Source organism: Calonectris borealis, chromosome 1, assembly GCF_964195595.1.
Source record: "Calonectris borealis chromosome 1, bCalBor7.hap1.2, whole genome shotgun sequence".
Taxonomy (NCBI): domain Eukaryota; kingdom Metazoa; phylum Chordata; class Aves; order Procellariiformes; family Procellariidae; genus Calonectris; species Calonectris borealis.
Window position 1 is genome coordinate 183736893 of NC_134312.1, and position 72089 is coordinate 183808981.

A 72089-nucleotide genomic window follows, 5' to 3' on the forward strand; every position below is an offset into this window, starting at 1 on the left:
TTGCTCTTTTATGCAGTATTTTCCATGTGTATAGACGTGCATGAGCCAGAATGATTTAGCCATTCACATTGGCAGCAGTTTACATGCTATTTGCAAGGAAGTAGATGATTGTAACAAGGTGCAAAGCATCAGAGGATCTTGCCCAAGTGTATTATTTCGATCTCTTTTTCACTGTGTGCACTCTTACATGTTTGGCATTTAAGTGATTAGAAAGTTCCATTTCAATAAGGCGTTTGAAAATCCCAAGATGTATTCTGTGAAATTTTCATGAGTTAGAGCTCTGTGGGTAGTTTGTTGCCTAGCAAGAAACTGTTTTGCTTATATAACTGCAATCTATATCACCAATAAGCTGTTATTATAACTACTTCCAAAGTATTAATTAATTTTTATCTTCATCCCCCTTTTATTTTGCTATAATAATATTGGCTCAGTAATATACCAGAAAAGTAGAACCATTACTTGTTTTCAAGGAAGACTTATGAGATGGACATGTAGTAGAGAAACTAGCCTTTTTTTTAGGAGGAAAATTCATAATCAAATTAAATTCCTCCTCATTCATCATTTACAACGACTAAGCAGCTAGTTAACTTTAAACAATAGAAGGAAAAGATGAAATCCATTCTGAATGTGTGAGATACCATTGTTGCATTTGAACAGAAGACGACATAGACAGATGGTGACAGAGAGATGGAGAACACTAACAGAGACAGTGAAATTTAAAAGAATATTTAGAAATTTCCATAGAAATAAAACACAAAGAAATTTTTGAGTTTTAGATTTTTGTCTCAATTTCAATATTAGTGATGTGTGGAAAACATTTCTTTTGCTTATGCATGATAATTTTTCTGATAGTTAAAATCCATTTCTGAGTACTTCTGTTATGGAAATAAAAACACCTGAATGGGGAAGCAAGTGACCAAAGAAATATGTAAGCTTTGAATTTCCACCTGAATTAAACCGCAACTCATGATAGCAGTCATAGGCATTCTCATTCAGAGAATGAGAATGTCATATCAATGAAGACTGAGAGATATGTAGGAAAAAATAAATTAAAAAGAGGTAAATGTATCTAATTTTACATAGCACATGAAATCCAATGGCCTGGTGTCTCTATCGGAAAAATTCAGAATATAAACCACTAACCAAAACTGTCCATTCTATGTACATTTCTGGAGAAGAAAATACAAATCCAGAGACAGTACTAATGTTAGCTGAGGATAAAATAGAATAACTTCTATAAGTGGGGCATTCAATACTGATTATTTTTGTGTGAAGAAATATCATTTACAGAAAGAAAAAGTATCTGCTCTCCAACGAGACAAGGTCATACCTTATCATGATGGATCTATGAACAATTACTTTAGACTCAAGAAGCTGTTCTTTTTCAGGACTGCAGAAGTCAGACTCAAGTTTTGCAAAAAATTTGATAGGTGAGTATGTATACAATTTAGTAAAGGTAAACTTATAAAAGACAAAAAAACCTTGATAATTTTACAACCTCACAAAGGTGGTATTTGTGACCTAAGTTCCTATAAAGACAGAATTCTCTAAGTATTAGATGCTTTTAAATAGATTTTAATTTTTATCTATCTGCCTCATTAATGTTCTATCTTTTGTATCCTATAGCAAGTGAATAATTGCTCATTAATAACAGACTAGAAGAACAAAATGTAACTGAGAAGTCCTCTTGTTATGCAGTGTCTAAAAATGATATTTACTGTAGAAATTGTTCTGCTGGCAGCTAAAAAGAGACATTATCTCTAAGTATCTGAAAGCTCTAATCATGAAAGGAGACCAGGTGAGTGCTGTATAAGCAGGAAAAAAAAGATGGTCCCTGACAGTAAAGCTTAAAATATCAATTTAAGGTAGGAAGCAGAAACAACAAATTGAAGATGGGGAGTCTTAAGAAAAAAAAAAAAAAAGAAAAAAAAAGAGAGACACAATAACTGTTCTTGTGAAGGAGTCTTGAAGAAAGAGGTCTTGATACAGCAGGAAAATGTCTTGTTTACAGTTATGCACAAAAGTATACCCTTTCTACCAAAAGATGTGAACCAACACAGTAGGTAGTTAATATCAAGGAAAGCTTTATATAAGTAGACCTAAACCTCCCTTGCATATACTAGTTATAGGCATACATAAAAGATATGATTCAGAAGACTGACATATAAGCACTTACAACACATATGTAGGCTAACGAAGTTATATTTATCATCAACTATTATTTAAGCTTTAGCTATTTTAGGATAGCATAAGCTAAAGCTAGTAGAAAACTTCTTGATATGAATGAAATATCATAGTAACACCATTGAAATTTACTAATGTTAAGTTTTAATGGTAACAACATAAACCAAGTGAATCACCAACTGAAAATAAGCCTAAAATTAAGAGAGGGGCAAGGCTAAATAAATTTAATTTATTCTGTTATTAATGAGCATGAGGCCAAGAGAATGTTGAAATAACAAAGCATAAAGTAGGACTCACAGTATAACAAGAATCTAAACTCTCATTATTTTCATTGTGAGATTCTCATAATCTTAGTTGTGAAAAGAAACCCTAGGAAAGCATCTGTAAATTACCCATCCTGTCTTTTTTCTCATGTCTTCCACAAACATACCAGTAAATAATGCCCATGATCGTCATTTGCATTTTTTTTTCTTTTTGTCTTTTTTCAGTCTATAAATATTTTATTTCTGTTTGGAGCAAACAACAATATTGATATGTATTAAAAAGGTGTTCTTGGACTGTCATGACTCAGATTCCTCAATTTAATTTCAGAATTTAATATATGTTTGAGCTACTTTCCCACACTGAACCTAAATTGGAAGCTAAACTAAGGCATATAAATTTCAAGAAATCGTTCACTTAATAGTATAGATTCAAGCTAGAAAGTGGATAATTAACTTGAAGGAGGATAATAAAGTATTTGAAGAGTTATGGAGAGTTCATATCTGAAACAATGTTCAACATAAAATTAAGCACAATGGTGAAAACTTTGCTATCAATTGATGAAAGCTATCATTTTCAACAGACTGGAGTTTGCAATGATGCAACTTTTAAGTCACATATGTTTTATTTATCTGATTTTGGGGCAGAATTGTATTCAGTTCTGATCTGGGAATCCTGTTACACCAGTGTTGTTGAATGCTACGTACTGCAGTTTTCAACAAGATGCTAATTGGGTTCTTTTTTTTTGGCTTATATAAATCTTAACCATATGTGAACAAAATAGGGAAAGTGGGTAGGCTTTACATATGGTAAAGATTGACATTTCATATACCTCCCATATATTTATGTAATTAATTTGGCCAGATTAAAATTCAACAGAGAAGCAACCATGGGTTTTGCACTTAACAACACAAAATCTGTTTCTGCTTAGATATTTCCAATTAAAAATATAATCCTTAAGACTCACACATCTATGACATATAAAAATAATTGCAACTAAGATGACGTTCAGACAGGTAAGTTTTAAAAAGAAGGATAGTCTACCTAAAATTAAAACACAAAAATAACCACATCTGTTCTCCTTCACTGGTATATGTAACAGCAATAATCTTAATTTATAAGGCATTTTTTAACAGAGATAATTCCTTGTTGAATTCCAGGCATATGTCCTAGACATATTTGCTATCAACAGAAGGGAAAGAGGGAGAGGAAGAAAGTGGGTATAATTAGTATCATCTAGACTTTGTGTAGTAATCTCCATTGAGAAGGTTTGTCTCTGCCCCAATTAGCTTGGAATCCTAACTTCTAATGATATAACTACGTTCACTTTTCCTTTACATATTCCTCATTACATGATGCACAAAAGTAAAATTACAGAATAACGTACATAATAGTGGAACACACTAGATGTTTTTTCTAGGCCCATTCCAGACCCATTTTTATATACCAAGATTGAAGAGGTTAGTTAGCAATAGTAATTTAAAAGTTGAATAACCGTATTTCTATTTCATATTGTAATAATTGCAGAAAGGTTAAATTTTATATAGATGAAGACTTTTTGTAAAAGTTCACATTTTTACTTCGGACATAAATTTCTCTCTTATGTTTCAGGTGGGATTCACTTCACCTAACACTAGCCATCTATTGTATACACATCCACACTGGAGGTAGTTATTGAGGCCATTTTTGTAATCGCCATAGAGAAACAGATTCCTGTAGATACAATTCATTCCATCATGAGACAGGAAATAAGTGCCTGTTTCTCTTCATTAAAGGTCTTTAGATAGCTAGCATAGATGCAGTATATGTAAAAATGATATAAATTCTCCATATACTTTTTCATCTGAATGTGCCCAGGCTAGAGTGGAAGACTAGACTTACTATATTTCTTACAGTATGTGCAGGGTAGCTGAGATCCTGAGTGTATTGCTGGCAGGGGGAAACAAAACAGCTGTGTTGAAAACTTTATTTTTTCTCTGACAGAAGAGAAAAGTGAAACTATATTTGCCTCATCTATTTAATATTAAGGAAATAATTTAGATGTTCAGATTATATTTTAAATATTGCAACAAATATCAGTTTTGCATACTAAAATTACAGTGTTTCTTTGGTGCTAGTGACCCCAAGAATTTTGATGTTTGGGTGAGAATCAAGGACCTGGTTCCATGAAGACGTATATTCATATTTAGGCTGTTAACAGCCTTATTTGCTTAACACTATTTGTAATACCTGATAGTAAACAGCGTGATAGTAAATATTTCCAAGACAGGGGAGAAATGAAGAGGAAAAATAAGATGTTTATAAAATGTTTTAAGTCAGATGAAATAACATTCTTGCAGGACTGAGAGCATTTCCATCATGGTATTTATTTATTTGAAGGTTAATGCATAAATTTATAAAGTTAAAAGCTTTAGGCAGCCTGAGTATGCTTAAACAAAACAAAAAAACCCAAACAGTATACATTAGAGTAAGTTTATTATATGAGGTGAAACTATCATGAAATCTAGGAATCAATGGGGCAATGCAGATCTTTTTTCCATGGGTGTTGTGGTTTAACCCTAGCCAGTAACTAAACACCACACAGCCGCTTGCTCACCCCTCCCCCCCACCCTCCGCTCCCAGTGGGATGGGGGAGAGAATCAGAAGAGTAAAAGTGAGAAAACTTGTGGGTTGAGATAAGAACAGTTTAATAATTGAAATAAAGTAAAATAGTAATAATAATAATAATAATAAAAGAATATACAAAGCAAGTGATGCACAATGCAGTTGTTCACCACCTGCCAGCAGATGCCCAGCCAGTCCCTGAGGAGCAATCGCTGCTCCCTGGCCAAATCCCCCTAGCTTATATACTGAGTGTGACGTCATATGGTATGGAATACCCCATTGGCCAGTTGGGTTAGCTGTCCTGGCTATGCTCCCTCCCAGCTTCTTGTGCACCTGGCAGAGCATGGGAAGCTGAAAAGTCCTTGACTTTGTGTAAGCACTGCTTAGCAACAACTAAAACATCAGTGTGTTATCAACATTCTTCTCATCCTAAATCCAAAACACAGCATTATACCAGCTACTAGGAAGAAAATTAACTCTATCCCAGCCGAAACCAGGACAATGGGCTCATATGGGCACTAGCTGGAATCTAGCTTAGAGTGAGGAGTATACCTTAGAAAGTCATCTTTGGAGTTATTTTATGAAATACTGTCAATTTTCTGCTTTAAAGGTTACTGATGAAGTATTCTGTTCTATTATGTTGAAACATGATGCTCATCTATATTTTGACTTTTCAAATTTTATTACATAGATCCAGAACGATCTGTTTATTTTACATTTATATATAACTTAGTCATATTCTGAAAGAACAAAGGCTGAGAAAATTTAAATGTAAATGAGCAACTGCCCACTGTAATTTTTTTAATTGTTTTTTTTTCTCTCTCTTTTAAGGTAACAAGTCAATATTGCAGAAATAGGACTGATTTAGCACCTGTATTTTTTACTACTTCTACTGAAAACAGTAGTCTACAAAAATAGTTATTCCAAACTTGGGCTCCAGAAGTGCAAATACCTCTGAAAAAAATAAACAAAAACTAAATACTGGTTATACCACTTGGTATTTCTAGTTCAAAACCATATTTCTTCTAATAGACCTTTTCCTCTGGGCTACTTCTCCTTTCTCTGCTTTCCCTTGCTGTGATGAATGTGTTCAGCTAACTGTTACCTATTTACTTATGCCACTACCTCTTTGAAACAGCCCTGATGCTGTTTCAGTGACTGGCTCTGAACAGGCTTGAAAATAATTAGTTGCAAACATCAGAGCAGATGAGCTAAGATATCTAATTAAGTCTCTGAAATATCAAAGAGTAAGTGTCTGGCTGTCCTAGGAGGTTGATTCCGAGGTTAATAATCAACTAAACAGTGTCAGGCACGGTTCTTCAACACTAAAGCCAACTGACATAGTCTGGTTGGACATGCCAAACTTTTGAAATCTTTTTGCTTCTAAAACGGGAGATAGGACAGAGAGGTGGAATAGCCACATCCTTTCCTGTACAAACCAGCCAGTCATCCTGTGAATAATTTGGGAGAGGATGAACTGGCTAAGCCAAAACAATTCCAGGCACAGATCTAACACATAAATGGTACAGATGATCTACTATCTCTATATGCCAAGTGTTTGTGACTTAATTTACTAGAACAGATCTACACAGAGAAGCCCACCGTGTTTCATTAATGGAGATGACTTAGTGCCACTGGAGGAATCAAAAAAAAAATCAAAAAAAAAAAGAAAAATCTCATTACATTTGCTGTGGACTACATAAGAAGCTCTGGTGATTCAGTGCTTCCACCCATTGAACTGAAGAGCTACTTATGGTCTGCTAAAAGGCAAAATATAATGAGATGTTGTGTCTATACAGGTTGCTCGGTTTTGTTTTTACAGGATGTGAAACTCTTATGCTGGAGCAAAGCACCATAAACAGTGCATTGTAAAGTAGTCCTTTTGTCCACCCTGATGCAGTGGGGCACAGTGTAAGCTAGAATGAAAGATTTATGAGCTTGGAGAGAGAAAAAATAATAAAGAGAAAAGCAAATTCGGTATTGAGAGAGGGACATCCCTGAGGAGAGGTAATTGTATGGTTTGATCTCCCTTTCCAGCGCTGTCCTTGGTATACAGGGAAACAAATACAAGCTGTTGGGAAATACTAGACATGGTTTTTGGCTTTCTGTCAAAAAATCAATTTAGATGAAATTTTAACATCTACAAATATATGTCAGTTTCAGCAAAACTTTCTGACAGAACTTTAGTGCGGAAAGAGTCTAAATATTTTGCTTTGAGAAACTGAAACATTTTGATAGTGATGTTTTTATTTTCTCTTTACACTGAAAGGAAAATAGTAAGAGAAGAAATATACGTAAGTATTTGACTTAAAAGAAAAGAGAACGGGTTTGAGCAAATATGCATTTTTTCTTCATTTGAGGAAAAATGAGGAAATTATGGGAGAAATTAAAAAAGAAGGGAATAAATTGTAAAAGAAAAATGTGGTAAGAGTGTAAAAGAAAGGACATGAACACTCATGCCCATGGACTATTTTAGGCCTTAATTTTAAGGGGAATTCAATCAGGTTTTCCCATGTGTGTGAAAATATGTATATTAAAAGTCCTTGTAGGTATTTTTAATATGTGTTCTGGACTAAATTTTCAGTGCAACCAAAAGTCAAAATGCTTGGGCATCATTAGTACTCATCTGAATGAATGTATCTTAATGCGAAACTACAAATATCTAACTGAAAATTTAATTTTGCTTAGATCTATTTGGCAAGAACTGAGCATATGGGCTCCTAAACCTCTGTACATTGTTAAGTTTGTATTCACTAAACTTGAAAAGTTGTCCTATGGCATTTTTTATAAGATTCACAGTTTGTAACTGCACATTATAACATTCTGAGGGACCTCGCCTTTGGTGGTGCCTTGCTGATTTCCAAGCAAACAGTACATGCTGGTTTCTCTTCTCTATAGGTGTGCTTTACAGCAGACAATTCAAAGTAAACATCACAGCAAACAGAAACCATTCTCTGGAAAGCCAGCCAATGACTAGCTTTATGAATCCTACCTCTCCTGGGGAGTATCATTATAAAGCAGCACACTTCCACACTTACCTCTTGCAGAGAACACCCAGCATTTTGAAACCATTACTTTTATCCCATGGACATCTGTTGAAATCCTCACACTTCTTCCAGGATGAAGAATGTCTCATCTTTATGATGTTCATTCACTTTAGAACATGGCTACACAAATATCCCACTTACTAAGAAGTTAGAGAAGCACAAAGAATGGGAAAGAAGTAACTGAGTACATTCAGGAACAAGAACTTTGATTGCACAATATGTGTGCTAGAAAGTGAGTCCATCTCTCTCTCTCTCTCTCGATATAATTATGATATAAAATATTTTATATATGTCAATACATATATTTTACTAAAGACACAGAATATGAACTTTTCATTGCTATATCAGACCTTAAGCCACTTGATCGTTAGACTGGCAGATACTAACTTGCATTAGCACAGACAGAAGCAGAGCCAGAGGTACTTTGCATGTTGAATTAGGAATTTGTGTTTGAATTCCAGTTGAATTACAAAGAGATATTATTTTGAGGTTTTGGGACAAGATTCTGCCATTTACTGAAATATTTACATTTAAGTCTTGAGTCTTTACTCAAGTTTTTAGGTTTATTTACATATGTGACTGGTACTTGATATCGAGGTGATAAAATATACTAATAATCCCATAGCCTTTTGTATGTTTAGAGTTAAGTTCTTCTTCAAGTTCTTTCACAGATCTGGACTTCATTCACTTTTTAATTGTGCAATTTTAAATTTATCTATGATTATAATATCTGATTGCCTTCTCTTGAAAACATTGAACATTATGTCATTGAAATCCAGAAACAAGAGTTCAGTTAAGTTAAATGTTGAAGTTCATATCCTGGGAGTAAAGAAAGGACATCACTGAAGAATTAGTACCTTTTTTTCTCTTTCATTTGGACAGTCTAATGAAAAGTAAATATGCTAGAAAGAGCTGATGAATATCAGCATAGGGAGACTAAAAGACTGCTGCATGAAGGTGCAGAAGTCTTTCTGTAAGTTAATGATATTTGGAAGTCCAAGGTAGGTATCTGAACAGGTACCTTAACTCTGCCACTGAAACTCCTTCCTTGCAGCCATAGTCTTAATGCTAGATTTTTCTCTGTTTCTGGTTGACAACACTGCTTTCCAGTTGTCCAGAGTGGTCCTGTCAAGTACATGGCAGTACGACCACCTTAGGCTGAAACTGTTTCAAATGTCACAAGCTTAGTAGAGCTGAGTAACTTCTGTTTGTGGTTTTGTTTTAGAGATTTCTTCTATCACTGTTGCAGGAGGGGATTAATTTGTAAGGCAGTATTTTTTCTTTCTTTTTGAGTAGTGAACCTCTAAGATTAAGTTACTTACAAAACCCTTTTTTGAAGACAGTGTATGTCCTGGAAGTATCACTATTCTATTATGGGAAAATAGGATCCAAGCAAGATACAGTGGCTAAGCCTGTAAACTGATCTTCTGGTGCATAACAAATACACAGAGTAAAAACAGATGGTATTCTTATAAATACAGAATGATAATGAGCTTATTACAAGGATCTTCAGTTTTGATGTCAGCACTCTAAAGATACTGATCAATAATAAAGGCTTATTTTGTAGGAGTTCAAATATGATGTGAATAATGGTGCAGAGGTTTCTGAAACTTATTAGATTTTCCAGCAGTCAATTTTTAATTGTCTCACTAATCTTTACTCTTTTAAAAGTTAAGCACCTGCCCTAGAGACTATTTAGTGAAAATGTCACTTCCTTTGACACGGATTTTAGGATGGGACAAAACACCTGCTTAGCGTATTTACCTCTCTCATTTGATCATAGAGGAAACCTAGATATCTGTTTTGTCAAAAGTCAGGTGAAATGAAATCTATTGTCTTTCTAGATAATTTATCAAAGAAAAAGTTACGTGAATTTATTCACTAGTTGTTTGCATGATGGATTCTAAGAAAGTAGTAGTTTTAAATCTCATTCACGTGCAGGTAATGAGGTCACGTGGCTGGAAGCTGAATCTAGAAATATTCAAACTAGAATGATGAACACAACTGTTGAAAAACTCAGTTAAACTAGAGATAAGTTTGTTCCATTGCCATTCAGTATTTCTGTATTAAGCTCAGATGCCTGAAGTCTTCCTAATTGGTAGTTTACCTAAATGAAAAGTATGGACTTGATGAAAATACCACATGTAAAAAACTATTACCTGTTTTATGCAGCAGGTCTGATGACATTATTTGAATAGTTACTTCTGGCCTTAAGAGTCTATTAACTCATTTGAAAAACAGGTGTTGTGGTTTAACCCCAGCCAGCAAAAATAAACTCCACGCAGCCGCTCGATCACCCCCCCCCCCCCCGGTGGGATGGGGGAGAGAATCGGGAGGGCACAAGTAGGAAAGCTCCCGGGTTGAGATAAAAACAGTTTAATAATTGAAATAAAACTAAGTAGAACAGTAATAATAACAATGAGAACAACAACAATAACAGAATACACAAAACACGCAATGCACAACGCAACCGCTCACCGACCGCGTGTCACGAACGGGGGGCGAGCCCCGCCCCCCCGGTTTTTATACTGAGCATGATGTCACATGGTATAGAATACCCCATTGGCCAGCTGGGTCCACCACCCCGGCTGTGCTCCCCCCTCCCGGTGCAAGCGCCACCCAGCAACAGCCAAAGCATCAATGGGCCATCAACGCTCCTTTCACACCGAACCCAAAACACAGCACACCCCCCAGGCTACTGGGAAGAAAGTTAACTCTGTCCCAGCCGGAACCAGGACAACAGGTTTTTGTTTTAGACAACAAGAACTGCAGTCAAATTGTCAGAGTGACTTATATTCTATATCGAAAATTTTCTGACATTTCACAGTGCTTGCATTCCTCATATCCTCTACTAAACTTTTCTGTGAGATTATAATCTACGAAAAGTGTCTGTGTTCTACTCTATAAGTGGACATATTTTACCATTTGAGTTGGTAAATTTAAATTTATTTTCTTTTACTTTACAAAACAAAGGTAGTCTATGAGATTGAATAGTGATTTCAATCACTATTAAAGGTCCTTTAATATGAGATATATAAAAAGCCAATACAAAATATTATATATTGTTATAATGACCTAGGTAGTGAGGAAATGATTGGTTATGCTTATTATGGATTTTTGTTACCTTATGCTGTTTGGATGTTTCTTCTAGGGCATTAACAGGTCAGGGATTCATCCACAATCTCCTTCAATCTAGAGGTATAGATATAGCCTTTGAAATTCTGGCCAGCTCCACAAATTTGCTAGTGATATCCCCCCCAGGTAAATCAAGGTCACAGAGACAAATTAAAAAGTGATCATTGTAGGCCACTATCAAAACACCTTTTAATAAAATGATGGATGAAATACGAAATGGTACTGATGACATCATCAGTGACATGAATGTTAAAATGCAGGTCTATTTTCTTGGAACATACTTCAAATCTCTTCTTAGAGATATCTGTCATGAAATTTGTAAAAAAAATATCTAGAGAACATTTAGGCTGTTGATTCCACTGCCTGTAATTATGAAGAGGATTTACTCAATGTTTCCCTAAGTGTCTTCCAATTTCTAACTGCCTTGAGTTTGATAGGATAGGATAGGATAGGATAGGATAGGATAGGATAGGATAGGATAGGATAGGATAGGGTAGGGTAGGGTAGGGTAGGGTAGGGTAGGATGGGATAGGATAGGATAGGATCGGATAGGATAGGATAGGATAGGATAGGATAGGGTGGGATAGGGTGGGATAGGGTAGGATAGAGTAGGATAGGATAGGATAAGACAAGATGAGATGAGATGAGATAGGATAAGATAAGATAAGAAAAGATAAGAAAAGATGAGGGCTAAGATGTTTGTCCTTTAACACAGAAATATTTCTGTTCTTAGCCGCTCTTCTGAAAAGATTGAAAGTTATTGAATTTCAAATTGCAGTTTAATTCATTACTCTCATTGAGACCATCTAAATCAAAATCATAAATCAAGGCCATGATGATCTTTCTGATAGAAATATTCTGGTTCTGTGACATCAGTCATAACTGTTAAATGACTCTTGGAATTCCGTTTCTCTTTCTCACAGCAATATTAACCAGAAAGATTGAAATAAAACTGAACTTAGTTGGAATATGAGCGAGTCTGATTTCTTCTTGAATAGAACTTATAAAACTTGGGAATGCTTTCAAAGTTGGAACCTGTCATTCGGTTTACAAGGAATACAAATAAAACTAAAAGAGCCTTCTCACACATAAAATTTGTTTCAGCTCAACTAGAAAAAGGAACACCCATTGTATGTTTATGCAAAATACAAAATGTGATATTGTTACCCCAGTGAGATCAGCAATCAAAAAAATCCCATGAAATTCAAAGAAGCTAGAATTTCAGTAAAAATAATGTAAGCTTTCCAGGTAACCCTAAGAATTTCCAGATTACTGTACAGTTTTTGGTATATCACTCTTATTCTTTTTCCTTGGAGTTGGACCATCCTGCATAGGATTCATCAGTGGCTTTGAAAATATTAAGAATACAGGGGTATTTTCCAGCTACATTCATTGGAACGTATCAGGTTGGTATCCAACATCAATAGTTTTCTCATGTCTATTCATATCTATTCATAAATAAAAATCGCTGTAATTTCATCTAAAGTTTCCTCTGTAATATCAAATAGCTAACTGAACAGTTTTGTCAAAAAATCTTTCACATATATAGAAACAAGATTTTTGTAAAAAAGTTCTTATCCCTTTCAACTCTAGCATAAAAGACTGAAAACATTGCACATAATGTTAATGTCATCTTGGAACACTAATCATATAAAAAGAAATCTAAACTATGTAAATCCCTCTTTGAACAGCAAAAACTTATTTATTATGATGTATGTCCTTCCAGATTATTTACATCATCTTATATTCAATACACTTAGCCTATTTATGAAAAATTGACAATAAGGAAAAGGTTATCATTTACAGATCTAAATCCATTCTATATCCCAAATATCCTTTGTGTAATTATCTGTATTCGTTTAGAGTATTTTTGAGGAACTGTCATTATTGTTTAAAACAAAACTAAAAGTAACAGCACTTAAGTGTAATATAGCATCTGCAAAATTTCTTTTTGCAGATGTAGAAAATCTACCCTGTACATTGTTTGGAGCTCATCTGACCAAATAAAGGCAGTGGCATCTGAGCTAGTCACCCAAGATCCTTTTATAACCAATGGAAAAAAAGAGGCATTTTAAGAGATTCTACCAACTGTGCCCTAAAATTGCCCCTTTCTTCTGACAGTACGAAAGTAGGATTGCTAGTTCATATACAGATAGATTACTAGTTCAGATAGTGTATATAACTTAATTACATTCTCTATAATAAAAAAGCTGAAATGGTGGCCCAGATTCTCACTGCATGCACATACAAAAGAAACCAGCTTTACTGGTGTGCTTGAAGAGTAAAAAAATGAGATACCTATAAAAGACCTGAAGTAATTGAAAACCTCTGCTTTGGGGTAGGAGGATGCTATCCTGGTTTTTGCTTGACATATATACTTTTCCACTAAATTCTAACCAACCCTGAACACTGAAAGAGGAAATAAGAGGCCAACCACAGCCTCTGAATTCCTTGAGAAGTCCTGGATCTTTATAGGATCAGCATAAGATTCTGCTCTTTCTTAAATTCTGGGTTTGAGTCTTCATTCACTGTAATACCTGACATAAATTCATTCTTATGATACAAAACAGCAGGCGTCCATTGACCTTCCTATCTCCTAATGTGGGAACCTGGGATACAATCCAATCTGCTTCCACTTCCAGTTGCAGCACCTACTAATCCTGCTGCTGTCCTTCATTTTTTTAGGGACAAAACAAGCAAACGAAAGGATCTGACTCATGTCAATTTTACTGGTTCCTTTAGTAGAATTGACAAAATGTTTCATGCTAAACAAGTTTCTGATATATTTTTCAAAGTTTGTTTGTAGCAAAACCATTTATGAATAAAGTTTCCTATGTTCAGAAAATTCATTTGTAAATAATGTCTGTTTAAACAATCAGGAAAACAATATTTTCCTGCTTATGTTCTGAGCGACTGGGTGGACTAGAAATTTTTTTTTTTTTTTAGATGAAAATAGAATCTGTGATGTAGGCTCTGTGGCCTTACTTTATGAATAAGTGCAAGAGAGGATTTTTCATTCTCTGAAGATATATTAGCCCTTAAAAATACTTTAGCTTTGTATTTTATGTCTTATTGAGAATCACTTGAAGTTAATTGAAAACATTGAATCAAACAGTAAGAACTCCAGTCAACTTTTTAATGCCTGGGGCTTACTATTATTTAAGTGCCTAAGTAAAGCTATAGGTTATGAGCTGTAGGCCCTTAGATTTGTATATTCTGGCCTTACATTTTTATCATTAGTGATAAATAATGTCTTAAAAATGTGTCATGTATAATTATTAAAAATTTCTTATCTCAGAAAAATGTGGATTCTACCTTTTGAGTGAAGCGGCCATTTGGGATTTACAGCATTTGCTTTGAATTTTCAGAAGCCATTCACATATAGAATTAATTGGTATTTAATATGAACAAAAAGAGCACTTTTTAGGCTTCATATCACAGGACTAAGAAGACAAGACTTACTGTGACCTTAGAGTTGTCAGCAAACAGCAAAGCAAGGTTTCTTTCTGACTTTGTGCACACAGAGACAGAAGGCTGTGTGATTGTTATTGAAACATGTCTGACATGTATGCTAAGAGCACTGTAGGTCAAATAGCTGTATATATTCATTCTTCTGAGGAGATTACAATATACAGTAAGCCCTAGATACTTCAAGGGAATTTGTAGAGGCAGACGTCTGCACTAGTACATACTTCCTTGGTTAAGGATATTTGCATAAGTTTCAGTACACGCCATGGCTGACCTTATGACCAGATTAACTTGCTTTCCAAGTTGCACTACAGAATCTCAGCAGCTTTTCTACAAGAATCCTGTATGGACTGAAGGCACGTAGGACACAAGACATCCCATAATCACAGTTTTTAAAGAAAGCATACTTTCTTTGCTTTATAGCTATAGCTGTTGACTAGAACATGCCCCTGTATTTATATTAAGATGTAAAGTAGTTTTCTTTTGCCAGAACAAGTGCAGTGCTCATTTGGATACTTAGAGTTTACCTGGGATCAAGTAAAGAGCTGAGAAATTTATGGAAAAGAAATTCTGTAAGAATCATTAAAAGCATAAGCTAAATACATCAGCAATTATTATAGTTCATGAGGTTGGACAGGTAGGGTGAAATTGTTAGTCCTGAGAACCCGATGTTGACACCATATGCACTAAGGTTTAATTTAGACTAGTTCTGATCAAGTCTTGTGGACTGAAGGCCTGTTAGTGTCAGAATCCAATACTCTCTAACCAGGTTCTTTTAGATATTCTGAGTGTAGAGGGTATAATGTTTAATATAAAATGTACTTTTTAAAGATAGTTGGCGTTACATGGGATTTCTGATTTAGCAGGGTGATACAAAATATAATTCATAACACAACACAAATGTAAGTTACATTTAGCAATATATATATATAGCAATTGCAATACACAGTTCAACCACAACACCAATGTGATTCCCATTACCGGTCTCTATAATATGCTCATCATCACGACACTGAGTGTCCCCAGTCTCCAGGAAGGAATATGTGGCTTGAAGCCAGCTCAAGCCCATTGCTCTCCTTGAAATTCTTTTGTTAGTTGCTCAGTTTTTATACTCTGTATTGGGCTGATCCACACATTCACTACCCCCATGCTCGCTCAAGGAGACATTTACACTCTTTCAGTGAACGGAGGGAGAGGCACACTATGAGTTGATCCACTCAGCTATTGCTAGCTGTTAATCTAAAACAAAGGCCACCTTCCTGTCCCCTTCATATTGAGATAAAGTCAGCTTCTCTGTAACAGCTGTGGTCAATCACACCCTGAGCTTCACGGACACATCACGGGCCCATTTCCTCTGAGCCTTCTTCCATTGTTGGGGTTTATTGGTCAGTCACAGTTAGCAACCCAAGTGCATTGGGTGCAGTCCTGGAGTGGCTTTAGTTGGATGTCATCTGAAAGATATCCAATTTAAAAGCTCCCAGACTATCCTGTGATGCAAATCAAAGTACAGTAAATGAAGGTAATCAGAATATTAACTAAAAAAGCACACAAACTAAAGCTGTAATATACATGCATATCCATAGAAATAATGTCCAACTTCTGAAGCCCCTTCACTGCTAACAGAGAGTGGGAGGTTGTGAGAGCATTAGGAAGAGGTATCATGCACGTTTTTGTTGATCTTATTCTTCCTTAGGTATCTACTTATGACCATGGTTGAAAATAAGATGCATGACTTGATGCAGCTTTTCTTACAATTTCTTACAAATTTATTGTAATTGGTAACCAGAAAGAAAAGACCAGACAGATTAACTTCTGAAATAGATAACCATGATGCTATTCAATCCTTCTGACCTTGCTTATAAATTTGGCATCCCAGACACTCTCCCTCAAAGTATTAAAAGCACTTAATACTTTTTAATGAATGCAGTATTAGGTATTAAATATTTACTATTCTAGGACTGTCTGAAATGAAGAGCTATAATGTAGATGTAAGTTACATATCGGACTGGATCTGATCCCAGACACCTGCAGTGGGGCAGGTGGGCAGCTTAGAGAACAGCATTTGTTCTCTGCCTTGAACATGACACTAAATAATGAAACCTGCAATATCGAGGAGGGATAGGGCTAACACTGTGCTGATGTAGTGGACCTGAGAAATGAAAGGTATGTTCCTTTAAGTGCATTTGGTTTGGTTTTGTTTTTTGTTTTTTTTTTTTTTTAAACTTACACCATAACATAATGACAGATGTGAGGTAACTTGCAAATAACAATAATAACAATAATTATCAAGAGTAAGGAAAAACTATTGATGCAGACAATGTTCTTAGTTAAGCAGAAGTGTGGATAAATGATCTCTCGTTATAAAAGCAGGAGAACATAACAGCCTACACTTTCCAATCCTGAGGCTAGTCTGTAACTCACTGCAAAAAAAAAAAAAAAAAGGTTATTGTTGAAAAAAAAAAAAAAAGAATCCCAACCTATTATCAGATCTAAGATTGAACATTTTCTTGATATTGAACCTGGGATGTATTCTGAAAGGTAAGAGAAGTGTTCAGGTCAGCCAAGCTCTTACTACTTCTCTGAAAGGAAATATTCTCATTTTGGGAGGCATTCTTGGAAATAATTCTGAAAAAGAAGGTAAGATTGGGGAGCAAATCACATCTCTCACAGAAGGAGAAACCTGTATGAGTGAAGAGTTCTGCCCTGGAGCACAGATGACACTGAAAAGGACTTTGATTAAAAAGGACACTTTATCTTATTACATGGACAATGATTTTGACCTAAAGATTTGATTGTTGTTTGATATCATTAAAGAGTTGATGTTCTTCTGTTTGTTTTATGGTTTATATTTAATATGCCACTTAATGGACCTGCTGATTATACCTGTATGGAATGCATGAGGTTATTTTACGTTTACTGAAGTGCATTATGGCCATTTACTAGCACTTGGCAGTATTAGCTGCCTTACTACTACTAATAGTGACCTTTAACTTCATGTTGTGAAGAACTGAGCAACGGCCAAGACTATTTTTTTTTTCTCAAAAAATGGAGAACAGTCTGTTTCAATAGTTGCACTTCCAAGTGCAAATTTAGCTCGAGGGTCCTCTGTTACCCCCATTGCTGCGGTTCAGGACTGCAAACAGTGTGTACTTGCAGATATAGTCCAAGAGGAGATTTATAACTAACTCTTCTGAGGTGTGTGTTTGGTTGTTTTTTTAATTCCCCACCCTCCATGGAAAGAAAGGGCTTACTATTAATTGTTCTTTAATTAAATAGCTCTTATCTGGGCCTCCTGAGTCTTCAAGGCCAGGCTGGTGATAGGTTCTTTCGCTTAGATTACAACCTGAAACATTCAGAGTCAGACCATCCAGATGCAAATCCCTAAACTTATTCTGGAGGAATGTCTTTACTAAATAGTGGCAGCATTTGGATTTTACCAAATGTTTTACCCTGGCTTAATTCTCTCTCTCCCTCTCTCTTTAAAAAGCAGTGTCAAATATCAAAGTTACAAATAGCTGGAGGTTATATGTTCTGTTATAAGAGAATTGAGATATGATAGCATAAAAGATTTATATAGTGTATTGCACCAATGAAAGAATACTGAGGGGAGGAGAAGATTGTCCTTTTGCTTGACATGCCTCTCATAAAGTACATTTTTATTGTAAAAACTAGTTGAAATTTCATTATTTTTTGCTCACACTACAGTATCTTCTTTTATTACAGCCTGTCTTTTTAGATGGGTATGGATTTCATTCAGTTGACCACCCATAATCATTTATTACCATTTGAGATACTTATACTTGACACCTTGTACTGGTTTTGGCTGGGATAGAGTTAATTTTCTTCATAGTAGTTTCTATGGTGCTATGCTCTGGGTTTGTGATGAAAACAGTGTTGGTAACACATGGATGTTTTAGTTATTGCTGAACAGCTCTTACACAGAGTCAAGGCCTTGTTTCTCACACTGCCCTGCCAGCGAGCAGGCTGGGGGTGCACAAGAAGTTGGGAGGGGACACAGCTGGGACAGCTGACCCCAACTCACCAAAGGGATATCCCAGACCATATGATGTCATGCTCGGCAATAAATCTGGGAGAGGAAGGAGGAAGGCAGGACATTCAGACTTATGGCGTTTGTCTTCCCAAGTAACCATTACGCGTGACGGAGCCCTGCTTTCCTGGAGATGGCTGAACACCTGCCTGCCGATGGGAAGTAGTGAATGAATTCCTTGTTTTGCTTTGCTTGCATGCATGGCTTTTGCTTTACCTATTAAACTGTCTTTATCTCAGCTCACAAGTTCTCTCACTTTTACCCTTCTGATTGTCTCCCCCATCCCACTGCGGGGGGTGTGCAAGCGGCTGCGTGAGGCTGAGCTGCCAGTCCGGAGTTAAACCACAGCACCTCTGCATATGGCTCACAGACATGACTGAGGACACGTGCTCTTTTGTAGAGGCTCCTGGATGCTGAACAGAATAGATTTGGGCATCTCAAATGGAACTCCCATATGCAGGAAACTGAACACCCTATGTGTTTGGTGAAAGAAAAATTTCTGTCTTCCCTAAAACACAGTCTGACCAGTCTATATTTTCAGACGCTTCACAGAAGGCTTCATGTGGAAAACCAAACAAACAAACAAAACTGTAGCAAATTAAAAAAGAAAAAAAAAAGTAATTCCATAAGATCATCAGCCTGGACATTTGAAGTGTATATTCTTTAAGGAACAAATAGATCAGTGTATCCATTTGGGTCAGGAGATGGGTTGTCGAAGAAAAAAAAAGTTTTAGATATTAAGACTTTAGCAACATATATATAATCAAAAGACTCTTCAAACCTTGTTTTTGAAATGAGTTTAGCTACAATCAAGTCCTGGTTTTGGGGGGGAAGGGGGAGGGGGGAGCTGGTCATGCTTGTATGCATCCAATTTGCAAATGTATGCTTCTAACTGGTTTTACACAGCTCCTGGGTTAGGCAAAGGTCTCAGATAGTAGGATACTCATTAAACTGTTATTTGTCATTGCTTCCTCTGAAGAAAATAAGGAAGGGGCAAGACAAAATTGTAACCTTTATTACTAAATAGCAATGAAAATACTGGGAAACAGCTTTTAAAATAATTGGTACAATATGTTGATGGTTAGAAGAAAAAGGAAGTAAAAAATTACTAAACAAAAATGTTAAATGCTAAAAAACATTTTCTTTTTACTTGTGGATGCTCTTGGACACCAAGAATCTTATTAACTAGTAATTTGTATTTGCACAGTACTTTTTCATCTGTGTATTTCTATTTTGAAGATTGAGGTCCAAGGACAAGCTCACGCGGTAAACCTAGGAGAACCAAACCCTATTAAATATCAGCGGGACTCAGGATTTATGTTTGCCTCTTATTAAATAAGAATTCTTTGTGGAAGAATGTTGTTGGGCTGTAAAACCTTTACAGGTATCACTTTTTCACTTATGTCTGCATGTTTAAAGCTAGAGCACCTCTGCTGATGTTAGTTTGGTACTTTTCATAATTTGACACCAACTGGTGTCATCCAAATATATTTATTCATCTTCTCTCGACCTACACACCCCAAAGAAACCCCACTGCATTATCTGCCAGAACATTAGAAAATCACAGGTCACAGATGATACACTCCTCCTCCTGTTCATTCTTCCTATATGTACAGTATTCTAAGGCAGATTTATGCTATTTGAACCATCAGATTTAGTTGGAATACCATGATTCTATAGCCAGTATCTTAAAAACAAACACAGCTAGAACACGCTGATAGCTTTTATTCCTGGTTGCTCTAAAGCAAGAAATGTAAAGCTGTAATTGACCTTAAGTCTGAACTTAAAAAAAAAAAAAAAGAAAAAAAAAAGCAAAAAAAAAAGCAGCCAGAATGTTTAAGAATACCAAAATAGTCTGGAATGACTCCATCTTTCCTTTGGTTCACATTACTTCTTTGCAACTTGTGGGGGTCTTCTTCTGAAGTAACATCAGAGACAGTTATGTACACTAAAGGATGAAATATTCAGTAAAGAGCCCTCTTAGTTATACATTCCTTTAATCCTGAGGCTGCAGAATTTCATTTATGTTCCATATGTTTAATACTAAACTAATCAAAGATATGTCTCACCTGTCATAAACTTTCCTTTGGTGTTCTCCTCCTGGGGTTCAAAATCTAGAATATTACCTATTGACAAAATTTCTTTATCAGAAGTGCAGCTGTTCATGAAATTTTACATGCAAAAGCATATAAATATAAAATTTGTTAACATTTTAGGTCTATTACTGGAGTGCTAAGACTTCAGCAGGTGCAATAGATATCTAGGGTAGATTTTACTTAGAGCAATGTACAACACTTCTCTGGGATAGCCACTGCCTGTATGAATATACCTAATGGCAGCAATAGTTGAGAATCTATTAAATTACATGACTGAATTCATTGTATGAGTAAATTCATATTTAATCTTAGTCTTATGTTATGTGTGCAACCAAGGGAACTGGACAGCCACCCTTATAAGTCTGCTTTTTGTTTGTTTGCTTCTAAAGGCAGAAATTGCCACTCTATTGTCGTAAAGCCAACTGGCATGTATCTCGGATACACTGAACGTTTATTTGTTATTTCTTCTATCATCTACGCTAGGAGATAACAGAAAATTATGGTTTTATTTTCATAGTTTTCCTCTGGCTCTGAAATGTCTTCATGTGCATTCCAGAGAGTTACTATGTTGTTTCCAGACATTATCATCTGAGACACTGTGCCAGGGCATTAGAAAAACTGACTCAAGAATTACCTCTATTATTCAAAGAAGAAATAGTTTTCTCTTTGTCTCTTTGACAGTAATTCCTGGAAGCCAAGGCTACCTGGGTTTTTAAAACTTAGTCTCAGTTTATGAGATATCTAGATAACGGTAGGCACAATTAAGGATTCTCAAATAAAGTAATCTGTACATTCAAAATGCTGCCTATGCTTACAAAGAGAAATATAGTAGTAAAAGCTCAATTACTAGTATTGTTTGAAAGCTGCTTTTGAAAAAGAAGGGAGGCAGTCCCACCTAAAATTCATGCCTGACTATCTCTATGTGAAGTGTGCATATTATCAGACACAGATTAGCCACATAATTTTAATTGTTCAATTAACTGTATGAGGATTTTTATTAAATTCCAGATAGTTTAGGTTATAATAAATACTCAAAAACTACACCTTATTAGATTTCATTAATAAAAATTGAATTTAAAGGTAAAGATTCTAGAAAGCTAAATGAAGATAGATCTAAAAATAGCATTTTTTGATGTTGAAACATAAGATACAATAGCCTATGAGCATTCATATTATGATATTGTTTAACATCTAAGGTCAAGTCAAGACAGTATCATGATAAGAACATTTGTAAATTATGAAAGAATGATGCAAAGAATTTTCTATCCTGAATTTATACAACCTCAATTTTATAAACTTATTCACAAATTAAGAAACCTCACAGCCCGTTTTTTTTTCTTAAAATAATTTCTCTGAGTCTGCCTGTCAGTGCCCTACAAGAGTGACCTATGGCCATAAAGTATGTCCTCAGTTCTTTTGGGAAATCCGTTTACTTATTCGGTTTCACAAAGCTGGATTTATCAAAGATATTGATCTGGCGAAGTCCCTATACTCAGAAAATGTAAGGTTCATCTCATCTTCAGAAATTAGACTAAGATAAGTGTCTGGGCTCCCTTAAAATCAACAGACAGATATAGGCTACATCTGTATCATCTGCTTGTAGAGTATCCCCATTTTCTGGGGCTAGATACACCCCCGGGACACAGTCCTGCCTGTGTCGGATCAGGATCTCACCATTCACCTCTTTAGCACCCTGACATCCCAGCAGGTGAATCTAGATATAGCCACAGCTACTTCCAGACAGTGGTTCACCTAGCCTCTGATCGGGCAGATTGAATCACTGGCAGGATTTGCCTTTCTCTTGCCATTCACAGTTAGAGAAGTTTAGAGGATTAGCTTAAGCTAGGAACCTAGCTTCAAGCTAGCTAAAGCTAAGTAACCACTTAAAACTACAGAAATACAGATTGTAAGGACCTCAAACACCCATCTGATCATCTCTTTAAAAACTGAATGAGAAGTATTTGGTTAGAATCAAAAACACCTCAAATATCTGTTAGGGGTTTTTTTAGTACTATACTTTAAAATGTCCAGTGAAAGAGATCCCATTATCTTCCTTGGGAGGCCATTTTTGTGCACAAAATCTTACCGTTTCAAAAGTCCTAAGTTCTAATTTAAAACTTCTTCACTAAAAATTATCTTCATTCCAGTGACCATGAAGCACAATGAAATCTATGGGGAAAAAATGCTTTAGTGAGAAGCTACTTTTATGTATTTCTATTAATTTTATTTTTTTCTTCACAAAACGTTCCTTTTATATAAATTTCCCATGGACCACAGCATTCTTGTGGCTGTCTGCTGGGCTCTGTTCAGTTTTCCTTTATCTGGAAAGTATCTTGCCTGAAACTGGAAAGCGTACTCTGGCTGAGGCCCTTATCAGTGTTGAATAGAGAGGAAAAATTTAGTTCATGTATCTCATTTACAAATTTATTTCTTTAAGTGCAGAGGTAAAAAGGATTTAATACATATCAGGACACATCATACAGCAATGGTAACAGCCTATGGACTAGGTCAACTCAGGTGGGTTTCATCCAAGGTTTAAACGAGAGAATTTTTTAAAGCTTCCTAAGCATAGGTGTTTAGTGCCCTCTCAGATGCTCAAGAGTACCTTTGAATACCTTCACAAGACCTTCGGTTCTTTGTCTAGTCACACCTTCCCTGTAAATACCATGTCATATTTGACAGGAATATAGCTCGTAGCATCTTGAATACCTACCGAGCCCAGGCTGCATTTACATTGACCATTTGCAGAAGTAAAATGTAGGGTGAGATGGATCACTCTCTGGGCTTAACCAGCCAGCTCACTTGGGGCTTAATAAGGGCTTAATCACTTAAATTGGATGCAGACTCCTACATTGTAGACCCCAACAATTTAGGTAAGAAGTCATTCCCCTTAGGAAAATTCTGTCTTATCAATTAAGTAGACAGCTACTGCTTAGAGGAGCTGTTTATTTGTATTAGTGGATTTTTTTAAGAACAGGTTAAATAATAAACTCCAGAATAGATGAACCTTGGAACAACTTTTTTTTCCAGTTCAATTTTATACAGTTATAATATGTTATTCTGAAGATTTCTGGTCTATCAAAAAATAAAAAGAAAACATTATCCTTGATAGACACACAATTTTACTAAATAACTGTTTTTCATTCTCTGTACTTTAAATACAAATTTTAAACTTTCTAGTGCCCTTTGATAATGCAGGTTCATTTGTATTTTGTTCTGTGCTGCTGCAAAAGCAGCAGACAGCAAACCACGCAGATAAGCGAGGGATTTCATCTAGCAACATGGACACATTAGAATATTTTTACATTCACAGTGGATAATATTCTAAAAGTTCTTCCAAAGTTTACTGTGTACCATATAATTATTTTCAGTTTTTCATTTCTGCACAGCTTGTTTTGCAAATGTCAATAGAAAGCATACAAGATTTTACCATCCCAAAGTCTTGTTTAGATGAATATTGCCAAATTATTTTTAAAATAGATTTCTCAGTGTATTTCTTATGCATTTTTTACCTCCTGAAAGTGCTTTTCTAAAGATGATGGGTACCCTACATAGAGGACCAAGGCTGTCTCTGTCAAAGCAAAACACAATTACCATAAAATGTAATCATTAAGGAATAGTACAAACATATTTAACAAAAAAGTCCAGATCCCAATGAGACTGTGAAATTCTGCTGCTTGTAGACTAGATGAAACATTTTCTGAAAGATAGATGGGGAGTGTGAGTTACTTAATGCCCAAAGGTCTGGCAAATATAGAGTCAATTGTTTTACAGATGCTGATGCTTCCTTGGTCTGAATGGAGATAAATATTTCTGCTGGGTGCTACAGATTCAAAAGAACAATATTCACTCCACTCAGATATCAGAGATATGCATCCAGTGCCTGCCTGAGCTCAAGGTATACCTTTGGTGAGCATAGGGCAAGCCGGTGCATTTGAATCTCTGCTGGAAGATGAGAGTAGCCATTTCTTATCACCTCTGCAGAAGTTCTTGGGCATAAATTATTCTGCCTCGGACAAGAAAATTATATTAAGGAGTTCTCAGACAGTATGATCCTTGGATACTGAAGAGATAAGAACTATATGGATTCTGGATGCATAGTTGCAAAAATTAATTTAATTCTGGTCACCACTTTAAAGGTTTCTTCAAATCTAGGGAAGACATTTATACCTTTTTTTCAGAGAATGAGAGTAAATCAGTTATTCCCAATTAAATACTGGGACAGAAACTACTCGATTAAATCAAATGAAATTTTGAAAGCTGGGGTTGTAGGGTCTCCACCAAGCACTAAGTTAATGTAGGGGACTATAACTTAGGTTATGTGACAAAATTCATCTGCCTACCCACAAAGGAGCTCAGAAAGACAACGGCAGGAGCGGGAGCCCAAATAATACCCTGCTGCCAAATAAATAATACTCCAAAGTGCCTCACAAGGGGCCATCGGCTCATCAAAGGCCCATCTGCGGAAATCAGAGGAGCACTGGGATGCACAATGGCAAGCGGGAATCCGAATTAAGGTCTCCTAAGGAACAAACACCCTGTCCAGTCCCCTTCCAGGGGTGTCCCAGCAGAGCCTCAGCCCCATTGCCCGGGCATGAAACCCACCACAAAGAGTCATAGGGAGCATCTCTCTGGATCAGCATTCAGACTAACGGGCTTGCTGCCTAGGGATGTGGGACATATTATGGGATGCAGGGGAAGAGCAGTTTGACATTGCACAGGACTTATTATGGGATGTCTAAGGGAGGATGGGATGTGGGGCAGGAGGACACAAGGTAGGGATTTAGGTGATTTTGGGAGGAACAAGTATGGGAAATAGAGGGTTAAGGGGTTAAAAAGGGCTGGTCACATGTAAATAGCTGGCTACTCAGTATACACATCAGGCCTATGTCTTGGCCTTGACCAGCACAGTCTGTCCTATCTTCTTATTAAATTCCTTTCCAACTCTTTCCTGGGTGAGGGCTCTCTACTCGATGTGCACGTATGGGGGGGAGGGGGGCCTATGGGGGTGTGAGTGCAGCAACTGGAGCAAGTGCAGGTGTACAAGGGAGCGTGGGATCACTAGCAAGGATCAAGTCGAGCTAGCCGGTGGGTAGGTGAAATGACTGGGAGCAAGAGGGTGGGTGGGTCTCCGAGGGCTAGCCTGTGTGTCTAGGGATGAGAGCACAGGGGGATCGGCTATTGGGACCAAGGGAGTCCTCACCAACTCTGTGTGTGTGTGCAACAGTCTGTACCAGCAACATGAGCGGCACTGCAGCCTCGGGGACTCGAATGTCCAGCAACTGGTGAGACTGGGATCCAGGGGCAGTTACTGGACAGACTGAGTGTCTGAGCCCAGCTGCTAGAGGGATCCACACTGAACCAATGTACATATGTATATATATTCTCACTACTGGACCTCCATCCTGCTCAGCCAGAGAGAGGAGCAGGATGAGGCTGTTGGTGCTGTTTGTGAGGATGTTTAGTGTGTGTGTCTGTCTGTGATCTGTGTGGCTGGCCATGGGTATATGGATATATGTGGTGTATATGTGTGCTTGGTGTGTGTGCCTGCTGAGAACACGTCTGCATACTCACTACTGGTCGGACCTGGGGATATGGAGCAGCACAGCAGCAGCAGCCTCGCCTCTCTCGGGCAGTTGGATTCCTGTAACAGAAACTACCCTCCACAGCTTAATATGAATTTTATGTACTAGTAGACAATTCACAGCCACTGCTGGTCTGTATTGTTTCTTTAAAAGAGAAGGTAAATTTACATCCAAGGAAAACTCAAAATAAGAAATAGGTTAATAGGAGAAAACAGAAGTAATGAAAAAGTCTGGAACCAGAGTCTTTGATGCCCTTTCACTCAACCCTGACTCATAGGTTCTTATTTTCTACCTAGGATTTTATTATTGCATTTACATTTGTCAGAAATGACAGATGACACAGTATGCCAGGTCTCCATAATTCCCTTTGTTGTGGTATCTCTTGTAGCTTACACAAAGTTGTTTTGTGGAGAAATATTAGGACAGAAATGCTCCACACACATCTGTGGGAAAACTGCCAAACGGCATTTCAGCTTTCCACTACTAAGTTACTAAAAAATATCCAAACAGAAAGAGGCAAACAACAATTACAGTCCTAAAGAAAGATACACTAAATTTTTTCAAAGCTCCAAAGGACTTGTCTGTATTAGGAAAAAGGTATGTTTCAAAATTAACAATTCCCCCAGCCCTACCCCACAATCTAGACATTGTCTAAATCTATAAACTTAACTTCACTGATTTTTGGTCAAAATTAAGAAAGTCTTGTTTTGGTGAGTAACAGTCCCAGAGAGAACACTAGAATTTGATATTCTTTTCTTCTTGTTTGTTCTCTTCTTGGCCATGTTCTGGGTCATTGCCACTCACTCTTTCCAAGATAACAGTTGAACAACTCATAGGACACCTCATGACATGCAACGTATATTCACATATATTAAAATGTTAGAACAGCATTCAGAGGCAGAAAGATGTACCGTAGCCTTCCCTTTTTTTTTTAAACACTTTGAACTGAAAATTCACAAAAATAGTAATTACACGTTGTGTTCATAGGAGCAACACATAGATCCTTGAGAGATGCAGGGCGAAGAGCTATGGCATGTGGGCACAGGGAGCGTGCTCTAAAGTAAGCTTGCTTTCAGCAGCATGCATGCAAGGCAGTTCATGTCTCTTAACCTCAGGACCTATGTATGGTGCCCTGTCCCTCTGTCATCTAGCAGCTACACTGATACTAGTAATCACTGTCAGGGCACAGATTCTTAGAATTCTATGCACAGACATTGCATGAAGGAAGCACAGATGGGTACGGATGGTAAACCCATGCTAAGCCTCATGTAGTCAGCTAGATCCTCTTTTACCTTTGCCCCCCAATAACAAAGTTAAAAATTTATCTCTTTGGGGAGCCTTTCACTGAATTCCTACTCTAGGAATCAGCAGGAATGTATTACAAAGGGAAACTGAAGGCTCTGCTGTCACCTGTCTCAGACAATATAGCTTTTTTGTGTGGTGTTAGAAAGAATTTATATTCATCCAGATGAAAATAATGAATGAGCTGAACAGGTCATTCAGCTGCAGGGCTGCTGAAGATTGTTTCAGGGCCCACGAGCTTCAGGGCTGCTGAAGATTGTTTCAGTCATAATAAAATGCTGAAGTCCATGCATTTTGGTTTACTTACAAAGTTTGTCTGAGCACAAGAAGAACAGGAGGTAGTAAAGTCAGTCCCCTGGCTGCAGAACTAAGTCTACTAAAATATGCATCCTCAGTGTGCTGCCTTTCTTTATTGGAGCTATAGAAATAACCCTCTTGCTTTCAATAAGAAATAGTACTTACCCAAGTGAACTTACCATATGAAAAGACAAGATAGGCATGGGAAAAATATTAGCCCTTTTATAGGTATAGGTACAGGTTTTATAGGTAGACAGTCCAGAATAAGTGATTTTTCCCTATCTATATACCATGCCTGAGACAGAAATCTCATTTGCTCCAGCCTGCAGATTCATCTGTTGTCTCCTGAGACAGAAAGGTATAGGTTTTTTTCTATACATCATTTTATCCAAATCTGATTTCGCCCAGAGATGGCAAGAACTGTATGAACATAGGCTTTTCTACCATTCCACAGTATGTCCAGGAACTCCTTCTGGAACAGGACTTCTCCGGCATATTTTTCATACACCAAATGGAACCTCAAAGGTACTGTTTAGCCAGGGTAATCTCTGAGCAATTTAGTAGATTGGAAAATACGCATTGGAGTGTATTTAGGATTTTGAAAAATGACACGGCAATCCCAACTAAAACTCTACAAAATAAGGTCCAATATACTACCATTCTGGAGAATAATGACTCTCTATCAACTAAAGCTAAGAGTATAATTTATCAACATTAGTCTTGATGGGGCATCCAGTGCAATGTGATTGATTTAAACGTGTAGATTTTTAACGTTTTGAACAGGTGGCCAACTTATAACAACAGTTTAAACTCTTATAGCATCTTATCATGCTGAGGCAGCTCATGGTGTTTTACAATGACATTAAAATTAAAATTTAATCTATCCTGCAGAGTTAATAATTAGCTAATGTCAGTTAAAAGTCAATGAAAACAAATCAGTCTTAAATGCAGTCTTAAAAAAGAAGAAAATAGGGATCTCCTGATGTCAAGAGGCAATGAGTTCCGCCAAGCAGATGCATGGCAATGAAAAGAGCAAGCACCTTAAGTGACATTTCAGTGGGGGTTAAAATTTAAAAAGATGGTTTTTGTTCTTGGCTGCTAGGCCTGCTTATGGCTTCGTTCACTTTTTGATTTATAAAGCAGTATAACAGTCCTTGGTGATGGAGTCAAAAGGTAGGTGTCTTCTCCTTCAGCAGACAACTGCAATCACTGCGTTTCCACTTTTCTCTCTAGCCCAGTGAGTTCTGCAGTCGTTTCTGCAAAGTAGCACAGTGCCAAAATGAAAAGATTCCTCAGCATCTCACAGCCTTATAGTTACGTGGATTTTAATCCCTTCAGTCTGAATCCCATTTCAATAAGTAGGAACATCATCCCCTGACCTCTGTGTTTTACAAAAAAGAGGTGCCTGTTATTTCGAAAAGAGGGACACAAGTGCATTAGTGCAGGAGATGTTTCTGAGTTGTAAGCCTGGTCTGACATTAAGTGCAGGATTTAAATCTTGACCTTCTCTATTATATAAACCTTGCACAGCATGCTCTCTGTTGTGAATCACATTTAATCCTCCTCGTGCATTGTATAGAGAGTTAAGGTATTTAACTGAGGGCTATGCATTTTACTTGAGAAATGAGTTTTGTTTCTGCTCTGAACTATTCATTGGTGATGCCCGTCATTCTCTGTGGACTACTGAGAGATCCTAGGAAACTAGTTTACTTTAGATCCCCACATCTGACATGGCTAAAGAATGTATGTGCTGTGAGACTCAGTGTTGCAATCTCCTTGCGATCTAGCCTTCAACTCAACTGCCTTTTCGTTTTTCACCTGAAAAAAAAAAAAAAAGGAATTATAGTGTTTTCATTCCTTATTGGTCTGATTCTTACTCTCATTAAAACAACTGTGCAGTACTTGCATGAAGCCCGTTAATTACCTTTAGGCTTGGTCAAAACTACAAGGAAAAGGCGGAAAGGTAGCATGCTATCCTACATTTGGTATCTTAATCCGGCTAACAGCTGTAATGAAAGAAGACAGTATGGATACTCGCATGTATATTCCCAGAACATCTGGAGAGCTTGCTTTCGCTATTTGTTGTTATCTGTGCTAGCCCAATTAAGCTATCACAGGTGTGCTACAGATCTGTCAAGTGTCATGCATTGTGGTGAAACTCATAGGGTTGACTCGCACTTCTACATTCTTCTGTGGTTCAGGCTGTAGCTTCACATGGATAGCAGTGTAGAGTATGTCCCACTCCCAGATACTGCCATTCACTGAGCAGGATAGAGGCAGTCAGATAAACGAGAATGTTGTCAACTCGTGGAAGTGCATGTTTAAAGCACCCCATGCCCCCCTGCTGCAGACTATTGCCATACTGCCTTCCTCTTCCAGATGACCCAGCCCAATATTGTTTCAAGCACATGTACAGAGAAATCTGGGAAAGTCTCCGTATTTGCACACTCTAAAATTCCACCTTAATTTATCACATAGGTGTACATTAGACAAGAAACATCTAATGAATAAACAGGTGATTTCTATTTGTTCAGCAAAGTTGCAAATATATGAGAATCTTATGAGTTAGTGCATATATTAGTTGGAAAAATATGCAAAAGTATGTGCAGAAGAAACATAGCTCTCTGGTTCTTGTCAAGCTGCCAACATGGACATTAGTCTTGTAAAGTTTGGGCACCCTGTAGGGTTTTTATATGTCATCCTAAGTACCTAGTTAGTATTATAAAAATTGACTGATAATAAGTGCAATTAGGTCAAGAGAGAGATCATGCCTCTGAAGTGTCTAATGGCAAGATCTTGACAATAGGAGATAGCTATGCAAGGGAAGTATCAAAGAAGATACAAGAATACATAATTAAGGAGTGACAGAGGTCAGCAATTACCACTTGGACATTTGTATTTCTTTCCTCAGGACAGGACAGTAGAATCAGAAGAGGATTTAAGTTCAAAGCTGATACAGAAAGAGGACAAAAATATTGTTAATTTCTATAATGCTTTTAAAATTATTTTAATAGGTATGTTATGCATTTTATTCAAAATTTTGTCATTTATTAGTGAACTGAAAAGTTGTAGATACATTTTTATTACTAAAGTGTAAAAGGTATAAATGAGCTTTTTATGTACATGTTAATTACAAAGACAAAATAGGAGTTAACATGTTAAAATCCTTAAGTACTGTTTGCAGGTACTTGAAGTTTTGAAAGATGTATGGCAGGATAGTTTGGTATAAATTAAAATGCTTATTAAATGTCAGTAGTTGTAATAAGTGATTGATATCTAATTAATGTGTCATATGTGATAATTTTTAAATGTTAATTAATGCCTAAAGACTTAATAAGTGCTGCTTGACCTATTAATTATATTAGACAAAAACATACAGTAATTGTTTCCTAAATGAAATGCTTAAATAAAGTGTTTAAAGTGTTACCATATGATGCTGCCATGGTAGCAGACTGATTTTATATAAGGCCGTGATTCAGGGATAACCTTTGAACTTCTACTTCACACATTTATGTAGAACAGAGTTGCACTATTTCCAGTTTCACTGGAAAATTTACTGGCCACTTCATTCTCTTAGAAGTGAGAAATTAATACTGTGGGCTAGACCCTGCCGTAATTTAGACAGGCGCTGCAAAAGTGTTTCCTCGTGTGCCTATCAGCGCAGATCAGTCTTCGGCGGCCCTCCGCGTGCTGTCTCAGCCATGGTTATCTCCTGAGCAGGCTGGCAGTGACGATACATTCTGGGGTCCATCCTCACCTCAGAGAGAGCCCAGCTTTAAGAGAGATGCGGTCATTAAGCAAAGAGATGGAGACAGTGGTCCAGTGATTAGTCATTATAAAGGATGAAGGGCTGCTTCACAGATTTCCAGTGTGGCTGCGACAAAGCCATGCCACTTTTTTAAAGATGCTATGCCCTAATCTTCCTTTACTCCCTCTGTAACATAAGCATAGCATTTTCTTCTTATAACAGTGTTTTGAAATTAAAATCATTAAAAATTGTGAGGTGTTCATATGCTCTGATAGCTGGCAGCCAGAAAAGACATCAGAGTTCCTTTATAATTACGGTGGAATAAAGTGATTACTGTTTGCAGAATATTCATGGGAAGTTTACAAGTCTTCTCACAATTATCTTTACAATATTTATATATATGTACATATTATATCCACTTGATTAATAAATAATATGATCTGTATCTAAAATATATATATTTAATTTACTTAATGAATAACTTATGAACATTTTTCTCTTTGTATCTAAAGTTTAATAGAAAAAAAATCCTAATTTTAAATTCATGTTAAAACTGTTTTATCTGGAATTTTTATTTTAATATTCTAATTGAGAGTAATTTTATAAGAACAATTCCTGTCTTTTGGAGGACTAGATTTTTCAAGTGTTTCTTTGGTCAATTGATACTTTAAATTAAAAAATATTTCCAGTTAGCTTCTGGAAAATATTTGCATACTTAGCTATTATGCCTGATATTCAAGATAAATTCCACAGTTTTAACTCTGTTTCTTTTACAGCTCCTCTCCTAGCATCTGTATTCTTTAGCTGTCATTCCCATGCGCGTTTCAATGGAGCCATTTCAAATATCTCTTTACAAAGTTTCTATATTCTTGCTCAAAGAGCATTTGGTAGGAAAATATTCAGATGAGTTACCAGGAATAGTTTATCTTCCTCAAAGTTTAAGACCAAAGATGAGAAGTTTCCTGTATGGAAACCAATGTTTATTGGTTTTGGGGTGTGCTGATAAGAAGGGCAGACCCTCTGGAGCCAGTATTCTGGTATTCTGACTTGCATATTCAGTTACCATGTCCCTATTTCTTATGCTGTGACTCTGAGTATCCACAAGCAGTCAGTATCAGTGATAGCAAATTGGGCTGGAACTGTGGTCTCATCTAGAATGGTAATTTTCCACCTTCCATAGCATAAAATGACATACATCTTGGGAGGGAGTGGGGTGGAGGGAGGTAGTTATAAAATAGTTTTCTAAGTGTAAGAAAGATCTTTATTTACCTTCTTACGATATTGCAAGATAAATTTTTAAGATCTTAGCCATTTGAAAACATTCTGTTTCCTAGAGTGCTATTGTGTGTTGGCTTTCATACAAATTTCCCTATAATTGCCTACAAATCTTTATAATTATCCTTGATATAATATCCTTTGGCATTCAGAATACTTGATTGCCAAACACAATATTGTAAACAGAGGAAGGAAGGAAGGAAGAGAGGAACGGAGGAAAGGAAGAAGGGAAGGAGGGAGGAAGGGAGGAAGCGAGGGAGAAAGGGAGGAAGGGCGGGAAAAGGCAAACTGTAGTCTTTTCAGCCAAAAAGTAGTACAGCTGAAGTCCAATCACACGTAAAACTTGTGTAATGGACTAGAGTCAGGCTCATGAGTAAAGTTATCTACGTTAAAAACTAACAGCTCTGAACAATTTTGCATTTTTTAAGCCATTAGATAACCAGCTTTTTAGAGACAACAATGAAATTAATTCCTGGCAGAGGTGTGCATGATGATCAGAACTTCTGCAATTATAGCAAACAGTAGGTTTCTCACCTTGATTTGTATCCTTAGAGTTACGACCTTGTGTCACTCTGAGAAAAATATGGAGGTGTCAGTGACTTGCATGACAAAGTGCTGCCATCAGGAATCTTAAGTAGGACCATCAGCAGCTACAACAGTTACTAATGGAAGAAAACAATCTCCCAGGTCACTAAAGGAAAAAAACACCTTTACATTTAAGGTAAGGATGATTTTGATTTTGAGGTTCCTGATGTACCTGTGAGTTGCACAAGTTTAAATGAAAAGTAACTCAATTTAAATGAAAAGTAACTATCCATTTATTTTGGATAGATTTGATCTAAATTAGGTGAGAATTAGAACCCCAAACAAGTATTTTCCATGAGGATATGGATTTAAAGAGGGTTTCCTTAGGCTCCCTGCTTGGTGAATGGATAGATAGACTCCTCCAGCAGGTGGAAGAGAACGGAAAACTAATATGGTCTGTGAGAGGAAAAGCTAACTGGAAAACAACTGATTAAAGAAGTAATCAAGCTTGTCTTTCTGCACCATATAGTTCAGTACAGCCTGGAACTGCCACAAATGTTGGATGCAGACATGCAATGCGACCTCTCTGCAAGTAAAAATTGCCCCCAGAGGTCTTTGTACTACTGTGTGTAGATGCCTGGATTGACTTGCGTACCTTCACGCTGCATTCCAGGAGGCAGCAGTCACACCGGCTGGGCTATGAGTCCGATTCATAGGAGACTACATAGGCACAATGGGGCCAGGATAACACAGGCCGATGTGCATCTTGAAAGAAGAGAAGGAAATACTGTAGGATGTTCGGATATTAAAATCTTCAAAGAGATTCTGAAATGCCAATGGAAGTAGCAGTAACATAGTGGGCAAAGGAAAAATGCCGCCGTCAGAAAGGGTGATCTTTTCCTTTTCCCTTCCTTATTGTTTGTGGGGCATACTGACAGGGATCCCCTCCTCCCTTGAAAACCCAAAAGTGTGTTTAACAGCTGTGCCTCTGATTGAAGTTTGGGCCCATAAGTATATTTTAAGAAGTGAACAAGTTTAATTTAAATGCTAATATGCAACTTAAAATAACATGCATTTTGGCTCATGACTGCCATAAATAATAATTATTGGTCTGTTTTCACTGTCCTTAGTGGGATGCTAAAGCTGGAATAGACTTTCAGGGTGAACATATTGATAAGATCACTGTTCAGTGATTTTGCTGATGATTGTTTTGGTGTTCATCATTTTTCAAGTGTGCTACATAATAAAGCTGGTCTGCAAGCTTTGTGTGCATAGTGGATACATGTGCAGTTATTTGAAAATAGGTCAAATTGTGCTCAGTTTATGGCCTACAGATAGTGGAAGGGCGAAGATAACAATTCTGATAGTTCCCACTTCAACAGCGCAGCCTATTTAATAGCTACTGTCGGTGCATCAACTTAAAGATGGTTAGTTGGTAAGCTCGGCAGATTTGAGATAACTTGAGCTATTAGCATCAGGCAGATGAGGCCATAATATTGATTGTTGGCAGGCAAGAGAAAAACATAATCCTTAGGAAGAGGTAATGCAAAAATATCTCCAGGCTTCCTTTGGCAGTCAGAGCCCACTCATGTCCTTTTTGGGGAAAATAAAACAGCTTGAGGGTTATAGCAGAGACGCAAATATTATTTTCCAAATGGTAGAACTGAAGAAATTTGAAGCAGAACTGATTAGAAATCAGTGGAATAACTGTATGTATTAAGACTGTCTACAGATTTACTGTTTGATAAGGTAAGCAAAAAATGAACAACAGGGTAAAAGCCTCTACCAGCAAAGTGGGTAAGCAAACGGCAGTCATCATACAATAGACAGTCAGGTTTCTTTGATTATAGTGGTTGGTCTAGCACATGTAACTGGTAACTATGTAATACAGTGACCAGGTTAAGTAAATATGTTTTGGGTTTTTTTTGTTTTGTTTCGGGTCTTTTTGCATTTTGAATTCATATGCTTGGTTTCTGTGTTTTGATTGAATTTAAACCTTGAGTTTGAAACCTGCTTCTCCATACAAACACCAGGCATGTGGTATAGAAACATCTCTGTGCACTTTCTTCCCACTAAACTGCTTGGAGTAATGTACATAGCATGACGAGCACAGACAGAAACGTATAAAGCAGTGTCTATCTTTGTACAAAAGGTGGTCAAACTGTATCTAGATGTATGTGTTGTCTATGCTATAGAAGGTAAATGACAAATAATGAATTCAAATGAGATCCAAATGAATTCACGTGAGACACATTAAAATTTTAAACCTCCTTCACCAACTTACAGAGCCTAGTAGAAGTAAAACCAGATAAAAGGAGTCATGGAAAGAAGCATCCTTTTATTAAGAGTTCTATTTTTTCCCTCAACACTTGTAACTGAGTACTATTTTTAAAAAGTTTTACTATAAAAGGAAGAGTAGAGGCACTTTAAGTAACTGTAGTTTTACTTAACAAACAGTAATTTTTCAATGCCAGAGTTAACTTGTATAAAAGCATTGATATTATGGGCACGAGACAGAGGGAAGGAATGAGGAGATTGGGACATCCACAGACATTTTAATTAAAATATATATTAAAATTAAAAACTTCATGTAATAGTTGTTTTCTTTGCATCTCTATCTTCTCGTGAAACATGTTCTTGATCATGACACGTGACTGATTCTAACCTACGTGGAAACCATGCAGGTCATTGCTTCACATATATAGAAACCTACCAGCATCTAATACAATTTCAGAATCAGAAAACCTGCTTCTCTGCACCTGTTTCGACTTCATATTCCTGGCCCACCTGCAGTTCACCAGATGTTCTGGTATTTCATTGCTTGCTTGTCTCTATGTGTACTTTATTGTGTTTACCAAAGAAAATGCTTTGGATAAAGTTACTGGAGACGTTTATTTATTTCCCTGCTGAGTGACAAACCAGACTAGAGATTCGCAACAGATTTTCATCATACTCCTTCCTACAAGTGATAATAAAGAAAAACTTCATGTTAATAAGGGAATAAGTGAGTCAATATTGTGTGCAACATAATATAAAAATTTACCAGTGTCCTGTGGCTTCCCAAAATTCACATTTCATCGCCTTTACATAAAGTAAGAAATCAATAAACAAGCAAATAAAATTGATATAGAAGCTTACATTTTGAAACTGTGAGAAGAGTTATATTCCTGAAAATTTCCTGAAAGACTAGAAAAATGCTCACCGAGATCCTATATGAAAATGGAACAGAAAAAAAAAAGAAAAAAAAGAAAAAAAGACTTTGGTATGCCTTAGAGTGCTAGAAAATGTATGATGAACTAGTTATATCAATATGCCTGTGATTTTCTAAGGAGGTTAGGGTTGCTCTTTTAAAAAACCTTCTGGCTAGTAATTTTAATTTAGATTGCTACCTTAAAGGGAATATTATAAATAATTACAGATCTCAGTTAGATCCCAGATAAGTGCTGTACCACTAGGCATAAATATATTGAATAAAACAGTACTAAGAAGTTTTTAAGGCAGTAAGTTCCAGATTTTCAGTTACTTGCATTGTAAGCATGTCGGATCACTCTGCCCCAACAAAATAGACTGAAATGATATTACTTCTGTTCATCTCTTGCTAGCTGCTGTCCTTCCATGAAAAAGCACAGAAAAGTCTCACTTGTATTAATATATCCTTTTCTTCTAAATGTTCCTTGGTCTGTATCCACTGTGTGTTGATAAAGAAATTCTCAAGGAATCTGTTCATATTTTTGAAATTCACGTCTGCTCAGTAATTACAAAACGTCCTTACCACACACACAACTGTATCAGATTGATGAGGACTTTCTAAACAGAACAAGTTATATCAGTGCATTCATGCATACCATGGGCTACTGTTAGCACTGCCATACTAATCAGGGTCACATCTATTCATATGTCCTGATTGACAAAGTCCAGCAAAAACGTGTAAGTTATATGTAGCTCTACTCAAGACTTGTATTGTTGAAAATATCAGAAATATTCCTAGAGCAACTCTGGTGCCTGAGTTGATTTGCAAATTGCCCTGAAGGCTGCATGTAATGGAATAAATAATCCTGCATCCTATATTCGTTATGCATATTTTCTGCCATGTCCAGCCCAAGCCAAAAGATAGACAATGCTTTTTGCAGATCCTTCGGAAAACTTTGCCCACCTATTCAAGAAGTCTGATTTTTTTAGCTTTACTGTCAGTTTTTGTTGTTACTAAGAACTAATAGATTTATTTGCTGGATACCACATATTTCGTATCTGACAAAGGTACCTGAAGTGTCTGTTGCCAATTTGTTTTGTCACTGTTTCTGTATCATCATGCTGTTTCTGCCAGCATGCTGACAAGGAAAATAATTTCAGATTTATTGCAAAACAGAAATCACTGAAACAATCACCCTAGTCAGTATGTGGTGGAAGTGCAAAATTAAAACAAGGCACTGTCGCTGTTGACAATAATTGCAGAATATCTACAAGCGTCTTTCACCAGAAACTGAAGTTAGCCCTTTTTTTATCTTTTTTTTTTTTTTTTCTTATTTCCCCTAAACTGTCTTAATGGTCCAGACACTCAGTTTGAAAGGTTCAAAGTTTATTGAGAAAGCTCTGCTGTAACAGGTGCTTTTGCAGTCACACAATTTCCTGGCTGCTGCCGTTTCTAAACTTGAGGGATCAAGGAACATAGATCCAGACACTGGGTCTTCAGGTACTTCCCTAAGGCCTTTGTGAAGCCATGGCCTCCAGTGGACTCAGGGACTCAAGGCTTCCTTCTGCCCAGATGCTGGAGCCCAGCCGGGTGTGCCCGCAGGCCTGGGTCTCTCCATCCTAGGCTGACAGACATGGCTGCTCCTTTCCCGTCTGCCGGTTTGACCAGTAGCAAGGCTGAACATGCACCCGAGCGGTGTGTGCACACATACACTACAGAGGTCACCTATGTAAACTGCCGCATGCACTGCCACACACAGGGCGCTATCTTCAACAGCATCCACATATAGCACTGCCAGGACTCATATATATTAAACAAATATAAAACTCACATAAAAGTATAGACAGCCACGTCCCCTCCTCCTCGTGGGCTGGCAGAGGCAGAAAGTCACCGGTGCAGCACACACACCACGCTCTCCAGGTTCACAAGCCCACGCACATTCGCGGATCCCCCGAGCACCGGCACGGCCCCTCTGTCCGCCTGGCACCCCTGCCCAGATCCCGGTCCCCCTCACCCGCCTGACGGGTCCCCAACTTGCTGGCTGCTCCAGCTGGGTGCTCACTGCACACACGCAGCACTCGCACACTTGTCCCACAGGCACCCCACACTCGCGGGTCCCCCAAATACCAGCACGGACCCTCCACCCACCTGATACCCCTGCCCTGGTATAAGAGACCTGTACTCCCTTATAAAGATTTTTAACCTTTCCGGATGCATCTTTTCCTCCTTCTCACTGGCTAGTTCAGCTTGAAATTTCCTAGTGAATTACATATACATATCCATGGACATCAACTTAAAATCATTAGGGGAAAATATAAACACACTGAGACCCTTACAGAGCTACTGACCCTTATAACTCTCACACGCAGAGACTTATGCTCTGGTCCCTCCAGTCACTGCCATACAGACCTGTCACCCATGGCTCCTTCTCCATATTCTAGCACCTAGACCTTGCAGCACTCATGCATGGGATAGAGAGTGAAATTACACAGAAAATGGTGAAGAAAGGACTTAAGAAGAAGATAGACTGCATTGATCAGGCACAGGGCTCAGGCAGACAAAAGTACTGGCCAGTCCCTACTTACATACTATCAACCATTTTATCCTTCCTCCTATTCCCCCCTGCCCTTTTCCTTCCCTGATGCTTCCCTTTTCCTTACCTATGGCCCTTTCCCTCCGCGTTCCTTAATGGTTTTGCATAGTCCCCCAGATGCCCTTGAAATATCTATAATGATCATATTCATCTTGTTTCCCTCTTCTTATCAGTTACAAAGCCCAGGTTGTCCCTCTTCAAAGTTGAACCCACACTTCCTTAATGACCCATCATTTAGTGCTTAGGAGTTTGGGTATCCTTTATTGTCTCCCTTATTTGTTTGCTTATCAGGTTTGTGTCTCTGTGTGTTTTGTTTATCACTTTCTTTGTTATTATTCCCTTTGACCTGAAAAGCTTTCCATCTGATGACGTTAATGAAACAGATGCGCCCACAGCCATGACCTCTTCTGTTTAGCTTAACCTTCAAGGGAGTGAATATATGTGTGTGAGAAGAAAAGCTATGAAGAAGACATGCAGAGAGGGGGGAAAAGGAACCAAAACAACCTGCAGGAGAATTTAAAGGAATAGAAATTGTTGGAAAAAGAAGCTGAAGGGAAGAAGATGAAAAATTGACCAGGAAAGAGGTTCTATATTTCACAAACAAAAAGGTAACAGGGACTGAGGATAGGTCAAAGAGAGAGACTGGGAAGAGAGATGCTGCTGAGCAGGAAAACCAAATGGAGGGGAAAAAGAAAGGGAGTAATAGCAGAAGTTGAGAAGACACAGACGATATAAGTAAGGCAATAAAAATAAAATGTGAATAATGTTTTAGAATCCCTGTAAAAGCTATACCTCATATTTCAACTCTTCCAGCAAAAATTAAACTTATTTGGTGTCCAACATATCCTTTGACTTTCCTTACTGCCAAACTAGTGAAAAAATAATAATGACTTGTACAGGGACATATTTAAAATCCTCCATATTATCAAATTCCTCACTTTTGCCAATGTTCTGTTCACTCTAAGGTAGTCTAGGGGAGAACAAAGGGACATAAAAGATACTCAATATAACAAAGTTTTGTGCAAAGACGATTATACTCTCTTGTTCTCCATATCCATTGTGGATGGGTCTAAATAGCATCTGAAATATTTAGTTAAGATTTTAGAAAAAGAGATGTATAAAAGTAAGGATGTGTAAATATTGGAAAAGATTATCCATGGAAGTGTGGAATCATCATGTCTGGAAGTTTTTAAGAATGAATGAGACAAACACCTGTGAAGAATGGGTTAGATGCAGCTGATCTTGCTTGGAGGCAAGTGGATGTCCAGCTGATGTCCTCTTTCTCTGTGATTCTAACGTATAAAATGAAACACATTACTTTTTGAATGGAGAAACTGCATCATCCGGTCCTGGAGAGAATTCATTGGGAGCTATTTGTCTAGGTGCCAATTGCTGTAATGGAGAGGGGGAAAACAAAAAAAAGATCGAGTTACTCTTCTATCCCATCAATTAGTACGTCTACCAGGTTGGATTTCAGATTTAAAACAAAGGATTAGGACACAAGTCTGTAAAGACTTACCTTTGTGCAAAACTTCCCCATCTTTGAAGTTACTGAAGTTGCTCTTGTGTTCCTCTAAGAAGCAATAAGTGTTTTGCATAATTGGAGAATAAACCTGATGGTTCTACAAGAAGAGTCTTATGCTTTTCTTAAACTTTTAGGAACTACTTGCTACTAGACCTGCAACTACTATGGGACATAAATTGGATGAGGGCAGGAAAAGGAAAAATAGTTATGACAGCAATTACTGCCTCCTGTAATCAGGACTTTTTTTGCCTCTGTTTCAAAGCCATTTTTTTTTCCTTTTCTGTTGCTTCAGGTATCACAAAACTTTCATGTAGTACTAATCACTGTTAAAGGAGGAAATAACCATAGGAAGTGAAGATCACCTCTTCCATCTTAATGGAAGCAAACATTCTTAACTTCTATAATCTTCAGGGCTAAAAACCACCAGGCTGTGTTTTTTGTTGTGTTAGCTATGTTGAAAAAATAGTAATAAGTACCTACCAACTTTCCATAAATTAATGAGGACACCTGTTTCTTCCAAGACGCACCTTCCTGGGTTTTGTATGTTTAATTTTTCCACAAAGGCGTTTGAGAACTTGTCCAGTCATTTAAAAAAGAAAAAAAAAATACTTGTTTTTCTGAAGTTCTCTATGCTTCTTTGGAAACCTCCTCTGAGCATGTTCCTTACATTTAAACAAAATAAAAAGACCCAAACCAGAGTTGCAACTTACCAAAGTTAAAGGAAAGTTAATACCACCAATATGTGTTGAATTCTAAGGACACTTCTAAATAAAACTTCTTTATGTCCCTTTGGGAATAGTAATGTAACAACACGGGAGGGGGAAGGGGGGACAAATAAAAACAACAGCAAAACCCAAAACAACAACAAAACCAAAACCAAATACAAACACTTCATTTTAAAATGGAAAAATATACTTCTGTGTCTCTAATACATTTTCAAATGAAGGAACTGGCTTTTCTTTGTAAAATGTATTAATACCATATGATCAAAAGTGCTTTTTTAAAATTTATATCTGCTAGGAATTGATATATACTGCATTTGTAACAGGCATTTCTGGGAGAAGTGAATATTAGAGCCACAAATTAGTGATTAGCCTTGGAGAGCTTTTCAGTACATTTCTAAAATCAGTTACTTTTCTCAGTTTTCAGTGTTTCACTAGGGTGCTGGTGTTCTCATTTCCTAGCAGTTATTGTCCATTTTACAATTGACTACAACAGCCAAATTTGAGCCTGGGAGTGCTTCCTACTGCACTGTGAAATAAGCTACAAATTTCATAAAATCATAGGATAATATAATTTGGAAAGGATCTATAGGCATCATTTAGTCAAAACATGTCCAGTTAGAAGAGGTTATTAAGGAACTTGTCCAGACTTTTGAATCTCTGCGTGGATGGAAATACCACAATCTCTCTGGGCAACATATTAAAGTATTTATCTGCCCTCATGGTAAGACCATTCTCCTTTATATTGAGTCAGAATGCAACTTACGTCCAGTGTTTCTTGACCTATCCATTCCAAGGCTAAGTTCCGGGTCCTGCGCTTGGATCACAACCACCCCATGCAATGCTACAGGCTTGGGGAAAAGTGGCTGGAAAGCTGCCCAGAGGAAAAGGACCTGGGGATGTTGGTCAGCCAGCTGAACATGAGCCGACAGTGTGCTCAGGTGGCCAAGAAGACCAACGGCACCCTGGCCTGTATCAGAAATAGCGTGGCCAGCAGGAGCAGGGAGGTGATCGTGCCCCTGTACTCGGCCGCACCTCGAATGCTGTGTTCAGTTTTGGGCCCCTCACTACAAGAAGGACATGGAGATGCTGGGGCGTGTCCAGAGAAGGGCAACGAAGCTGCTGAAGGGCCTGGAGCACAAGTCCTATGAGGAGCAGCTGAGGGAACTGGGGTTGTTTAGCCTGGAGAAAAGCAGGCTCAGGGGAGACCTTATCGCTCTCCACAACTACCTGAAAGGAGGTTGTAGCGAGGTGGGTGTTGGTCTCTTCTGCCAAGTAACAAGCGATAAGACAAGAGGGAATGGCCTCAAGTTGCTGCAGGGGAGGTTTAGATTGGGTATTAGGAAAAATTTCTTCGCTGGAAGGGTTGTCAAACACTGGAACAGGCTGCCCAGGGAAGTGGTTGAGTCACCATCCCTGGAAGTATTAAGATGTGTAGATGTGGCACCTAGACACATGGTTTAGTGTAGTATTAGGTTTATGGTTGGACTTGATGATCTTAGAGGTCTTTTCCAACCTGGATGATTCTATGATTTTATTATTTCACCAGCCTGACTCTCCTTAGTGTAAAGCACACTGGAAAGATATTGGAAACTACTTCTTTTCTCTGTACTTCTGAGAAGAATCTGGCTCCACCTTACCTACACCCTCACAGTATGTAGTTGTAGACAACAATAGAATTTTCCCTTTGCCTTCCAAAGGTTAAGCAAACCTTGCTTCTGTGTGATTGTGTGTGTGAAACTTAATTCTCTTTGGCCCTTCTTGTACTTTATGTGTTCCTTAACCATTTTGGTGGCTCTCTGCTGGATTCATCTAAGTATGTGAATGTTATTTGGTAATGCTAGCAGACAATTTTAACATTATGTTTCAAATGTGCATAGAAATCATCTTGGTTCTTTTAATAATATTTAAATAATTTCTGGCCTACCTTATTGAAGTGCAAAACACATGGACCATAGTGGTGACTCTATATATTCTGCTGGTTTTCATCTAGAGAGGCTTTGTTTCATTTCCACATCTGGCTTTTGGACATGTAAAATCTTTAACTGTATATTTTTTTTAAATCCTGTGGTTGTGGTTTTTGTTGTTGTTGACATGAGCATCGGTAACATCTCACAAAATATCTACTTTCCCCTCTTCAGTTCTGCTACTTATGTCGTGAAAAGGGCACTATACTAGCTGCAGATCCGAGATGATTTATAGTGTCAATGCATTCCCTGAAGCTTTCACTGCATTGAACTACTACATCCATGTAGCATACTGTTCACTTGGGCCCTGAAAGCAATTTAGATGACTTAGTCTTTTGGCTGGATGCAGCACTGTGGTAATATGAACATACCAGTTTCAAACAGGTGCAGGCTTTCTGCACTGTGCTCCATACCTTGTGCAACCTTAGGAAAAACATCCCATAATTATTAAAAAAAATTATAAGGATCAGAAGACACACAGTAAGTTTCTTGCTTTCCTCATTGCTCATTTAAACATTAAAAATATTATAAGTATGTTAGAAGATTCACTGGTAAAGTATATGTGGTATACAAAAAAGCTTGTAAGCATTTGGGGTTTGGCTCTACTATATGACCAGTGCAATAATGAGACCTTGGTCTGATGAAAATTCTGGGAGGCAGCTTCACATGGAGACATCAAAATTTAATAAATACACGCAGATATTCAAATGCAAAAAAACCCTCCTGTTATAGTTCATAAGAAATACAGCTTGATTTAGTTGGGTGAACATAGATGAGTAGTACAGGGTATCTAAGACATCCCCTAGGACCAGCAGACAGGATTATTGAAGACCTGTGTTTTTCTGGAGCATAGTACGATGCTAGCTGGGAAAGCCTAGGACATCTCAAATAGCCCTACAAGTTTAGACATACGACTCCAGATTTTTTTTTGCTGGTCATCTGAATCACTCTTTGGGTTCTGCTGGCCTGAAGTCCATTCAAGGCCTACAATTTGGCCTGTTATGTAATAGCATGTTTTCGGCTGATACCTTAATTTGCAGGAGAATGTGTCAGGAAACTGGCATCATCTAATCAGGACCAAGCTGTGAATAGCCCTGAAGGGGTATCGGGAGCAGAATATTGAAATACCTGAAAAAAATTTGAAGAGAACTGAGAAACTTGAAACCTTTACAGAAATCCCCAGATGGAGGAAATTTAGGAGAGGTGGGGTTTTCATGGGATCATAGGATAATTCAGGTTGGAAGGGACCTCAGGAGGTCTCTGTTCAAACCTGCTGTTCAAAGCATGGTCAACTGTGAGATCAGATCATGTGCTTCTCCAATTGAGTCTTAAAAATATCCAGGGATGGAGATTGTACAACCTCTCCGAGCAACCTGCTCCATAGCTGGACTGTCCTCAGGGTGAAAATGTTTTTCTTTACATCCAGTCTGAACACTCTTTGTTTCAACTTATGCTCCTTGTTTCTCGTCCTCCCATCACACAGCACTGTGAAGAGCCTGGCTTTGTCTTCTCAGTAACCTACCCATGGGCACTGGAGGGAAACTGTTCAGTCTGTTCCAAAGCTGTCTTCTCCAGACTGAACAAGCCCTGTTCCTTTGGCCTCTGCTCATTCAGCAAGTGCTCCAGCCCCTGAGCATTGTGGTGCTGCTCTGCTGAACTTGTTTCAGTTTATTAGTGCCTTTTTTGTGTTGGAGGACCAAAACTGCAGTATTGTACATGTGGTCTAACGAGTACTAAGTGCAGAGGAACAACTGTTTCCCTCACTTTACTGGCTGTGCTCCTGTTAACACAGCTGATGGTCTTTGTCACCAGGACACACTGCTGGCTCATGTTCTTTTCAGCAGAGTCCATCTCAGCAGAGCTGCTGCGTAGTAAGACAGTCCCCAGCCTGTATTGCTGGAAAGGTTATTACTTCCCAAATACATGGCTTTGCATTTGTTTTGTTTAATGTCAAGACATTCCTATTAACCCAGTCCTCCCTTTAGTCTGTCTAGGTCCTTTCAAATGGCCATTCTGTTCTCAAATATATCAAATTGTCCTCCATAGTTTGGTGTCAAACTTGATGAGTCCACTATGTTGTCTTTTATTCTGTTGTCTCCAGTGAAGGTGGTATGTACAAGAGCTCTCGAGATAGACCCTTACAGGATGCCACTTGTTACTGGCATCTAGGAATAGTGCAGCCCTTTAATATCTATCTTCTGAGCCTATCCATCTAATCAATTTTTTACTTACTTAATTGAACACCCATTCAGACCATAAAGTCTCAATCTGGATACATGGGAAAATAGTGTTTAAAACCTTGCTAAAGTCAAGATGAACAACATCCACTGCTTTCCCCTCATTTACAAATTCATCCACTTTATCATAGAATACAAAACTTTCATTGCTGACTGTTCCCAGTTACTTCCATGTGCTCATAAATGTATTCCAAGAGGATTCACTCCATGATTTTCCCAGGGACCAAAGTGAGGCTGACCAGAATGTAGTTTTCTGTATTGACCCTTTGGTCTTTTTCAAAGATGTATGCAGCATTTGCAATGCTGTAGTTGTGGGGGACTTTCCTGCACTGGGTGGGAGGTGGGAGGTGGGGTGAAGGGTTCTTTTGAATCTCAGTGAGAAAGGTAAGGCAACAAGGGGCATCATAAAATAGCTGTTTTAATAAGATAGACTAGAAATGTGGATAGCAAGTAAATCTTACATCCTTTCAGATGCCGTGAACCCTGCTTTCATGCAGCATTGGACAGACCACATTTTCCCACAGCCTACTGCACAGATCCCATCTGTGGATTGGTTCAATGTCCCTCTCGTATCATGGTGCCTTTTACCTTGTATAACAAAAAACCCCCATACCTTCTGACAGATTGGAATATTATCTCTTTCATAACATCCACCAGAGCACAGCACAGGCTGACACTGGGCACTTCAGCAGATTCCCTTACAGAAGCTACTCATGCTAACAGATGAGCTTCTTAAGCCTTAAGTACAAGGCCCAGTAGAGTGGACATGGCTTACCCAACGTCACTAACTCTTCAAATATGACATCTTCTGCAAAGTTCCCAATACGGGAGCTCCTGTGATCTCTATGACCATTCAAAGATGATAAGAAGTGTCTTTGCTACAACATCAGCCAGTTCTGTCAGCACTCTTGGATGCAATCTATCAGGTCTCATGGATCATACTCCCCCAAGGAATCCCTGACTTGACCCTCATTCACTGCTGGTAGTTATTCTCTCTTTTGAACTCTTTCAGTAATCACAGATCTTTTGGTGAAACTGGGGATGTCCCTCTGCTATGTTCTGTACTCCCTTGGAGTCTTCTCACACCTCTAAAATCCTGTGAACTGTTGTGATAATAACAGCAATAACACAATGCTGAACTCGGGGGGGGGAAAAAAAAAGCAATAAATTTTTTTTACAGGCATTTATTCTTATTCCTCAATTTTTAAGCACCTGAATCATCTGAAGTTACAAAATTATGTCTTTTAAAGAGGCCAAGAAGCAGTGATTGGCCAGTGGAGTAATAACAAGCACAGAACAACCAAAAATTTAGGGAGAGAAACAACTACTAGCTGTGCTTCTTTGAACAGAAAAATTCTAGCCGTTCAGCTCCACGCACAAGCTGGACATGCAATCTGATTACAGGGCCTTGGAAATCATTGTGAAGAAGCCAGTGTTGAGTACTTTCAAACAACTACAATGAATATTGTCAAGACTTCAGCAGCAGGATGTTTTGTGTTCAGGAAAATGATTTCTGGTGGCAAAGACACCAGACAGGGATGAAAGTAACCCATAACCTAAGAGAACAGAGTCTGGCAACGTCCTACAGCTTTTTTTTGCCTCTTTGAAGGGGTGCCCAATGCTTCATGAGGGTTCCAAATAGATCACAAAGAAGAAAGAGGTGAAACAGGGTAAAAACCAGATTTTATCCTATACTGGTCAGATCACAAGGAAAAAATGCCTAACACTGCCAGCATAAACTGCGATTTTGTATCAAGAGAACTATGTGCTAATTTCAGTGAATCAAAGACCTGATAGAATATTAAGACAACATATTCCTTGCCCAGGTACATCTGGGGCAAGTCAAAGAATTAAACTACTAGTCAGAAAGTAATGCTCAGTTCTAACAACTGATTGGAACAATATGAAATTCTTCAAGATTACAGTAATTCAAAATAGAGGATTTTATGGCTCAAGAAATTCCATCTTGCTTCTGAAACAGAGTGAAATCAACAGTTGTACTGAGAGAATGATGTTGTCAAGTCAGCTAGTCCTTCAGTTTCCAAGAAGGAAACTATCCAAATGTATTTACGATAGTGAAAGTGAGTATGGCAAAATGTGGCTTTCTTGATATGATGCATGAGTGTAAGAAGCTACAAATCATTTAAGCATAATTTTAAAACTGCTACAGCAATTGGGAATTTGAATGCATGGTACCTGCCCTTGAAAATTTGGAAAGCAATAAGAAAGCAAATCTGGCTATATGACAAAGGCAGGTGGCAAAGATAGAACAAAGGTGTCTACATAGAAATGTTAAATGATGCAACCTCTCTGTCATTAGATTATATAATGCATTTCAGGGATTGATGAATTGGAAAATGTAGACTGCAAGCAAGTCAACAGGTGCCTGAACAAAAGACACAAACCAAAAGTCAATAGAAGGAACATGTAACAATCTGCATGAGCCTTGGACAAAGTGTCCAGCATTAGTCAGGCTCGGTCAGTGTGTATGCAAATGCTGAAATGCCAGCTAACAGTTTTGTAATTAGTTTTCTTAGTGTAGAGCCAAGTTTTAATGGCAAACATAGCCAGCATATAGGGCATGAAACAAGAAGAATCTCAATAGGACATTGAGATCAGATTTCTCTGCCTTCAGAAAAAAAGAACAAACTATGACTAAAAAGAAAAGTCAGTCTCTGGAGTTTCCAAAAACTGAATTAAAAATCAAAATACAGAAAAGAATATAATTAAATAAGAGAATATAGTGATTTTTTTTTCCTGGATACCAGTACTCAGGTATTATTCATAGAATTTCCATGTTCCTCTCTGTGAGAAAAAACAAGTCCTCAAATTATGCTAAGTATACAAAAATTATATTCTGCTTTTAGAAACAACAGAGGACATGATGTAACACTGAAAAATATAGCCTACAGCTTCCTCATTAGAATTTCATACTTCTACCTCAATCTTTAATTAGAATTTAAAGTTGAGATCTAAAGCACTAGCTAAAGCCAAATTACAGCTGGATTTCCTGACCTTTAGCTGAAATGTCCCTTTCATCTGAAGGTTTGGTAACTTTTTTGCTTTTAAGAGAAGGAACAATTTTCTCTGTGTTAATGTGATTGTCTGCCTAGAGGCAAATTTTCAAAACATGTGTAGATGCAAATATTACATGTGTAAGAATCTGCATTTCTACAGGCAAACTGACATTTGTAAGTGCAAATTGGATGGTAGGAAATGGAGTTCTCTAGTTTACACATTTAAGTTCACTTGGACAGATATGTGGCATGGCACCAGGAAAGCATTCTGGGAATGGTAGTTTACAGAGCATCCCCAGCAAAGTACACATTAGGCAGCTTGAACTGATAAGGAAATAAATACAGATAATTTCTTTGTAGGTAAGAGGAAGAAGAAGTCAAAGTTCTTTCAAGTTCACAAGAAGAAAAAGAATGATGTACTTACTGGAAACAGGACCAGTAGGTCCTATTTATTGAATCAACGTTTATTGAACAAGCCTGAAAAGGCCAAAAAGAAGGCCAGGAATACTTTTTTTTGCAATGCCGAAAGACCAGGAGAAGGAGTCTGTATTAATCTAGGCTGTGGTTTATTTAAGAAATAATTTATCATAAAGTTACTCAAAGCCTAAAAGCAGAGGAACCATAAAAAAGGGCAACTTTTGCCCAGGTCAGTTCTGTCAACCAGAATAATGTTCTTTGAGATGCCTTTAGAGTTTTGTTATCATGAAAATAGTCAAATTTCATCAGTTACAATGACTGTTGGGACTCATCTGCCCTAAATGCATACAAGTAAATTAGTAATCTACATCTAAGGCACTCTCATGGCCTGTGTTACATAACTACTCCAAGAGGAGATAAATAGCCCTCTGGAGACTCCTCTTCCTTCCTACTGATAATAAAAAGGGATTAAAGTGGTAAGTTAGGTTTTTATGATTACGTTTAAAATTTAGATTATCTAACCACTAAACATCTAAGTCAGGCAGATGAATCCCACCCAAGTCTGCCTGTAGACATCTGGAGGACAACAGCTGCACCAGATGCTGCAGAATTCTGCTTCACAAGCAGAATGTGAAAGCTCTGGAGCCAGACCTTGCTACACCTGAAACTGTCGTAAAAGTCTGCTTGTACTGGCTTGAGGCATTATCTGATCCTGTAGTAATCTTTGAGGTCAAGCTGGGACTGTTATTTCCTATTCTTTTTTTTTCCTTTCTTTTTTTTTTCTTTTTTGATAAGTGAGTTATGTTTGTCTAATGTTACACCATCTTCTTTCTTCTTAGAAAGGTACAAGAAGAAAGAAGCTTGATTAAACCATTTTTCTCTGAATAATGGTTCTTGCATCTCTGAATTGTGTCTCTGATGTCTGCTAGGAAATTTGCAAGTTTTTTTTCTATTTTTTCCTCCTTTTTATTATATTGTTAAGGTCTTTTACATTAATGCAGATTAATTTAATGAGGTTATCCATGGTCACTATTCTTACTTGTAGAGGTATATCTTGATATATGTTGTAATAAAATATAATCCTATTTCTTTCAAAAAGAGTGCTCTGGTAAAAACCATGTTTCTGCTGTACCATTGTAAAAAAATTAACAATTACCCAGACTGCAAAGAACTCGCTTTTTGTACTTGTGTCATTTCTTAACATATCTTTTTCTCACAGGCTTTAATACTTCTATTCTTAGTAATTTTAATCACTATATCCAAGTCTGTTTTCCCAAGCAATATTCTGAAACACACTCTTTATGGATTTTTTTCACTAGCTTTTATTTTTTACCATCCTACAGAAAGGACTTTCAACATCACAAGGTATAGATATTATTGTCATGTTCTTTGCTATTTATCAAGGTCCATTTTGCCCCCTCCTTTGTTGTGAGTACTACTACAGTGGTATCCTTCTTCTATATTTAAAACCTGTCTTTGTCTGATGGACTTTTGAGGGAAGTACCTGAAAAGTATATGGCATATCAACCAGCTAAAATACCTGTGTGCTTACAGTCGAGCTTTTCACATAAAATTCTTGAGCTTCAGAGACCCAATGTAATGTGAATCTAAAATTAATTTATAACATCCCATCATCTGATCTACACTTCATCTACATTTGTATTTGCAGTCTCCAACATAAGAAATCTTTCCATAAAAATACATCTTCAGGGGTTTACCTAAAATGAATGGGTTGACAACTCTTACTTATTATGTTAACTCTGAGAAGCATAGAGACCCTGGGAGCTTGTTTCAAATAGTTACCCTCAGACGGGTTCTCCCTCCTTCTGCTTTCTGACCCTTCACAGTGCATCTCTAGGCAAAAGATTGATGGGACCGTATCTTCCTTCTGGGTTTGCAGTATTGCAGGCTTACAGTGATTCAAGACCTTTGCTTTTTTCCTTTCTGCTTTGCTCATTGCTTTAAGGTGGAATTATGAAAAAGGAACAAACCTCAAAACATATCTTTATTATCACTTTTTTCTTGTGTAATAGCCATTTTCTTTTGCTATTTGTGAGCACCTCCTAATTTTATAATTTGTAATAAGTAAAAGGTAACATGTAAAAACTGTAAAAGGTAAAACTGTCAAAAGCAAATAGAAATTTAAAGGGAGACCTCACCTCTCTCTAAATAGTGCTACATTACTTCTATTCTTCAGCTCTTTTTTCTGCTCAAATGTCACTGTTAAGAGGTTCTAGAAGACTAGTATTTTATAAATCTGTGAAAAAAATGTCTCCTTATCCCAAAAGAGGGGGCTTCTCCAACTGGTAGTAACGGATTTTGACAACTGTGTCTCTGGGTATCCTACCCATTGCAGACATAGGAAACAAACTTCTGTGTGCCCTTTTAGTAACCACTTTTTCAGATTGGTCTGTTCTTAGTGGTTCCTTAATTACCATTCAGGCTTGACAATTTTTCATTTCTTCTTGCCTCCTGACATGCCCTCCAATTTCAAATTATTGTTCTTCTTTCTGTTCCCAGAGATGTAAATGATGTTCTTTATGTCTTTTTCATTTGCTTCAGTTTTCCTTAGTTTTAGCCTGCCTACCAGTGCCAGTTTCATCAGTGCATCCTAGTTCATGTTCTTTCTCCAATGTGAACCACTACTGTTCTCTGGTTGCTGTTACCTTCTGCATCTACCATCTTTTACCTTCATTATCTGACAGGATTTACTTGAAAAGGGAGAAGGATTCAGGAAAGACCTTTTCTGCTTTCACATTTTTGGCACCATGTCTCATTTTTCATTTGGCTAGAAAGTTTCTTCGGTCTTTCTTTAGGAAATAATTTATCTTTATGCTTCTGAGAGGTTAGCTTGTGAAACTGTCCTTTGTTATATGTTGCCAGAATGGCCTTGGGTCTGCTCTCTTACTTGTCTTTGTTGTATGTCCATACAGTGTCTCATCCTGTGGGATATAGTCAGACTTCAAAAACTTCTACTAAATGTAGTAGAAACAAATTCTTATAAAGTATTTCCATCTTTTCAGTGATGGATGAAGTCAGAAATACTCTTTGCCAGTCCACAGAAGATACTGTTCTCCCTACCCACATCTGCTGAAAGTGTGTGGTTACATGTATTTAAGTGCAACACACAGCTGCAATCTAGCCTGGAGGTCACCAAATTCTGCATAATCATCCAGCCATTAGGAGGCTTTTATTTATAATTGCCACAGAAAGCAATAGTTTTCCCACAGAGGTCACAGAAGTCCTCATATTCAAACACAGTAAAGAGCTAAAGAGAATATAATAGCAAATTAATTTGGCAACAAACTTTAATTAATTTATATAAGTGCCAAAATCTGTGGGAAAAAAAAAATATTTTCAGATAACATTAATTCAATCTTTCCAGTCTGTCTTCTCAATCTGTTTACCTTCCTCCAATTGCTAATCACAGTCCCTTTGTAGGCAGAACATTATGCCAGCTTGTATCTGATGTAGCACGAACTAAGCATTTCATGCAGATATCTTCTTCTGTACAACTGCAGAAACAGAGACAGAACTGTGTTCCTAGTGCCACTGAACTTTCACGTTCATGCTGAGCTGCACACTAACTTAATCTCGTAAAGAGTTTACTTAGAATTAAACTCTGGTCCCTTTCCCCTTTACTATCATTCTAGTTCTGTAAAAAAAATCCAAGGGAGCTTGAATACCATAAGTAATCAAGACTTTTAAACTTCTGTGCCGTCTATTGAGTACTAGTCCTTCAACATTGATGTTCCATCAAGGACCATTCTTAGCCTCAGCTCGCTTATCTTGCACTGATGATATGCAGCATAAGTTCTACATCTGCATTAGACAAGCTCATTAAAGTTTGTGAAATGCTCAGAGTGTGTGCTAATAGAGGGCATGTAAGTATGCAGATAGACAGAAACACCTGCTAATTGCCTGGAAGAAGGCTGATCAGTGTAATTCTGGCAAAGTACAATTTATATGCTGTCAGACTTGTTCCTTTTCTGAGGTGAGCAAAAGTGGCTGAACTACTTTAGTGTATCCTCTAGTCTTCAAAGTAGCTGGACACAGTGTTACGCTTAGGGTATTCTTCCTGTTTCTGAGATCATGAATGTTGCGTTTGACTCTGTGTGTAAAGAATTGAGCTATAAAGCTAATTTTTATTTCATTTGTTAAGATTAGTCTGAGGTATGTATTGCCCATGGTACTTATTTAGATTTGTAAAATTATATGCACTCCATCCGTTATGTGAGGTTTGATTTAAAGAGATTTGAACAGTTTGAGGTAGAGTAGCTATTTGGAGTGTAATTAAATTATCTCACTTTGCTTCCCTGGAAACCTCAATTAGGAGAGAGATATTTCTGTTGCAAATGAAGTGTGTTTTGTTGATCTGTAGAAGAAAGAAGAACAAAGATGGAAGGGAAACAGTTAGTGGTGTCTAATGATGGGGAGGGAAGCATATAGCAGACACAACTGAGAATTCTCCATCAAGAAGAGGGTGTTAATGTCTCAAATAATGGCTGTAATATACATAATCCTTCAGGAATTACTATTATGGTTAATGTAATAAGAAATAAGTTAATAACACTTCAGTTCCTTCTAGCAATTCTGTTATAGTTACCTTATTTAACTGTCATATAATAGTGATGGGATGAGTCAGAGATTATCATGTCACATTGATGGTGAACAGCTTCCTGTGGAAGGACTAGCATAAGAGGATCTTTGACATAGATCAGGTTTCCCTTTTTTTTTATTCTCTTAATATTAAAATGATTATTACCGCCATTGTAAGAGGAAAAGGGAAATGGTTATTCTTTAAGGAAGAGTCTTCTGAATTCTAGCAACTTGTTAACACATCATTTTGAGGAGGTACAGGAGGAATCCAAACATTTCATCCCATTCTGAAACTGATATCAGCTTCAGGCAAGACATTCAGTGGTCTTGAGCTAATTTCTTAATCTTTGTGTTCTCAAATTCTGCCACGTGTCTAGCAGAATGAGAAGTTTATAATGAGGTGAAATAGTTCATCTAATTGAAAACTCTAGCTACTGGTGGGAGACCCACAATATATAGAGATCAGCAAAACGTATGCTGTGATTACTGTAAAAAAAAATGTCATTGCAATTTGGGTTGTGTCTACACTGTGTTGTTAATGCAAGCTGAATTTGCTTTCTAACTTTCTGCCCACTGCCACCCTCCTATGAGGATCTGGAAACCATCTCTAGCAAAGGGGAGAAAAACTGGAGTTGAAGTGTGTGGAGAGATGTACAAGCAGCTGTTGTACTGGTTGTACATCCGTACTGTACATGTACTGTATTCTACTACCTGAGACCTGTGTGAATGCTTTGCTACCCTTCTGTCCTAATGTAAAACCAAATAGGGCTTACTTAACCCACACATACTTTAAACTGACTGGTGGTTTCAGTGTAGATAGTCTATGCTCATCAGCTGAATATTTAATATAGGAGTAAAACAGAAAAGAAATATCCCTAGAGGTAGTGGTTTACATTTATCTGTTTGTCTTGAAACTGGAATAGCATGTAGCGAAGTCTCACATTGGTCCAGATGTAAAGTAAATTCCAGAGTGGATGCATCATCAGCAAAGCCCTAATGTATCTGCATATAGATTGCCTTCTCTCACTACTCCAAGACTGCACCCACTGTGCAGACCATGGCAAAACTTCTGATTTCACCAGACTCGGGTTTCAATTTTATTATTGATATCTGGCCTTAGTGAGAGTCAGTCCTCATATACTTGATGTAATTTAAAGAGTGCTCTGTAAATTGCTACCTAGCTTTGTTAAGATCAGACCCAAATGCCAGAACATCAGTAACAAATGGATCAGAATTGAATATTTATCAGATTTAGTTTTACAGTGCAAAAAAATTGTGATGGCTCTAAGAATAATGACTCATCCTGGTTACATTGGATGCAGAGGCATCTCTTCTTACAATCCAAATATATACAAACTGGTGACTGCTACATATACAAACTGGTGACTGCTTGGTTACGTCTTTACTATTATTTTTAATGACTCACAAACACAAAATATATTTAAGCTCTGAAACAAAATTATGACACTCTTTTAAGATTGTCAGGGCAAGCCCAAAATGAGAGACAAAGACATGAGATTCAAAGGTTCCAACAAGCTTTCAAAGAGGCTGAGCTCTGCCTGCCAGTCATTTTTATAACAAGGGCAACCATAGACATAATATTTGCAAAATATGTTCTCCTTTGAATGGATAGCAGTGTAAGACTGACAAAGATATCTTCTATGACTTCAGACCCTCTATATTGGTAATGTAGAAAACTATTTTTTTTTCTTTTCTGGATTGCACTGTCATGGTTAAGATAATGCCAGGATTTATTTTTCAAATGCTTTTTGATTTTAACAAATCTTCCATAGTAAAATTGTTCTAGGTTGAAGCATGAGCATGCTTGTGGAAGCTATGAATTAGGAATTCAAATGTGCTACAGTAGAGGTCCTTAACTATAGGGTGTGTTAATATGATAATTGTAAGATTCAGTGACTGAATTACCTGAAGACTGTTAATTAACGTGAAATTCCAGTGTTGCCTTTGTTTCGTAGCCATTATAGACTATTACATCTGTGTATTGTCATGAGTAGAGAAGGGTTTTTTTAAATTGTATAATACCGAATAGTATTACAGTGTAAAAAGTAATGTGTATTTTTAAATGACAAATGCATTATATATAGGCTTTCAGGGAACAAATTCAAGAGTTTATTTAAGTTGTTAATAATAGAATTACTTTAGCAAAGTGGGTCCAGATTTTTTTGTGTGTTTTTGGCAGGATGATATTTATAAAACAAGAGCATGATCTACTGTGATCATGATACAATTTGGAAGGACTTTATTATCTCCATGATGAGCTTTCCTTGTTTACTTGGGTCCTCATTTGTGTGCTGGACAATGTTTTCAAATTTTTAGGTCTGATGGTCAGCTTAGAAAGACAACCTTCTGTCCCCCAGAATATATCCTTTATATGCTTCACATAGCACAGAAGAAACTTTCTCTCTTTTGACCCCTCCCCAAGTCTTTTAAAAAATCATTATAAAGCTAAGGATAAGAGACATACATAAAACTCCATTTAACCATTGCACAGGTTATGATAAAAGCCAGGCTATTTGCTTTGTTCCCCTTAAATCATTCCAGAATGCTGCTGTGAAAGTCAGTTTTATCTCCTGAAGCTCAGGCCATGAAACTCCCCAATTAAAATTCTTTCACTGCTTACCATCCCTTTAGTTGTGTTCAAGGTCCTTGTCTTCCCCATCAAGGCTGTACTTTCATTTCTGCTTAGTGTACTTCTTTTCTTGACTGCACACAAGATTCCCACCTAGGTGCTGCTTTGAAATCCTCCTTCTACTTTTATCTTTGTATTTTGTTCCTGCCTGCCTAAGTTGGAGCTTGCAGCTGAAATTCTTCTCTGGCAGAGACACCTACAGCGCCTGTGCGTCAGCCACTCCTCAGCTGTCCTCTCCACCCTTGCCTGCCCGTTCCTCTGATGATAAGTGTTTTACAGCCCCCTCCTTTTGCCATGGTGGATACATGGGGGACATTGAGACCTGGAAGCACAATTCTCTGCAGCTTAATTTAAGAAGACAGGCTCTGTGGTTGGGAGTGAGAATTTCTCACATTCCCTTTGGATTGAGTTTAGGAAAAGATCATAGCACAAAAAGACTAGCGGATTACACAGACACCACTTTAACTTCCATCAGCTATGCCATCCTCAGTGGTCCAGAGCACTGTGTGAAACCTTGAAGGAATGAGGTTTCAAAGTTTTGGGGTTTTTATGCAGTTTTAACAGCAAATACTCATCACTCCCCCGTCTTCATTAAAAAAAAAAAAAAAAGAAAAAGAAAAAAAAAAGAAATCTTCAATTATAATAGTCAATTTGCTTCAGTAAAGTGTAGGTTGTTGGTGGTTTGCTGGAGCCTCAGATCAGGATGTAGCTTGCACATATTCCATATGTGGCATAATTTCAAAGAGAAACTATGTGAACTGAAGATGAAGATGAAAGTTTGTGTTTTAAATGTCTATCCTGTGCTTGCTATCCATTGAAATAGGAGATATAAAGAGATGAATACGATGACATTGGAGGAAAAAAAAAAAAAAAAAAAACAGTTTGGTTTGCTGGCTTATATTGAATTTATATTGCTGTACTTGAAGGGTAATTTTGAATTTTCAGGTCATGTCACAGCCAGCTGATCCACTTATATATACATACATAGGGACACAGGAGAAATGTGTACAAATTAAAGACTAGATATCATCAGGTTAAAATAGCAGGTTTGAACCCAAGTGGAAATAAAATCTACTCATTACCTTAAATTTAAAGTTATATAAGAGGGGCAGATGCAAACTCTGTCTGCTGTGAGCAAATTGAAGCAATTTGTCCAAGAAAATGAAGTTTTTTCACTTGCTTATTGCAAAGTTTTAAGAATCTGGAAAGCATGCATGAGGAACTGGAATTCCTTATTAATTAGAAGAAATTTGATACGAGTGGTGTTGCTGGAATCTGGAGAGGTGATGTGAGTGATTGGAATGTTCAGATTATAAATTGCAAGTTGTTCAGCAAAGCCTGAGAGGATGGGGAAATGAATAAAAATCATTAGTTTGTATATGGGAACAAGATCGTGGCTTGACTTTAATACTCAAGATAGTTTCAAGCGATAATCTGCTCACATATATCTACTTTGCTTTTCAGAAGGTTTAATTTCCCGGAATTAATCAAAATGCTAAGGATTGAAAAATAAAACCAGAAAAATATAAACAAAAAAATGTGCATTATTTAAAATGAATCTTTGTATAGACAAAACAGGGTACTTCCATGACTAAGGAGAACAAGATTGATTAAAGTCTACCTTGCTGTCAGAGACCAAGAAAAGTCACCAGCAAGTGCTCAAGCCCCACCACCCAAGCCGCAGAAGGCAAAGGCAGGGACTGGGAGAATGAAGAGATGCCCACTGTAGGAGAAGATCAGGTTCGAGACCATCTAAGGAACCTGAAGGTGTACAAGTCCATGGGACCGGATGACATCCATCCGCAGGTCCTGAGGGAACTGGCAGAAAAATTTTCCAAGCCACTATCCATCATATTTGAGAAGTCATGGCAGTCCGGTGAAGTTTCCACTAACAGGAAAAGGGGAAACATAATGCCCATTTTTAAAAAGGGAAAAAAGGAAGACCCAGGGAACTACAGGCCAGTCAGTCTCAACTCTGTGCCTGGCAAGGTCATGGAACATATCCTCCTGGAAGCTATGCTAAGGCACATGCAGGACAGGGAGGTGATTCGAGACAGCCAGCATGGCTTCACCAAGGGCAACTCCTGCCTGACCTACCTAGTGGCCTTCTAGGATGGAGTGACTATATCAGTGGACATGGGAAGAGCTACAGATGTCATCTATCTGGACCTCTGTAAGGCCCACAACATCCTTCTCTCTAAACTGGAGAGGTGAGGATTTGATGGGTGGACCGTCCAGTGGATGAGGAATTGGTTGGATGGACCCATCCAGAGGGTAGTGGTCAACAGCTCCATGTCCAGATGGAGACTGGTGATGAGTGGTGTCCCACAGGAGTCCATGTTGGGACCAGCACTGTTTAATATCTTCATCAAAGACATAGACAGCGGGATCGAGTTCACCCTCAGCAAGTTTGCAGATGACACCAAGCTGAGTGGTGCGGTCGACATGCTTGAGGGCCATGATGCCATCCAGAGGGACCTGGACAAGCTTGAGAAGTGGGCCTGTGTGAACCTCATGAGGTTCAACAAGGCCAAGTGCAAGATCCTGCACCTGGGTTGGGGCAACCCCCAGTATCAATACAGGCTGGGGGATGAAGGGATTGAGAGCAGCCCTGCTGAGAAGGGCTTGGGGGTACTGGGGGATGAAAAGCTGGACATGAGCCAGCAATGAGTGCTCACAGCCCAGAAGGCCAACCGTATCCTGGGCTGCATCAAAAGAAGCATGGCCAGCAGGTCAAGGGAGGTGATTCTGCCCCTCTAGTCCACTCTGGTGAGACCCCACCTGGAGTACTGCGCCAGCTCTGGAGCCCCCAGCACAAGAAGGACATGGACCTGTTAGAGAGGGTCTAGTGAAGGGCCACGGAAATGACCAGTGGGCTGCAACACCTTTCCTATGAAGAAAGGCTGAGAGAGTTGGGGTTGTTCAGCCTGGAGAAGAGAAGGCTTCGGGGAGACCTTATTGCAGCCTTGCAGTATTTAAAGGGGGCTTATAAGAAAGATGGGGACAAACTTTTTAGCAGGGTCTGTTGCAATAGAACAAGGGGTAATGGTTTTAAACTAAAAGAGGGTAGATTTAGACTAGATGTAAGAAGACATTTTTTACAATGAGGGTGGTGAAACACTGGCACAGGTTGCTCAGAGAGGTGGTAGATGCCCCATCCCTGGGAACATTTGAAGTCAGGTTGGATGCGGCTCTGAGCAACCTGTCTAGTTGAAGATGTCCCGGCTCATTGGAGGGAGGGTTGGACTAGATGACCTTTAAAGGTTCCTTCCAACCCAAACTATTCTATGATTCTATGATTCCATGATTCTATGATTCTATGAAAAGGTAACTTAAGGAGATCTATAGTTTGTGTGTCTTTGTTCTGAATATATCTGAGTATATCAAGGAAATCAAAGAGGTATTTTATTATGCCAGTTGTAAACAAATGAACAAACCAAGTAACATGATCGGGTAAATGTGACATTTAGTCTGAGAGCAATCCAAAGGAAAACAATTAAAAAGTTTCAATGGGATTAAATTTATTGAGGAATAAAGTACATGTATATAATTATGTGCTAATACATTTTTATGGAAAACGGGTCTTGTCAAATTTTATTTCATTCCTCGATGCTAGTAAAAATTTTGTTCATAAAGTTAGAAGTATATATCTAATAATATTAGACATTTATCAGATGTTTGACAGCATGACATGACATTCTGATTGAAAAATTAATGTTATATAATATCAATGTAGCACACAATATATGAATTAAGGAATGAATGAAAAGCACTTCTCAAAAAAGTAATTTCAAATGGGGAAACATCCTTGAATCCTTCCCAATGGAGTTCTCTAGGAAAATCCAATTGCCTTTTAATACCTTTATCTGTGGCAAACATGAGAAAACAAGCACTCCTAAGGCAGATGTTAACTATGTCCTGTCCAGTTAGTGATCCCTGAACTGTTCAGAAGTTGCCCATTTGGATTGTCCTCATGCTATAGGGATTGATAAAATTATTTTTTGTGCATGTTTCCTTCAGTTTTAATCAAATAAGAACTGTACTGCATACTATCAGGCTAATATTTTTATTGCATGAAACTGAAGATATATATGTGCATGAGATCACGAAGGTGAATTAATGGATGCCATAGCACGGCATAGGATGAAGAAGCCAGTTGTGGCGCAGTTTCATCTATACCACCTTTTGGGGCTGGTTTCTAGAGCAAAATTTCCAGAATCACACCCACATTTTGCTCTGGAGGTAACTCACTAGTTTACTCCAGAAAGATCCTGGCAGCAAATTAAACTTTAACTACCATGGATCACTGAAAGCCCAATATATACCAAACAACTCAATGACTAGGGGTTATATCTTGGAAAGTGGCATCCTGAAAATGCTTTTAAAGGTGATATTGTGCAAGGAATTGAAAATGAATTGCCAGGATGAAGCTGTGCCGAAAAGCTAGCCCATTCTTTAAGAATATAACTGTCCTGGTTCCAGCTGGGACAGGGTTAACTTTCTTCCCAGTAACTTGGGGGGTGTGCTGTGTTTTGGGTTCGGTGTGAAAGGAGCGTTGATGGCCCATTGATGCTTTGGCTGTTGCTGGGTGATGCTTGCACCGGGAGGGGGCAGCAGAGCCGGGGTGGTGGACCCAGCTGGCCAATGGGGTATTCTATACCATGTGACATCATGCTCAGTATAAAAACCAGGTGTGTGGGGGGGCTCGCCCCCCGTTCGTGACACGCGGTCGGCGGTCGGTGAGCGGTTGCGTTGGCATTGCCTGCTTTGTGTATTCTGTTATTGTTGTTGTTCTCATTGTTATTATTACTGTTCTACTTAGTTTTATTTCAATTATTAAACTGTTTTTATCTCAACCCGGGAGCTTTCCTACTTGTGCCCTCCTGATTCTCTTCCCCATCCCACCAGGGGGGGGGGTGATCGAGTGGCTGCGTGGCGTTTATTTTTGCTGGCTGGGGTTAAACCACGACAGTCCTTTTTGGCGCCCAACGTGGGGCACGAAGGGTTGAGCGTGTCCAGAGGAGGGCAACGAAGCTGGTGAAGGGCCTGGAGCACAAGCCTTATGAGGAGCAGCTGAGGGAACTGGGGTTGTTTAGCCTGGAGAAGAGGAGGCTGAGGGGAGACCTCATCGCGCTCTACAACTACTTGAAAGGAGGTTGTAGTGAGGTGGGTGTTGGTCTCTTCTCCCAAGTAACTAGCGATAGAACAAGAGGAAATGGCCTCAAGTTGTGCCAAGGGAGGTTTAGATTGGACATTAGGAGAAATTTCTTTACTGAAAGAGTGGTCAAGCCTTGGAACAGGCTGCCCAGGGAAGTGGTGGAGTCGCCATCCCTGGAAGTATTTAAAAGACGTGTAGATGAGGCCCTTAGGGACATGGTTTAGTGACATGGTGTGTTGGGTTGACGGTTGGACACGATGATCTTAGAGGTCTTTTCCAACCTGTATGATTCTATGATTATATGATTCTATGAGATAATGACAGATTATTTAGAGCATATTAAGGAATTTATATCTGGTAACATATTAATTTGTTCTGCACCATGCTCTTGTTTTTACTGTACCTGTTAAAAATGGGAGTTGGGTTTTGTAGTCTGTTGTGCTCTGCCATGATTAATGATGTTTTGCCTGGGAGATTTGTTACTAAAACGCTGGCATTGGGGGTTATTTGGTATTTGGGATTCGTAATGAAGCCGTTTCTGCATTTCGGGTACCACCTCATGGAGACCATTAGCAATTATACCTTTTCCTCTGAGAGATTTTTTATGGAGGAAATAGAGAATGGCACCCTCGCTACCTTCCTCTATGATGTCATCTCCTTTGTTAAAATAACTTGCCAGTACCTTGAACATCCCTGGGTAGTTAAGATATATCTCTTGGTACTCCTTGGGAATATTGTTGCGGTTTTATCCAAGGTTAGTAAGCAATTTAAGAACGTCATCCAGAGATCTGCCCCAAGGCTGGATAGTTATGAGTGGCAGGGCGAGTGGGATAGCATGGGCAAATGCCTAGGACGATGGGCACCCCCAGTGTTCTGGAACTTTACCCCTGAACAAGTGCAGAACCCTGAAAAATTAGTAGAATATTTGGAAGAAGTATGCTGTTACCCTGGCCATTCTAGGGAGACACAAATCACTACAATGTGCTGGGGCCTGGCCCACGCATACCGAGCCCTGTTTAACACCACTCAGAACCCCCAAGGGGAAGGAAACGTCTCTGTAGCTGATGACAAAGCAACAGGCCCTGTGGCTACCCCACCCCCCACGGCAAGCACAGCGGCTCCCTCACCCCCCAGGGCAAGCACAGCAGCTACTCCGCCCCCTGCGATAGAGAACCAACCCACACCAGTATCAGTCGCCCCTATACAAAAAAGAAAATGCACAAGAAAATCAGCTCGTCTAGTAAGGGATGAAGATGAACCAGGGCCATCACAAGAACAGGAGGAGGAGGAGGCAGAACCAGTAAATGAGATGGTGACCACCCGATCCTTATCCCTGGGTGAGCTGCGAGATATGCAAAAAGACTTCAGCCGTCGTCCAGGCGAGCACATTGTCACCTGGCTGCTCCGATGCTGGGATAACGGGGCCAGTAGCCTGGAATTAGAGGGTAGGGAAGCCAAGCAGCTGGGATCCCTTTCTAGGGAAGGGGGCATTGACAAAGCAATTGGACAAGGGGCACAAGTCCTCAGCCTCTGAAGGCGACTCCTGTCAGGTGTGAAGGAAAAGTATCCCTTCAAGGAAGATGTTATATGCCACCCAGGCAAGTGGACCACCATGGAGAGAGGTATCCAGTACCTGAGAGAATTAGCTGTGCTAGAAGTGATTTATGATGACCTGAACAACGAGCAGTTATCCAAAGACCCAGATGAAGTCAAATGCACCCGACCCATGTGGCGGAAGTTTGTACGGAGCGCACCAGCGTCACATGCAAACTCATTGGCAATAATGACCTGGAGAGATGGAGAGGAACAAACAGTGGATGAACTGGCTGGCCAACTCCGGCAATATGAAGAAAGTCTCTCTTCCTCCCTACGGGCCTGTGTCTCTGCTGTGGAGAAACTGTCTCAGGAGGTCCAGCAACTCAAAGAGGATATGTCCTGCTCCCCACCTGCACGGGCCAGTGTCTCAGCCATTAGGAGCAAGCGTCCCTCTGCTCAAGAGAGGAGACATCGTGGGTACACACCCTGGGGCACCCTGTGGTTTTACCTGCGTGACCACGGAGAGGACATGAGGAAGTGGGATGGAAAACCTACCTCAGTCCTACAGGCACGGGTACATGAGTTGCAAGGGAAAACAACCACAAAAGGGGGTTCTTCCAGGAAAACTGCTGCTCCAGTCTCCAGTGAGTTCCTCAGACAGAGTAGAAGGGCTGATTCCACTTCCGACCTTAACAAAGGGACTTCTCACTCATACTTACAAGAAGTGGATAGCGAATATGATGACCAGGACTAGAGGGGCCCTGCCTCCAGCCAGGTGGAGGAAAGGGACAACCGGGTTTACTGGACTGTGTGGATTCGATGGCCTAGCACATCAGATCCACAAGAATATAAGGTTCTTGTAGACACCGGTGCACAGTGTACCCTGATGCCATCAGGCTATAAAGGGGCAGAAGCCATTTGTATTTCTGGAGTGACAGGGGGATCCCAAGAGTTAACTGTGTTGGAGGCCGAAGTAAGTCTAAACGGGAATGAGTGGCAGAAGCACCCCATTGTGACTGGCCCAGAGGCTCCGTGCATCCTTGGCATAGACTACCTCAGGAGAGGGTATTTTAAGGACCCAAAAGGGTACCGGTAGGCTTTTGGTATAGTTGCCCTGGAGACGGAGGAAATTAAATAGTTGTCCACCTTGCCCGGACTCTCAGAGGATCCTTCAGTTGTGGGGTTGTTGAAGGTCCAAGAACAACAGGTACCAATTGCTACCAAAACAGGGCATCGGCGGCAATACCGCACCAACCGAGACTCCCTGATCCCCATCCATGAGCTGATTCATTGACTGGAGAGCCAAGGAGTGATCAGCAAGACTCACTCACCCTTTAACAGTCCCATATGGCCAGTGCGAAAGTCTAATGGAGAGTGGAGACTAACAGTAGACTACCGTGGCCTGAAGGAAGTCACGCCGCCACTGAGTGCTGCCGTGCCGGACATGCTGGAACTTCAATACGAACTGGAGTCAAAGACAGCCAAGTGGTACGCCACCATTGATATCGCTAATGCATTCTTCTCAATCCCTTTGGCGACAGAGTGCAGGCCGCAGTTTGCTTTCACTTGGGGAGGCGTCCACTACACCTGGAACCACCTGCCCCAGGGGTGGAAACACAGCCCTACCATTTGCCATGGACTGATCCACACCGCACTGGAACAGGGTGAGGCTCTGGAACACCTGCAATACATTGATGACATCATTGTGTGGGGCAACACAGCAGACGAAGTTTTTGAGAAAGGGGAGAGAATAGTCCAAATCCTTCTGAAGGCTGGCTTTGCAATAAAACGAAGTAAGGTCAAGGGACCTGCACAGGAGATCCAGTTTTTAGGAATAAAATGGCAAGATGGACGTCGTCAGATCCCAATGGATGTGATCAATAAAATAACAGCCATGTCTCCACCAACTAACAAAAAGGAAACACAAGCTTTCTTAGGCATTTTGGGCTTTTGGAGAATGCATATTCCAAATTACAGGCAGATCGTAAGCCCTCTCTATCACGTGACCAGGAAGAAGAATGACTTCAGATGGGGCCCTGAGCAACGACAAGCCTTTGAACAAATTAAACAGGAGATAGTTCAGGCAGTAGCCCTTGGGCCAGTCCGGGCAGGACAAGATGTGAAGAATGTGCTCTACACCGCAGCCAGGGAGAATGGTCCTACCTGGAGCCTCTGGCAGAAAGCACCAGGGGACACACGAGGTCGACCCTTAGGGTTCTAGAGTCGGGGATACAGAGGATCCGAGGTCCGCTACACTCCAACTGAGAAGGAGATATTGGCGGCATATGAAGGGGTTCAAGCTGCTTCGAAAGTGGTTGGTACTGAAGCACAGCTCCTCCTGGCACCCCGACTGCCGGTGCTGGGCTGGATGTTCAAGGGGAGGGTCCCCTCTACACATCATGCAACTGATGCTACGTGGAGTAAGTGGGTCACGCTGATCACACAACAGGCCCGAATAGGAAACCCCAGTCGCCCAGGAATCTTGGAGGTGATCACGAACTGGCCAGAAGGCAAAGATTTTGGAATATCCCCAGAGGAGGAGGTGACACGTGCTGAAGAGACCCCACCATATAACAAACTACCAGAAAACGAGAAGCAATATGCCCTGTTCACTGATGGGTCCTGTTGCCTTGTGGGAAAACACTGGAGATGGAAGGCTGCGGTATGGAGTCCTATACGCCAAGTTGCAGAAACTGCTGAAGGAGAAGGTGAATCGAGCCAGTCTGCAGAGGTGAAAGCCATCCAGCTGGCCTTGGACATTGCCAAACGAGAAAAATGGCCAGTACTTTATCTCTATACTGACTCATGGATGGTGGCAAATGCCCTGTGGGGGTGGTTGCAGCAGTGGAAGCAGAACAACTGGCAGCGCAGAGGTAAACCCATTTGGGCTGCCGCGTTGTGGCAAGATATTGCTGCCCGGGTAGAGAACCTGACTGTAAAAGTACATCACGTAGATGCTCACGAACCCAAGAGTCGGGCCAGTGAAGAGCACCAAAACAACCAGCGGGTGGATCAGGCTGCCAAGATCGAAGTAGCTCAGGTAGATCTGGACTGGCAACATAAGGGTGAATTATTTATAGCTCGGTGGGCCCATGACACTTCAGGTCACTAAGGGAGAGATGCAACATATAGATGGGCTCGTGATCGAGGAGTGGACTTAACCATGGACACTATTGCACAGGTTATCCACGAATGTGAAACATGTGCTGCAATCAAGCAAGCCAAGGGAGTAAAGCCTCTTTGGTATGGAGGACGATGGTTGAAGTATAAATATGGGGAGGCTTGGCAGATTGATTATATCATGCTCCCACAAACCCGACAGGGCAAGCGCTATGTGCTCACCATGGTAGAAGTAACCACAGGATGGCTGGAAACATATCCTGTGCCCCATGCCACCGCCCGGAACACCATCCTGGGCCTTGAAAAACAAGTCCTATGGCGACATGGCACCCCAGAAAGGATTGAGTCAGACAACGGGACTCACTTCCGAAACGCCCTCATAGACACCTGGGCCAAAGAGCATGGCATTGAGTGGGTCTATCACATCCCCTACCATGCACCAGCCTCCGGAAAAATTGAATGATACAACGGGCTGTTAAAGACAACACTGAGGGCAATGGGCCGTGGGACATTCAAGCATTGGGACACACATTTAGCAAAGGCCACCTGGTTAGTCAACACTAGGGGATCTGTCACTCGAGCTGGCCCTGCCCAATCCAAACCCTTACGTACTGTAGAGGGGGATAAAGTCCCTGTCATGCATATGAGAAATATGCTGGGGAAGATGGTCTGGGTTGCTCCTGCCTCTGGCAAGGGAAAACCCATCCGTGGGATTGCTTTTGCTCAAGGACCTGGGTGCACTTGGTGGGTGATGAGAAAGGATGGGGAAGTCCGGTGTGTACCTCAGGGGGATTTAATTTTGGGTGAAAATAGCCAATGAACTGAATTGTACGATGTTAGTTATTACATAGTACTGTATGTCATCACTTCTATGGTTACCATATGCCATATTAACAGTATTACAGTAAGAATCACCCAGATTAATGTAGGATGAACTCCGATGAAACTGAGCAAGGTGCAACAATGATAGAACCGGACGAGCACCCAGAACTGGCCTCCGCATGCAAGAGCCCAACACCACACACCATCTCTCCTGCCCTGCAAGACTGTTATGACAGGTGGAACCCGAAGTCATGGACTAAATGAACTCAACGGACGTTTTAGAGGGATGGCCCATGGACTAAGGGAATGATATCTCTGTGCGTGTATATATCAAAAGGCAGGGAAAAGTAGCGGTGACTAATTGGAATGTATGGGAAAATGTGAGACCTGGGCATGATGTAGATGGTATAGAATAAGGGGTGGATATTGTCCTGGTTCCAGCTGGGACAGGGTTAACTTTCTTCCCAGTAGTTTGTGGGGGGTGCTGTGTTTTGGGTTCGGTGTGAAAGGAGCATTGATGGCCCATTGATGCTTTGGCTGTTGCTGGGTGATGCTTGCACCGGGAGGGGGGAGCACAGCCGGGGTGGTGGACCCAGCTGGCCAATGGGGTATTCTATACCATGTGACATCATGCTCAGTATAAAAACCAGGTGGGGGGTGGGGGTGGGGGTGGGGGGTGGGGGGGCGGGGCTCGCCCCCCGTTCGTGACACGCGGTCGGCGGTCGGTGAGCGGTTGTGTTGTGCATTGCCTGCTTTGTGTGTTCTGTTATTGTTGTTGTTCTCATTGTTATTATTACTGTTCTACTTAGTTTTATTTCAATTATTAAACTGTTTTTATCTCAACCCGGGAGCTTTCCTACTTGTGCCCTCCCGATTCTCTCCCCCATCCCACCGGGGGGGGGGGTGATCGAGCGGCTGCGTGGCGTTTATTTTTGCTGACTGGGGTTAAACCATGACAATAACTTAGGGAGTAACAAAAAGCTTTTAAATCCACATACAGAATAAGTGAGATCAGTACCAGATTTCTGCATAGACTTGTGGTATCATAGTTCTTAAAGGTGGTTGACAAATTGGAGAGGGTACAGCAAGCAAGTAAAAGAAAAAAAAAAAGCTTTCAAGTCATTCAAGCTGCAGAAAATGTCTTATATTATCAAACTTTAAAAATATTATCTATTTGTTTTAGCAAAGACAAGATTGAAAGGTGCCTTGAAGACAATGTTTAAGCACCTTTGCAGAGAGAAAGTACTGAATGCCAGAGAGCTCTTTGATCTGCTTGACAAAGGAGGAACAAGAATCGGTGGATAAAAGGTACAGCTAGAAAATTTCAAATGAGACAATATAAACACATTTTCTAAAATAGGGGCAATTAACTACTGGAAAAATATTAAAAGAAGTGAATTTATACATATGTTTTTTTTCTTTACAGACTTCTCAGTAGTCACAATGCTACTATTTTTTTTAGACTTTGCTTTTTTTCTGAAACACTTGTGTGTCCCTATTGACTTTCAGGTGATAACGTAGAAGAGAAGTTGAGTTCCAGTACATGAAGACTTTTAAATACACTACCAGAAATACATCAAATATAAACCAAACTAAAATGCATTTCTCAAACCTGTTTATGCAACTAAAATAATGCTCAGATTGATGGAATTTCTAGGTATTTTAGGCCATAAAACTCCAAGTACTCTCTTAAGGAGATGAAGATCTTGTTGCTTAGCTATTAGAAGAGTTGACTCTGCAGTCCTTTAAGACTAAAAATCCCATTGATATAATTGGAAATTTGCAAATGGTGCTTATGAGAGATGTCCATGCAAATGCATAGCTGTGCCTGTAGCCATATAATACAGGACACTGTTTTGGAAGGAGTCCCTTTTAATGTCAGGTGTCTGAGAGGTTCTGTAAAGAATACTGTGTTTATGTAGACGCGGTGGATTTTGGTTTAGCCAGCACTAATCTAAGTTGAAATGTGAACTCTGACTGGGGCTCCTGGTCAGTGCAAAAATGGATTTAGTGTTTTATATTTTTCATATAGAAGGACAGAATAGGGAACTACACCTACTGTATCATTCTGCATGTAGAATGTCAAACATGGGGACAGGGTGGATCGACCAATGTTTCTAGAGAAATATATGAATTATGCCAGGTGAGACCCAGCTGCCTAAATCAGACACAACATCCTAATGCCCCAGTGTACATGAGTCATACCATTTCTGGCCTGGCAGCAATTTTTCTTTTAATAATTCTATGGAGTTAATAATGATATCAAATGGCAGAAAAACAGCTGGATTACAGAATACCGTAAAACCAATATTTTAAAGAAAGAATAATCTGAAAAAAACCCAGAGGTAAATGGGAAATAGAATAAATTGCTTCAGCAACAGCAAGTTAACCTTTTGCATGTTATTTGAAGGCATTCAAGTGCAGTCCCAGCATCAAGGCTAAACTAATTTCTAAGAAATAGAAAGGGAAACAGGGATTTGGAATAGGTTTCTAGCAGTAGCAGTGCAAAACAAACAAACTCCTAATTATTCTTAAAATGGATTATTTTATTAATGGATTGTATGTGATAATTAATTGTGATAACAAAGATCTGAAATTGTTAAGCCAATTCCATGTGTTTGTCCCATAAAGTAAAATACCGGGTAGAGGGAAACAGTATTATGTCCGAGAGTGGCTTTATGCTTCAATTCACAAAGATTATCTGGCTTGTTCACAGAGATTAAATTACCCTGATATATGAAGTGATGTCAGCTCTGTTGTTTCACATAGGAGAAACAACATGTTTGTATAGAGGTTTTAACTTTATTGATTAATACTGAATTTCTTTGATTTCAAATAATTTCAGAACTGCACATTCTAGTACTTTTGTTTATAACACTGAATCATGCTAAGGTTTTATGACCCTTTTCAAAGGCATTTTCAATACTTATTTAATAAAACACTGAAGCTAGCTTTGGAGAAGATATACTCCACACAAATAATTTCACTGTGAATCTTTTGAAGTAAGATTTATACACTTCATAAAAATGTGTACACAGGGTAACATAACAGAGACTGTTTCTAATTACTCATTGAAATCAGCATGGGCCCATAACTATGGGCTGCAGGGCTCCAACTCTTGACTTTTTAATCTCTTTCCTAAAGGTATCCATTTCTCATTGGAGGTGAGAGATGAATGTGTAGCTGCTAAGTGTGAGGAGGATGGTAATGGAAATCAGTAGTGTTAATTAAATTACAAGAATTAACATACCCAGTATTTCTTGCTCCTCTAAGCTTTTGTAACTGATAATGAGAGTGAAGTGTTTTATGATCCCCTCCTTCTCACAGAACAATCTATATCCAAAATCTTTGCCAAGACAGAGTTGAAATTTTGACTAATTGTTCATTTGTTTTGATGTCTTCCCTCTCTTTCAACAGAATCAGTAGTTTAGAAAATACAGAAAAACAGACAAAACCCAACAAACTCCTTTCTTTTCATCTTAGTGAGATCAAACTTGGACCCTGCATTTTTGAGTAGTAATAAAACATCATTCTAGTCCCCAGAACAACAGAGAATTAGTGAAAAACTTGTTCAAAATGAGCAGAAAACAGATGTGGTTTGGATTTTTTTGGTGGGTTGGTTTGTTTGTTTGTTTGTGGGTGTTCTTGGTGTGGCATTTGCATTTTTTTTGGGGGGGAGGGGGTTGACACTGTTTTGCTTGCTTAATATTGCATCAGTGGCTGCAAAGTTGGTCAAGTTTGGACAAAAATTCTTTTTTGCAATACTCTAGAAGTAACAATTGCTGAAAATTATAGTGAATGTGTTCAAATTGAAATATTGATGAATAGGAGATTGATAGGTAAGACAGGCTCACCATAATTAGCTACGGCAAACCTCTTTTTCTACCTTATTTTGTCTTCAGTTCAGCAATACACTTAAGGCACCATTTAAGGCTCCTTGCAGCTGGGGACTTATCTACCTGTATTGCATTGTTTCACTACTAGGGTACTTGTTGAAATTGTGCTCATATTTGTAACTTAGCATTTTGCAATTTATCTAGGGTAAAACAGACAAACAAAAAGAGAATCTGAAATTCTAGGTCTTATTGATTTCTCTTCACATAGCGAATTACATCTACTTCTTAGTTAGCATATGTTCCTCCATCTGCTTAGATTTGACTTTTCTTATTGAGGTTAATTATTGTTTTCCATCATAGTTGGGGTTTTGTTTTGTCCTTTTTTAATCAATCATCTAACTGAGGCAGCTTTTACATTTTAGAATAACAAATCTACACATTTATAAACACACAACTGAACCTTTTGTCAGTGTTCATACAGCAGGATTTAATATTGTAAAAACTATACTCGTCTTTTGTACATTTTAATTCTGATAAACTTTCCACCTTTCTCTGATTTCTATTGGCATGAAATTTGCAAGGACAAGTTTCCCACTGAAGTTAGTGGGATACTGTAGAGAGGAGAGGATTGAAATAACAGCTGCAAAACCACCTTTCTGTACATAAGCTTTTGTAACCAAACCAGTAGTCCTTACTCCTTGGAAAATTCCAGCACATTTCAAGAAGACCAGCAGTTTCTGAGTCACTGTGTGACCTGTTATTCACAGAGATTGTATTAAAAAAATAACTGCTATGGGCTGGTTGTAAATTCCTGTAACACCTGAACTAAACAGAATTAGCATATCCCAAATCCTTCAGTTAATAAAAAGACATGAGAGAGAACCACCACTTAGGAAGCTGATCACGTGTTGGGCTTTTGCACATGGATTGTTTAGTTAGGGAATGCCAAACAGAAGGGCTGATGTTGAAAAAAAGGGTTCACAAAAAGAAGAAATGGCCTTGGAAAGAAGTGGCCTCGGAGAAGTGGTGGTGAAGATCTTGGTTTTGCTCTGGGTGGTGGAAAGATCCTGGAAGTGAGGGAAGATCCCAGAGATCACAGAGATGCATGAAGATGAAAGCTGGGAG